This window comes from Pinus tabuliformis, chromosome 3_2 (genome assembly GCF_031772625.1).
Source record: "Pinus tabuliformis cultivar Carrire ecotype Pingquan chromosome 3_2, CPIR1, whole genome shotgun sequence".
Taxonomy (NCBI): domain Eukaryota; kingdom Viridiplantae; phylum Streptophyta; class Pinopsida; order Pinales; family Pinaceae; genus Pinus; species Pinus tabuliformis.
Window position 1 is genome coordinate 506,487,817 of NC_142302.1, and position 72,089 is coordinate 506,559,905.

At 36.6% G+C, this 72,089-nt stretch overlaps 1 protein-coding gene across 1 annotated transcript; it reads right to left on the reverse strand.

Moving 5' to 3' along the window:
• Positions 1–32,028: 32,028 nt before the first annotated feature.
• LOC149181533 (putative pectate lyase 5) lies at positions 32,029–34,662 on the reverse strand. The gene is made up of 5 exons (XM_089418346.1): positions 34,204–34,662; positions 33,189–33,825; positions 32,996–33,099; positions 32,739–32,877; positions 32,029–32,646 (listed from the first exon to the last, which is right to left on the reverse strand). The coding sequence occupies exons 1-5, from the start codon at positions 34,401–34,403 to the stop codon at positions 32,425–32,427; spliced, it is 1,302 nt and encodes a 433-aa protein (XP_089274472.1). The 5' UTR covers positions 34,404–34,662; the 3' UTR covers positions 32,029–32,424.
• Positions 34,663–72,089: the final 37,427 nt, after the last annotated feature.

Sequence of the window (72,089 nt, forward strand, 5' to 3'; positions counted from 1 at the left end):
TCTTGTGAATAATTCTGCTTCTCCAAAGTATTCTGCTACTACTGCACAATGCTCCTGATATATCTCTCTTGCAAATCACTCCCTTAAAATTTGGGTAAAACAATGAAATGGTGAATAACTTTTTACTATTTAAAAGATTTTATGAAATTGGATTTTGAAAAATCAATTACCACCCATTTTTTAATTTAAAAAAAAAAAGAAAAAGAAAAAAAAATCATTTTTTTATATTTAATTTCTTTACACATCAGTATGTTCGATAGTCAAGTGCACTAGTGCATTTTATAAAAACTGTGCCAACATTTCCAGGGCACCATACTTTTTCAATGCACTGACATGATTCATTTTTTTTTCATTTTCAAAATCCCAAAATGATGTGATTATTTCTTTAATGCAACGATGTGGTCTATATTTAAAAGAGCGTCGAGATGGTTAAATTAATTTTTATTTTCTAAATTCGGTAAATAGTTACATACCGATATTTTATTTAAATGTACGGGTGTGTTTTTATGTGAAAGAGTTCTAATATGATAACTTATTTTTTATTTTTTTCATAAGGATGGAAATCGATGCAGGTATTATTTAAACGTGTTGGTGCTTTTATTAATTAAATGGTGATTTAGATCTAGGAATTGGAGGATGGAAATGAGGTCGGGCGAAGGTCCTACAGGCGACTGGGGTTAGGGCATCTAGCCCGGTGAGCGACCTTGATACGAGGACCTAGGAACAGCAGGAAGGAGACCCTGTTACATTTTATGGTTCATTCGCGGCAACCTCAGAGTATTCTATAGTTGTTTGTGGTTTTTGGTCAGTTAGTTTATTTGTTTTCCCCTAGACAGTTTCGGTCCCCCACCGACATACCTGCAGGCAACTGTCAGCTCAGGTTTTTGATAGTTATGGAGGTCAAAGACGTTTTTTACGTGGGTTCTTCGAAAATCTACCGATATGGCCTCAGACCAGGTCCACTGTGGATGATTATTTAACATTTGAGCATGAACTTGCTGCAGAGGTTGATGCCCTTCCTACTCTTTCTCAGCAGCATATACCCTCCATCTCGATTGCTTTAGAAGCTTTGGCCATTCGGGAATACATTGGCCCTCCTCTCCTCACAGAACCCTTAACAGAGGTCGTTTGCAGGTGAATGCTGGATGCACAAACCCTAGGGCCAGATTTGGGTTCGAATATTGCGGGGATAGAGACAGATAAACCCTTGGAGGGGTATCCTTCAACACTAGATTGTCGTACGCTAGTTCTTTCTGCTCCACAAGACTCGGAGAACCCTCCCCAGGGAAAATTCACAGGGATAGGCATTATATCAGGGTATTTTGACAATCTAAGGGCAAAAGGACCATTGGCAGAGAAGGACTCAGCCACACTTGTGGATGTACAGGAGGATAGGGTGGTGGCAGGCACGAGAAACAAACAAAAAGGGATTACAAAAAGGAATAAATGCCTCCCTCTGAGTAGCAACGAAATCTTCCTAAAACTTGCTAAGGGCACACCTTTCTGTGAGGCAATGGACTCGGCAGAAAAGGTTCCGGTGAGCCGTGTTAGAGGCGGACATTACAGCATGGAGAGGCTACAAAAATGGACGATGGAGGTCTCGGGACACCATCTGTCGGAACCCCCTCGAGTACAAAACTTTGTTAGGGGATGGTTTGCCCTGCGTTTCAAAAGCCTTTCTCACACTAATTGGGTCCTCTCTACCATATGGCACATTGATCAAGCACCAGACCTTCTTTGAAGGTGGACACTGATGTTTGATCCAGAAACTAAAAAGGCGGGGCATGACCAATTTGGGTACGACTTCCGGGTCTTCCCTGTCACTTCTGGACAGAGCAGATATTCAGATAGATTGAGGACGCTATGGGCTCATACCTTACACATGATGATTCTTTTATCTCGACAGGAAGAATGGCTTATGATAGAATATTAGTACACATGGACCTCTCGGATGGGCTTCCGGAGTATATTAACATTCAATGGAGGGATGCAGTGAGGAGGCAAATGCTGGACTATGAGGGGGTACCTTTCAGATGTAGGCGTTGCCACAAGGTGGGGCACCTTTTCAAAGACTGCCCTCTGAACAAGTGGAATAGCAGGAAGTCAGCGAGAAATTTTACCCAAGAATCATAGGAACAGGAAGCTCTGTCGGATGGAGACCCTGCTAGAGAGGAACAACCTCGTGCCTCTGAGGATTTTCATAGGATTTCTACTCCTCACTCTAGAGGAACAACCACATTTTCGAGCCCTGGTTTGCAGTCTGCGGAAATAGCTCAGAACACTCTGAGGAAGCGTGGTCGGCCGCCTCATCGCCCCCCTCCTCAAGTATTTGGCACTGCTGCAGCAGCCTCGGGCGACTCCATTACATCAAGGAGCGGAACTCAGAGGCTGACCATCTTTCCAAAGAAGGCGCGATCAGGGAGCAGGGCATCTGGTTGATCAGTGAATAGATCGGTGGAGAACACTACCAGTACTATCACAGACCTTTTATGGACATTTTGGACTAATCATTGGACACTGATTTCAGATTATTGTACATATTTCTTTTGTTGTTTATGAACTATTATGCGGCCTTCTTTATTATTGACACAGTACATTTTTTTGGTATTATCTCCCTGCGTGGATTAAGATAATATTTACAATGTTGTACTTTTGTTTTAATTTTGGACTCTTCTTTGACTCTGTTTGGGCTACTACCTCAATGATATGGGTAGTAGGCTTTGATGTTTCTTAGGAAGCAGCTATCTATCGATAGAAATATCAGAATATGCATATGCATCTACAGAATGTAATTTCTTTCTTATTAATGAAATTACGAATTTTTCCATGGGAAAAAAATTAATTGGACCACTGTGGTTTATTCTGATTTTCACACTGGTGGAGTTTAAAAGCTATCTGAAATTTTTTTTCACATAAAATGACATATTAATCTCAAATTATCCTTTAGGACACATCCACATGAATTACAATAGTTCATAGTACACATTTTCTACTTAAACGCACCTTGTTCTTGAAAAATGGTTTCAAAACTATATTGAAATTTAGATTGTGGTTATATGGTTCTTGAGATTAATTTAAATATTCACATAAAAATTTTATTTCTGTTTTTTCTCAAATATAGGGACAAAATATCAATAATATTGAATGGCCAATTCTTCAAATTCCAACTCATTCCATATTGTTGATCAAAGTCCTTCGCAAAATTATCCCTTTCCATCTCGAGGAAGTTAAGATTTTATTTATATTTTGATTAACTAATTGAATTTATTATTTTTAAACCATATCAATTTGAATAAAAATGTATGCAAGTTATTTGCAAGATCTAATTTCAAAATCGAGTTCAAATGCAAAAAATATTACTCCATATTATTTTCAAAAATGTTAGAAGCTCTAATGAGGAGGAGCATAATGCAAGAAATTGGTAGCTGAAAATGGACAACCTCTTCACCCTGCTAATTGGAACATGGCATCTTCTAGCCCCAATTATGGATCAACAATGGTAATAAATGTTTGGTATATTGACTTTCAACAAACCACTTGCATTGTCGTGCTTACTAATATCAATTGGTATTGTACTAATGATGTTCAATAATTTTTGAAATCGGGATTATAGTGATGATGAGTGACCCACCTACCATCTTCTGATGCACCCCACTACAACTTCAAATTGAGAGAAGGTTGCATTAAGAGAAAGACTCAGAGAGGAAGCATACAAATAATGGTTGAATCAACCACTTATTCATTTCCCACTACGTCCAGATTCACCAAATAGGAATAACTACATCAATATTAGTTATTCATCACAAGTTGGCAATGAAGGTAATCAAATGGAGGTTGGTATGGATGATTACTTATGGGATATGACTGCCATGTAGGAAATGTTGTTAGATGCATTCCAGAATGATTAGATAGGGGATGATTCTCATATCATTGATACCTTATTCGAAAGCCTGAAGCATTCTTCCACCCCCATCTCTTAGGACCTGGTAATAAGTCAAAGTATACTCAGTTGGGGACAATGATGTTGATGTACAATGTGAGAGAAAAGTTTGGCATGTCGAATGCATGTTTCTCAACAATATTGAGGTAATTGAATTGCATGATCAATCAATTTCCTTATATTTTATCACACAATCAAATTTAAAAATGGTTGATTTTAGGAATGTTAAATATTGACATTGTACAATTACATTCCCCACCAACTACGGGATACTCAAATATATGGTTCCTCCATGTGATAATTTATTGTCTGATAGTTGTGAAGAGTCAAAGTATTTTTTGATAATGTTGGGTGTTGAGTACATATTATATCATGTATGTCTAAATAATTGTATTCTATATGGAGGCGAATATGCAGATAAAGAGATATGTCCAAAATGTGGGCATGACAAGTACTGTAATTTAAAAAATTGGGCAATTCACGTGGTCCTCCTCAAAATATATTAAGGAACATGCCTATAATCCTAAGGATTCAAAGACTCTTTCATTGCAAAGAATTATCTATGTTGCAAGAATGGCATGCCTCACACATATGTGATTTAGGAGTTAGACGAATCTAGATAGATTCAATTGCCATGAAGCATATAGATAATACATGGCCTGAAAAATTCAAGGATGAAGAATGAAGTCTACGACTTAGCATAACCATGGATGATGTCAACCCATATTCTGTCAAAAACACTAACTATTCTTTTTGGCCTCTAGTAGTGATCAATAACAATATCCCCCCTTGGTCTATGAAGAATGGACATCTTATGTTGGCTCTCATAGTCCTTGGTAGAAGGAAAGTGAAGAATATGGATGCCTACTTACAACCATTGGTATATCAATTTAAGGAATTATGGGAAGGGATACATGTGTACGATGTATCAAGACCCATCGCAACAGAGAGAAATTTTATGTTGTATGGCATATGTTCTTAGACCATACATGATTATCCCATCTTAGAAGTTTCCTATGGTAAATTACATTCTTATTGATTTGTTTAGTAAAAATATTGTTTCACATATTAATTTTATTCTTTTCAGTTGTTCATATCTTCATGGTCGTTAACTTGTCGACCTGTATATAATAATTTTGCAGGTCTTGTAACAAAAGGGTATCATGGATGTAAATTGTTTGGATCTTCTCTAAAGCCTAGCTGGTCTGACCACGTATGAAATACAGTGTATGAATTCTCTAGTGTATTCCTCCTAGAAGAACACCCTTAGAGAAGAGAAACATATGCTTTCAATGGTAAACCAGAGAGAACCCAAAGCCCTACAATAATGACACCAATTGGATGGCTTAAAGTATATGAGATAGAGAAGGAGAAGTATTTTGCAGAAATGTTCAATTCAAATGGTGGGTGTATGTTAGGTTATCCAAATTTCTTCGATACCTATGTTGAGAAATTTCACATTGGGATTAAAAGTAAATTTTTCTTTTATGAGCTCCCATATTTGGAGCATCTTAAAATTTCCCACTTATTATATCCCATGCATATATTTAAAAACATTTCATCTTATTTATGGAGGCACATATCATCAAAAGAAGGTGAAACATTAGCTATTAGGAGAGATCTTATTTCTTCAAAAACTAAAAATAAACATTGGCCAACACAAGAAACTAGAGGTGAGGTTGGCCCCTCTTCGTATTTCAAAGAAGGCAATGTCCCATGGATTTTAAAGAAAGATTATATTTCTTTGGGAAAGGAAGTTACAATGAATGTGAGGGTGCCTTCTTTATATGCATATTCACTATGCCGCCGCTTCACTGTCAATGATCGTTTGTCGGGATTGAAATCACATACCATTTGAACATTCTAAGAGTATGTATGTCAAAAACATGATTTTATTAATTTTTTTATTTTTGTGTAATGGGATATTTTATAATTATTTTTTGTATAATGTATTATTCACTGTATAGTGTTATTATCCTGTGCTCATGCAATGTTGTGTGAACCATGACTTCCCCAAGACCTATGACGTGGAATATCTAAATTATCTACATTTGTATGTTGGATCACATCAAAGGAGATTCATATGGCTATAATTCCACATGGCATCAAGAGATAGTGGAGATCATTTGCATGTTTGAGAAGGAACTATCGACAAGTTTCATGGAATTGCAAGTTCATCTTCTAGTTCACCTAGTATATGAGGTTGAATTATTTGGGGTCATTTTTTTTCATTGCATGTTCTTCTTAGAGAGGTACATGAAGAAATTGAAAGGTTCTTTTTGACAAAGGGAAAAACCCAAGGGGTCTATGGTAGAGGGGTATATATCATATGAGTCCTTCTATTATGCTAGTGACTACATCAAGCAAATTGACAACACACCAAGTGCGGTGATTTGGGACAACGAAAGGGATGAAGATAAAAGAGAAGGGAAGCTTCTTGAAAAAAATGGAAAGAGGCACATGATAAAGACTAAGTGCAGGCTTATCATTTTTCAAATTACTACATAATAATGATTCACACTTAAATTCAAATTAATGCATATTTTGATCTCATGCGTACGATATATATATATATATATATATATATATATATATATATATATATATATATATATATATATATATATATATATATATGTTGGCTTGACTTCATCAGTGAATTTAGAAATTGAAGCCACCAACAAATTCATTCTTTACAACATGAAAGGAACACAACCGTGGGCCACATTGTATGAAGAGAAGAGGAAGAAATGGGATAGTGACAAGAAAGAAATAAAAAGGATGAATGGTAGAAGCATGCGTTATCTTGATCATTTGAAAGAAAATATGCCAATGACATGCCCTAACAGTTGGGTTGTTGATCAAGTCAGAGAGAAATATGGTGCATCTAGTCATTACCTACATGCTAAAGAGGATGCGCTAAATATAGTGATTGACTGAAATAATTCGGTAATTATAATATATTTCGTTACAATTTTAACTTTATATTGCACCTTTGAATTGTAACATCTATATATATTTTATACTTTTAATTATATTCATGTTATTAGACACATTAAACTATGATTTTTTTCAATTTTTTATAGATGCATTTGTTCCCATATATGTGGACATATGGACATCATTTTCACACGGAGGATGCTAATGATGGATGCATGACACAAAACTGTGGAGTGTAATTCGATTTTGACCAATCTCGTCATGCTAGACACCGTGATCAAAACTTAATGCAGGGTTACGTTGGAAAGCTATAAGAGATCATTCAAGTGGACTTCTCTTCATTCCAATGTGTTATTTTTAGGTGCAAGTGGTTGGACACCTTTGATTGAAATAATGTAAAAGAAGATCGTGATAGTGGATTGATATCTATCAACTCTAGAATGATGTGTCATGAAGCTATGGAGCCTTATCTTTTCTAAAAACACTACAACCAGGTGCTTTTTTACCCATATGTGTTAGATAGGGATTGGTGGTTTGTATTAAGATATGACCTTAGATCAAAACATGTTTTTGAGAACAACATTGTTGTCATGCCAAGTGTCGAGGAAGATAATCAAGGTGATGACAATGGAGAATGATATGTACTTGTGTTATTTTATCATTTATACTATTGTTGTATGTTTTTGTTTTTCATTATTTCTATAGGTATTTCCAATTGTTGTTGCTCCCTCTACTGACATCTCTGCTACATTATTGACATATAAAATACATCAGCCTCATACATAAAATACATTATTTTTTATTAAATGAAAAATCTATTTATTAATATGGAAATATAACTTTCAATTACGAAAAAACATAATAATTATCGGTGTGCCAAAAACACAATCATGCACTAGATTCGGTGCTCTTTAAAAAAAATTCACACCATACACAGTGTGCACATACCTATGATGCACCGTCATTGGTTCACAAATTTAAATTTTCGTAGTGGCACATCACACATATACACCGGTGTAAACGTATAACATTTTTGGGCCGAGACAGAACGTTCACGTTATCAAACACATTGATATATAGCTATATTTTTAAATACTATTTAGGGAGTGCATTGGGTAAATATGATAACATTGATCTGATCTGAGCATACCAAACACACTGCATTTGAGATGGTGATTAAGAGGTATTTGTTTGAGTTTCAAATAGACATAGTCATGCATTTTTGTTTCTTGTTTAAATTACATAAAATATATATCTTTTTTTTTATGTATTTGTAACTAAATTAGTTAAAGTAGACATGTCTTTATCATTGTCAACATGTTGTAATATTAGATAGGAGAAATGTGAAAAACATGAATTTTAGTGAATATATCCTGATAATTTAATTTGTATTATTTAACTCATATTTATTATTAAAAAGAGTTAAGTTTAAAACAGTGAAATAGTAAATAAATAACTAAAATAACATCAAAATGTTATATCTTTATTACTAGAAAAAACTTCACATGCCTCTTTAAGGGAGAACTTCCAACAGAGCAAATCCACAACTACAATTAACTTGATCACAAGCCTTATTTTACATTTCTCTATTCTCATCTTTAGAGAGAGAGTTATTTAATTTAAATTGGTAAGAGTTGCTATAAAGATTAAATTTGAATTGCTTGAAAATCTCAAAACTTTAGTAATAAAATAAATTTCGTAAAAATATAATTTTTTAAGTTGTATTAAATCTAAATTAATTGAGCCAAGAGGCACTCTACAAATTAGTATGGGAAAGATATTGTCACATAACATTACATTTAAAAATAGTAAAATAATAATTGAAATTAACAAATTAAAAATAATAATAAGAAAATTAATTAATGTTGGCCATAATTAAAACACTTCAATTTACATCTAATCTTATATAACTTTATATAGAGATATAATGTAACCTAAAGTAAAAAAATAAATTAGCTCTTATTATGAGGAAAAAATGTAATGAGTAAAAAATTATAATTTAATTTTTACTACAAGGAAAAATGTAATTTTTTCACATGATAAGAAATAACATTATTGATATTACATTACATGTAATTCATTCTATGTTCCATTTACATGTGATAATTAAAACAAAAATAAATTTATAACGAACAATATTTTACTCACAGGAAGTAAAATATTTCAATGTTCAAATTAAATAACATAATTTTATAGATACTTTATATAGAGAAAAATAAAGTAATTTAAATTGAAACTTTTCTTATATTTTCACTTTAGTGAGAAAGATTGAGAGAATTCTTATTTGATTAATATTTCATTTTTAATTCAATGTATGAGGGATATTTGTAAAATTTGCAATGTTTGATATGCATTTGATATGTAATATTTTAGAAAATATTAATAATAAAAATAATTAAATGTATACATACAGGAAAAAAATATGAGCATATTTTAACATTTTAATATGGAGAACATGAATTATAAATAAAATAATTCAATGTAAACTACATATATATTTCACCAACTCCCTAGATCCGCCAAATGCCTAGAGGGATACAATCTCTTTTCACTGAAAATGTGTGTGCATCTCAAGAGATTTGATCCTTCTCGGTGCTTGGTAGATCCAGAGTTAAGATGAATCTAGGCTGCAGATTGTAAAAAAAATTGAATTTTATTTTTAAAATTTAACAAGAGATTGAATTTTATAAACCAATATTGAATTAGTTAAATTGTATTTTTGAATAATTTATTATTAATAATAATTTATATTAAAATTGAATGAGTTACACATTTTCATCTTTATAAGAACTAACTAAATTATTTTACCTTTAATTATTTTATCATTGTGAGTGTTGAAATATTTTACTAATTAAGTTAGATACAATATCAATGAACTATCTAAGCAATAGAAAAATATTTATCATAATTTTACAATCATAGTTTCAACCATACTAAACTTTGTAATTTATAAAACTATCTTTGGATTTTTTAAAGTAAGTCACTTTACATGCAATTTCATCAATAGATAATAAAAAACAATTTCATAAAAATAAACATCATGACAATAATCATGTAACAAACATAAAAATCACCTAAGATACACATTCAAATTCACTACAATCATCTAATTATATACACTTTTAGTAGCACATATAAATGTCATTAGCTAGCACATAAATCTAATAATCTAAGAGGGCATCATCATCGTGATCACATCTAAAAAAACAAAAATATTGTAATCCAACATCATCACCACATACATCCTCAAATTAATATAATCTCATGTCAAATAACTGTTATCATGTACACATCTATCTGCAAGCACATTAAATGAACATATCTAATATGACCTAACAATATACACATCAAAACCAACATATAATTTAAGTACATAAACATGAACAAAAAATGCACACACACACACACACACACACATATATATATGTCAAATAACTACATCATGAAGTCAAATAAGTGCAATCAAATATATGATAGAACAAACATAGTAGTGCCTGCAGCCTGATCTACAGTAGAATACAATGGATGGTCAACTACTGCCTAACCAAGTATGTCTGTCGAACTCAGATGAGGTGGATGACTAAGAGGTGTCTGTTATGTAGTAGAAGGTATTGGCTGGTTTGCATGAGAAGGTGGTCGGTCTTCTCTGTAATGAGAAACATATGTAACATCCTCTAGCTCTGGCATCTAATCATCATCGGGTGACTAACAAGCAAGTGTACTACCAGAAGGATCACCAACCCCATGACATCCATGATCTGATGGGGTGGAACCACTATAAGCATCATAATCACCATCCTAATCATCATGATCATGATCTGATCATCACCCTCATCATCACGATCATCATCATCACCCTCATCATCATCATGACCACCATCATCTGATGGATGTGATGTTGCATGATGGCTTGTAGTGCTCATCACTACCAATAAAGTACTAGCTTCAATGAAATGCCACATAAGAGAAATAAAATCCCATGGACAGTCCTTATAGACATCCACGAACATCAGATCCACTTTCATATCTTGAGGCCTCACAGGGCAGACTCCCTACAAGATGAAAACTATGGCTAATTTATCACAATATTCCATCTAAAAGCACATAACAGTCCTTTGCCCTCAGATGCCCATGCCCCCCTGAGGATGTGCCTCATCCTCTTGGGCCTCGCCCATCTCCTCCTCTCCTCCAACCGATGGCGAGGGAGGAGGCATGTCCCCATCATATGAGACGATGTATACAAAATATATAGTACACAAAAATAATTAGATAATTTCATTATACAATTTAATAAAACAAGTTAAAGAACATGCTAAAACAAATTTTATTCTAATTCATTAAAACAATAAAATGAAAATATATTAATTTAAAGAAAAAAACTAATATTACCTCTATCATTTGGAGTCTCAATCGCTGTGAAGAAGTTGTTAGGACACCCTCTCCAATCACTCCATGCGTATTGATACCCCAACATGACAAAATCTTGGTCATCCACACTGGCTAGTAGCATCAGTGCCTCGTCCAAATTCCTGGCCGAAAACTCTAACATGCACCTCTTAGGAATTAGTTGTCCCCACATGCACATCTAGGCCTCAATGAATGACCTAGGAGGGAAACGATCAAATGTAGGCCTCATCTCCAAAAACCTTTAAAAAAATAAACAAAAAATATCGAAAGCAAAAGGGAAGGTCTCCCTCCCTTGTCTTGATAATGCATGACATCTATCTAAAGTTGTGAAAAACTACCTCAAACAATGGCAGACCATATGATACAACTTGGCACTTGAATCATAGAATCAACATAATACAAAAGAGGGAAAATAATGTGCTACCCATCACCACAAGAATGTGCAATGGTTATGAATAATAATGAAAGGCACCTAGCCTCCTCTATAGCAAAAGAAGAAAATGGTAGTTGTCCACCATGGACTTAAAAGTCTTATGGACATATCACATGAGGCGTGACAAATCTCTGAGTGTGTGCAAGCTAACTCTCAACTGTAATACCATGGGGACATCAAGGAACTGGGGAAAATCCTCCCCTCTCTTGGATATGCCAGTGATAAAGTATATGTCCTCTATGCGCCTATAACACAACTCAGGGCCAACAAGGAAAGCCTGTTGCTGGACATTCCATCAATGGATTAGATGCACCAATAGGATAAGTGTTCCTTCAATGATGCACCGTCCTCATAGTACTTGAGGAGGCCTACATTCCTCAAGAATGCTTGGGTCACTGGAGTAATAGGGTGAGGGTATAAATCCCTCTCCCTCTCTCGCTTGCCATTGTTTGACCATATTGTATTGATCCGCCTGCTTCCCCTACTCTTGATACTACTCTCTCTATTGATGTCTCTACTACATGATTGAAATATAAAATACATCAGATTCATAGATTAAAAAAATATTTTTTATTAAATGAAACATGTATTTATAACTATCGAAACAAAAATTTCAGTTCAAAAAAAAATAAAATACTAGTGTGCTCAAACCACATTCATGCATCGGTGTTGGTGGACTTTCAACTATAACTGCACCCATAACGGTGCACACATAAGTATGACACACCGCAGGTGTTTCAGAAATTTAACTTTTCATGGCGGTGTGGCATACTTGTGCACTGATTTGCATGTATAAACTGTTGGCACCATACAATATGTTCAGGTTATCGAACACATCGATTTATAGGAATATTTTTAAATATTTATTTGTAGTGCTTTTGGTAAATATAAATGCATTGGGAGTGACACACCGACACACAATCTGTTGCATCTTTCCTAGTGCATTTATATTTACAAAAAAAATTGCCAAATGTATTATGTTCACGCACCAAATCATGGTGCACCCTGTAAATCTATAGGGTGCACTACTCCCGATGTGAACCAAACATATCGAACACACCACGTGTCAATTTTTTTTTTTTTGCAAAAAAATGAAAACTTCAACCTAATTTGCAATTCTAATCTACTAAAAACTTAAATTAGAAAGAACATAGAGATTACCTAGACATTTGGTCATCGGGCATGCATTGTAGACATGTAATGGAGAAAAAAAATTCACACCGTTTTAAAAAATTGGAAACTCAAACAGTGAGCACGGTACTAAAAGGTGATGAGCAAGAGAACCACTGACATCAAGGTGCTTGCACATGGCAAGAGTAGCACTGGTTCTTTAGATCTCTCTTGCAATGTAGATGGTAAAAATGAAAATTACAGCTGGGAGGGCTTTTTTATTTAACCCTCCTCTGGTGTGTTTTACGTAGCGCACCAGGGTGGGCTATATCCAAAAGAACTATGTTTTCTTTGGTTTAAAATTATCAGGCTGCTTTATTGAGACTCCTTGGGGATTTACATTACTAATAATGCACCAATGTTTTGGTTTTATAATAGCACCAATCCTTTTTTAGAAATTACAAATTTTATATCGATACGCTTTATAAGATGCCCCGGGGCATTATTACACGTTTACCGCACTGGGACGTCATTTTCGAATAACACCGGTACATTTTACTATATGAAGGAGTCTAGTGCTAGCGAATATTCAAGCACCGATTCATTTGGGCATTTAGTGCACCGTGGTTTTTGTTTTTTCAAAAACATTCTACGATGCACCATGTTATATGTAGCTCTGGTGCATGTACAGATAATAAATCACTGGTGCACTTGAATATTTTAGATTCACTGTCAAAGAAACATCCGTCTGCCCACCTCCTCTAGTGACCTCCGCTACAAACCAATGTTTGGACTATTTTTATAGGGTCCTCTATGAAAACCTCTGCTAGAAAGTATTTTCCTTATAGTGACTACATGGTGGCTTGATCTTAGTCTCTTACCATTTCAAGATGACAATGAATCACTGAGATGGAAACTCTTTAGCTTAGGGAAATCACATACATATCATTTGGACCTCCTTTAAGGAATATGCAATTATTAAATCGCTGCAAGCTTTTCAAATATAATTTTTCTTATTTAACATCGCCATCCATTCCCCTTTTGAGTGTTGTTGAGTGCAAATCTACCAATAAGAGAAATATACATTGATATTCCAATACACTTTGTACTATATAAACAAATTAGTTTTTTTGTCCACATAAATACATTTAATATTCTTCAATCAAGTCTTCGATCCCAAGTTGTTTAGTTCATAATTTAATCATCATACTTAATCAGTCCAAATATTAAATGAAATTCATAAAACCAAGAATCATGGTGAAACACATCAAACATAGTTACCGATCAAACAATAACTATTACCTCAAAACTGGTACTCTAACCCAAAAACCCAAAAACAAAATGAAGAAACAGCCAGAAAATGAAAAGTGTTGGTGTTGGAATAACTTTTTCTTTTTTCGGGGTAAATTTTTAACATTTTTTAAAAATAGAAGTAAAAACCAATTTTTGTGTGCAAAAAACACCCTGAAAACGAAAAGTGTTCATGCTCGAATAAAGTCTTTTTTTTCGAGGTAAATTGCCAACATCTTTTAATAATGACGTTAAAGATAAAATATCATGACTATGAAAAACCCTAAAATTCCAATGTTATACATGACATTAAAGATAAAATATCAAAAGTGTTAAAATTCCAATGATTTTTAGGCATCAAATTAAAGATAAAATATCATGTCTCTGAAAAGCCTTAAAATTCCAAGACCTTAAACATAAAATATCACCACTATGAAAATCCTTAAAATTCCAACAATTTTCATCCATGGTGTTAATATTATTTTAATACATTCTTACCATTTAATTTATATTAATTTATATTTATTTTATTTTTATCATATTAATAACAATTTATTAAATACAACACATTTTTTATATAATGTATTGAAGTCACTCGATAGGAAACACTTCAGTTATGAGGAATGAACAACTTTATAAAACAAATGTATTTATATGTGATTTTCGAGTTTTTGATACTCTCTACATTAAACTTTAATTTTTATGGAAATTTCAGTCCATATTTTATTTTTAAATAATTTCAAGATTTTGAAATTTGTAAATTGTTTTTAAAAACTATATTCCATTATTTAGAAATATATATATATATATATATATTAATTTTAGTTTCATATGTTACAATAATAATAATAATAACTTAATATTAAAATTAAATTTCTTTTGAATTTAATAAATCAAAACTAATAAACATATTAAAGATTATGCAAAAAAAAATTGTTGATTAATTAAAGGATTCGTGAGCATGCAATTGACATCAAGCATGGCAAGATCCACCCCTCTGCTTTGGGAGAACATGCAAAAAAATCTATGCATCACATCTACATTAAGGAGGCCCATGTCATTGCCAAGGTTAGTCATTTCCATCATCGTAAATTCAGGAAGGCCCTGGAAATGGAAAGAAGGCCCAATAATTTAAATAGAGTCGATGGTTCGAATATTAACAGAAGTTGGGTCCTTGACTTGTCCTCCTAGCTTGTTTCTATTTGCGAATTATTTTATTTTCTAGAGTTTGATGTTTCTTTTTTCACTTACTGGTTCACGGATACCCGAGTCAGTGCGTAGCCGCTACGTCCAGGGTTTTAAACACTGAGTGGACGCCACCCGAAGGGCATCAACACCCCTCGGCCTATTTACTGACCTAACCCCAAGAGCTTTCGGGATTCGACCCTGTGACCTCCCATTGGCGAGGCACTTGATTTGACCGATTGAGCTAACTCTTGGGGCTCGAGTTTGATGTTTCTATTTATGAATTGATTTGTTTTATTTCTGTATAAGTATTTGTATTTATTGTAAATATTATTTTCTTCGATCTTCTCATCTTCAAAACAAAAAATTAAAAAATTATCATGATCTTCCTCATTTTTTTAGAATTATTTATATTTTTTCATCTAAAATTACTATATATATATATATAAACATTAAAAAAAAAAAACATCTAAAATAAATAAATAATATAGATGAGATATATTTAAAAACAAAAACAAAAAAATCATTAAAATATAATAATAAAAATAAAAATAAAAAAAATTTAAAAAAAGTAATGAATAAAAACTTTAAACATTTAAAAAATTTAACTTAAAAAAATGAAGAAATAAAAATAAAAAATAAAAATATTTAAAAACGTTAAAAAAAATGAAAAATATCGAAAATAATAATTAAAAACATTAAAATTAATAATTAAAAATATTGAGAATTAAAAAAAAACCATTAAAACGATTTTTTTTAAATAACAAAAAAAAAGACATACTACATTTTTTTTTTAAATCTATTAAATATAAATCGAAAAAATAATTAGAAAAACAATAAAAATTGAAATTAAAAAACAAATTCATTTAAAAAAAAAGACCATAATTTATTTTAAAAAAAAATTATTATAAAAAAAATACAATCAATATTAAAAATAAATAAAAACAAAAAATTAAAAATAAAATTAAAAAAATTAAAAATATTGAATTCAATCCACCCCGCAACCACCTAGGCGAAGATTCCAGGAATCAGCCTCCCCGCCCAAGTGATCTTGGGGCCTAGCCCCTTCGCAGGTAGGGAGTTGCGCTTAGCTGCCCACCCGCCGAAGGGCCAAGCCTCGCGACCACCTGGGAAGGGAGATCGATTCCCAGAATTGGTATGCCCGCCTAGGTTGTCGTGGGTTGGGCCGAATTCTATATATATATATATATATATATATATATATATATAATTTCTTTTAATTTTATTTTTTTTAATTTGTTTTTATTTTTATTTTTTTTAATTTTAATACTATTATTTTTTTTTTTTAATTTTTAAAATTGTTTAGTCTAATTTTATTTTAATTTTTCTTTTAATTATTTTAAATTTTAAATTTTAATTATTTTTATTTTTTATTTTTATTTTTATTATTTTTAATTTTTATATTTCAATTATTTCAATTTAATTTTTTATTTTCATTTTTTAATTTTAATTATCTTAAGGAATTTTTTAATAATGTTGTTTTTATTTTTATTTTTAAATTAAAAAGAATGATTTTGATGTTTTTTTTGGTGTTTTTACATTATTTCCCCATTTATATATATATATATATATATAACAAGTTAATTTTGCTTTTTTTTACATTTTTATGAGTTTTTCTTTTTCTTTTTCTTATTCTTATATATATATATATATATATATATATATATATATATATATGATATTTTTTGGGATGTTTTTTTATTTATTGTTATGTTTTATTACCAACATGAAAATCACCAACATTTAAAAAAAATATCAGTATAATATATTAGAAAATTTAAAGTGTAAAAAATAAGCCCTCTAAACAAAAAGGGTTGATGTTGCATTAGAACTTTTCAAAATCAAGATGAAAATCACTAACATTTAAAGAAAAAGTGTTGATACTTGACGCTGCATTGACACTTTTCAAAATCAGTGTGAAAATTGCTAACATTTCAAAAACAATGTTCGTACTTGATACATAAGAAAATTTAAAGTGCCAAAAATATGCTCCCAAAAAAAGGTTGTATTATGAATCCCCACTTTTCAAATTCGGGAGATTTTTTTCTCACTCAAAAAAATGGGTACAAGGTAATTTTCTCATTTGATCGGTAACTATGCTATCAACATTACATTGTAAGAATGGGCATCTTTTAGCTACAAATTATTTTTGGAAATGGTTTGACAAGAGGTAGTGTTGAGCATGTTGAGATTAAACGTCTGAGCAATTTATAGAATTTGTTTCTTATCAAACATATTGTTATTGTCCACTCTTCAACTAAATATGATAGTGGATGAAATTCAATGAGAGGGAATGCCTTTTATTTGGTTTATAATTATAAATTATCTAAAGAGTTGAATTCGCTTAGAATCTAAACATTTGCATGAATGGTATTAACACAAGCTAGTTCCTCCTTTTAATATGATGACTTTCAATTCTTGTGACAATCATGAATTTGAATGAATGTACTTTGTAATCTAGATATTTTTACTCCAATACCATGTTATCTTTATAAATAAAGAAAAAAGATTGCAAATATGATTAGAAAAAGTATCATTGAAATCTTGTAAATGATATTATTTTATTGAAATGAAGTCGTTTGAGGTAATGGAGTTGATTACCTTTTATATCAAAACTTAGGTAGTTGTAATATGAGTGCAATGTAACTCCCTTATTTGAATATCATCTAAAAATCATTTTATTACTCACTTATATTAATGATGTTAGATATAAAGAGAAAGAAATAACACAAATATGGGCACAAAAAAAACATTAACAAACAAATAGTGTCAATATTTAGCTAATTAGTTTAGTTGAGCTTGCGCCTATGGTTGTAATAGTTGTTATTCTCCATACTGAACTTATGGTATCATAAGCTAACATGTTCAAACTTTGGAATAGAGTACAACTATGTATCGCTCTTAAGTGAGAATATATTATAAGCTATCCACACATCTATTTGTCCACCAAATAAGGGAATATAAAATTTGACTTGTATCTTGAAGGATGTTGTACCTTTCGAATTGCCACTTGTTGAAGGTGCCTCAAATGTTGTTGGTCGTCATTGATGGATCTAGGTGGAATCGTCCATCATATCATTCCTTTGTATTGCAAGTGCTTCCTTGAGCAACAAATTAATATGATCTCTCACTTTGTCATCTCTCTCTACTTCTGCCATGGGAAGTCACTTGTGTCAGTGAGAGAGATAATTCTTGAGCGAAAGTAGCCCAAGATCAAATTCTATGTACCCTAATTTCATCGAGGACATGCATAGAGGAATGATACGAAGCATGTTTCTTTGATATAATTAATTAGGGTGGTATAAGGAATGCAATGAAAGGAGAGAATGGAAATTAAACACACACAGAGAAATATAGAAATGAGATAAGAAATATAGTGAAAATCCAACTTATATTAATAAATAAATTAATAGAATATTGTAAAACACAAACTAGCTAGAATGGTGGTAGTTATCTCTAAAGAAAGAGAAATGGTGTCTACACAAATTCACAAAAAAATACTACAATAGGGTGAAATATTGGCCTTTTAACACAAAGAAAGAACCCTAGAGATGAAAAACCCTAATTACAGAAGGTAAATTCAATTGAAAATATAATTATAAACTCAATGAGTCTTCGAAACCAATAATTCATCACGTCAAGAAATAATGATTTCCTCATGATTTGAATTGGATGATTATATTGCTTTTCATCCATCTCAATGCATTCAGAGTGCAAAAAGTGGAGGAATTAACTCATGGGACCATTTTTACCAGCGGGAACCAGTTTGGCAAAATGGGGTCTAAAACTTTCTAGGAGTGTTTTGAGGCATAAAACGACTCTTTTTTGGGGGGGTAAAACTTTGATAATTTAGTGTAGCACCATTTCATGTTATTCTACACACATATATCTTTCCAACGATGCAAGAAGAATGCCAATTGGAGTATGTATGCAAAAGTTATGCCACTCAGAAGTTGAACTTCTTGTTTTCACACCTATAATTCGGGAGGACGCCGCATCAACCCCCATTATTAATGGAAAATGGGTTATCCCCATGTTTTTGATGTAAAAAACACTAGAAGAGTCTATATTGTAACTCTACTTAAGAGTTAATGTAGTTAAGATTAACCACTAGTAGGCTATCAAGCTATGTTATAATGGGCCACTAGGAGGAAGACACATTCCATTTTTTCGAGAGCATTTTGTTCCATAGCTTAGTAAAGATAGCCAAGAGAGATAGGAGGTAGAGCACACAGAGAGGATTTGTGCACTATAGCATCCCCCAAACCACGAGCATTACTTCTTCGTGCCTGCAGCCTTATTTTCCTTATAAAGAAAGAGATCAAAGCGGCCTCACCTTCCAACTGGGTTTTCTCCCGAAGGGGTTTCCTAGAGCATATTTTGTGTTTTATGTGCGTGTGAGCTTATTTTATCATTTTCTATTTTTCTACATAATTTTCATTCACCTACATGCACTAATTATAATTAAATCTAAAGATTGTGAAGTTTAAATAAATTGTAATAGCGTAGAATTTTTAGACTTCTAATACAATATTATGAGATATGTTGTGACACACTGTGTAATAAAATATCCACAAGAATTTAGGGAATCACCTCATTTGTTTATCTTTTTCTAACCTCTTCACTTTCCCTCTTACTAAATATTTCAACTATTTTTTTATAGTTTATTCCCTCTTTTGACTTTCCCTTCTCTTCTCCTCAAATATTTCACCTTTATTTTAATTCATTTATTTTATCTTTTTTCTTCCGCCTCTAATATCCATTTAATTTAATTTAATTAATTATTTGGTCAAATCTAATATCCGTCCCTTTTTTTTCATTCTTTATTAAATTTTCATATTTTTTTTCATTCTTTATTAAATTTTCATATTAATAGAAAAAAATAGATAAAAAGTTTTCACATATTTAATATTTTATTTTATTAATTTCTTATCTTTATTTGTTCCGTTTATCGATAACTAATTACCTGGCCCTATTTATTACTTTATCAAGACACTCTCTTCTCACTTCATTATAGGACTTTCTAAATCCGTAATAATGAGTGGAGTAATCATAGAGAGGTTAAACATTTCTTACGAATTCATACCTTCATATCCAAACACAATAATATTACAAATTTAATATAATTTAAGTAATAACATTCTAAATAATATAATTATATTTTAAATTATATTAATTATTAAAAAAAATAATATTAGAAATTTAATATAATTTAAATAATAATCTTTTAAATAATATTATATTATATAATTATATTTTAAATTATATTAATTATTACTTTGAAAAATCTGATAGATCTATGCCGATTTAATATACGAAGGAAACTTAGTTAAAGGGGAAACCGATTAACCGTTAACACCGGCCATCTAAATAGAAGAAATGGATGCCAATCAAAAAGATAAGCGCCTTTCTTTTTTTACTACGGGTAGCCCCGAGGGAACGGTTGGAAAACAATACTTTAATTAGTTTTTATCCATTTACAATTTCAATTTCCATTTCCATGTAATTTTAATATCTATTGCTACGCAAATAGATTTATAATAGAAATTTTATAATAAATTTGGTAATAAAATACAAATAAAAAATTGTTTTTAATTATTTTTATGACTTAATTAAATTTTAAAAATGTTAAATACTCGTGGAACGTGAGCATATATGAATGATAAAATAGTAATTGTATTTCTTATTAATATAGATATACATTTATGTTACATTGGTGTAACTATTGGATTCATATTCCAATGTTTTTTGAATTCTCTTTGGTCGTTCAACTCTCACATTTTAACCCGCGGATTAGGTGTGCAACATATCCCCTTAATCCAAATGGGTATGTGTGAGTCCAAGAAGAGAGTTGTAATATAAAATTTGCAAAAATATACATCACAACACTAGGTTGAATGTGCTCTCTGAAATGTTGGTATGAGGGGGTGGTTTAAAGATTACCACCAACATTGGAACGCTTAGTGCAGTTCCCGGAACTCTTCCAAATTTGGCATAAAGATGAACTCTTCTGCTAGAGGAAGTGCTCCTAATGCTTTGAAGATGGAGACCTTCAACCTGGAAAAGGGAGGCCTGCAACCTGCATAAATAGGGAGAACCGCAACCTCAAAAGGGAGGTCTCAACTTCTAGTAGTTTAAGGATGACCACCAACTTTGAAATGCTTAATGCAATTCTTGTAACTCTTCCAAAACTGGCAAGAAGTTGAAGTCTTTTGCTAAAGGAAGTGTCCCCAATTCTTTGAAGAGGGAGAAACTCAACCTTAAGAGGGAGGTATCAACCCTGCATAGATGTTTTAAGGTTGACCACTAACCAAAGGCATGCTCAAGGGCATCTTTGTCTCTAGCTACAACTCTAAATCTTGGATGACAGGTTGTGACTCAGGCTCGCTTGATGTGGCTATGAAGCTTGTAGATGACCATCACTTTCCCCCCTGTCAGATACAAGGTGAGAAGATGGCAAAAAATCAACTGCAAGATTGTTCAATACTCTAGAACAAGGTCTGACATATGACTCAAATATCTTCTTGGTTGTTTAGGCCCATTGCCAAGAAGCGATCCATCGAAGATGAATATTTGTTCTTGCAGGAGGCTTGCTTCTTAAGGATCTGTTTGAAGAACGAGTGGTTTTATGAAGAACAAGAAAATGAGATTCTCAAACTAAGGGAACAAATGGAAGAAGGAAGGAAAGCTGAGGAAGATTTGAAAAAGCAATCTCTTGAAAAGGAAGAACAGCTTCAGGTTGAGGTAAATATCTTGAAAGGTAAACTAGAAGAAAAGGATAAGCTTTTACGATTTCAAGATAGTTCTAAAGTCTTGGATGATATTCTTAGTAGTCAAAGGTCTCCTGCTATAAAGACTGGTCTTGGTTTCCATGAATCTGTTGAAGGTGAATCTAGTTCACAAGGTGAGGCAAGGAACTCTAAAGAGAAATCTAAAGTGATCAACGAAGAAATGAAAGATCAATCTCATAATCAACCAAGAAAAGAGATTCATTAAAGAAAATCCTTTACTCCTCCTATGAATAATGTTGAATGTTATGTATGTCATAATCTTGGACATGTTGCAGCTAGATGTAGAAGAAGAAGGGTTCAAGACCATTATGCAGAAAGATCATCACATTCAAGGTACTTTTATGGATATTGCTTTGCTTGCAATATGTTTGGTCACAAAGCTGCTGATTGTTACAGGAGGAATATGAAACATGTAAGATGTTATGCATGTAACAAGCTTGGACATATAGCTAAGGAATGCAGGAACAAAGTGTGGGCACCATATCAAAAGGAGAAAATGTCATCATCACGCTTGAAGATATGGAGGAAAAAGGAAGTACAGTCAGAAAAAGGCGGCACTGCACAACGTACAGACATACCAGAATCAGAGGGAGCTGAAAGTACAAAACTTCAGTGTCCTGAATCTCATATGCAAACTCCATAAAGGAAAGTTGCATATATACGCGAGTTAGTTACTGCACAGTCGCGTATATGATTGTTTGAAGAAAGGCAGTAGGGACAGATTCAAGAGAAGGATCAGTTTTGCTCTAGTTAATAATAATGATGTGTGGATATGATGGTTAGAAGTGTTTTGGTTCTAACTTGATATTGATGATGTCTTGATACTTCTTATTGATATGCATGATCAGACAGATGGCACAGGTTTAGAGGGAGCATATGGACTTAATGCATTGATACTTATATGGATAAATGATTCATCTTGCTATGGTTATGAGTTGTTCACATGGTTCTTGGATCATATTTATGGTTGATTCTCTAATGATGCTTGCATGGGAAGCACTTAGCTTGAATTCACAACTTCTTGATGTTGAGTCACTCATATGCTGCTCTCGTCATATGCATAAAGATCATATATTACAGTTATGATTCCTTTCATTCTTGGCACAAATGGATGAGGATTGTTGGCTGGATACAGGGATGATTATTCAAAGTTGCATTGTTGGAGACATGATGATAATGAGCTCTTATCTATATGATGATAGGATTGTTTCATACATATGTTGATTAATGCAGATATTCCCAATTGATTATACTTGATTCATGTAGATCTGGATGACTATGATGTTTCTCACATAGAATGTGAAATTATGTTGATGCGGACATACCTTGATGATTCATGCACTAATACAAGTTGTTGGTCTAGTTGCTCTTGAAAGATACTATGGAGCAGATCATAAAGTGTTGTTGCTGATGTTCATCTTATTTAGGTGATGTCATATCAAGACTCATGATGTAATAGTGTCATCTCTTCAGGTCATGTAACGACCTATGTTGGTTTCCCCACTATGCCTGGGATGAAGATGTAATGTATTTGGTTTTCATTTTTCTGATATATCCCCACTTGGTTGGGTGATGGATGTATGTATTGAATCTTTTAGGAAGGTCATTTGTGATGTAGAACATCCTTTTGCAGACCTTGCTTATAGTCAGGGGGAGCCTGAGCATGAACAGCACTATATAGCAGAGCAGACATTTCATCTTGTTCTCAGAAAGAGCATGATCAGATTGGTGCACCATGACATATACAAAGGGGGAGCTCATTCAGAGATTTCAACAGGTACTCAGGGGGAGCTTATAATGCATTGTTGGCATTATGGAGGACGTACAGAAGGAGATCTTGGATGCTGGTCTGATTATTGCTGCAATCTATCTCTTTCATGGTCATTTATGGTGTTTGGTGGATTATGTTTCTTCTTTACAGATCTGGTTCATATTCAAGGGGAGCATGCTCTTAGGGGGAGCATACCCTTTGCCCTTGATGTCAAAGGGGGAGAATGAGCTGAAGATTTTGAGGTTGCCATCAAGTCCAAAGGGGGAGATTGTTGGCATTATGATTCTGGTATGGCTTTATGATACATATGTTGTACTTGATGGCAACCCACTCATCTCAGATAATAAATTATAGTGTAGAGAAAAGTTCACGCACTTATATGCAGAGAAAAGTTTATTTCATGTAGAGAAAAGTTCACGCACTTTTATGCAGAGAAAAGTTTATTTCATGTAGAGAAAAGTTCACGCACTTTTATGCAGAGAAAAGTTTATTTCATGAAGAGAAAAAGTTCACGCACTTTAATGCAAGGAAAAGCGCGTATATGTTGGAGAACTTACCTTTGGTCCATGGTAGTTAGTACTTGGTATTTGAACCTATGAGGAAAAGCGCGTATATGTTGGAGAACTTACCTTTGGTCCATGGTAGTTAGTCCTTGGTATTTGAACCTATGAGGAAAAGCGCGTATATGTTGGAGAACTTACCTTTGGTCCATGGTAGTTAGTCCTTGGTATTTGAACCTATGGTTTTGGACCATGGTACGCACTTTCATGCAAGGAAAAGCGCGTATATGTTGGAGAACTTACCTTTGGTCCATGGTGGTTAGTCCTTGGTATTATTGAGCCCCATGTTTTTGGGCCCCTTGTATTGGTTATCTATGGTATTGATCCATGATTTTAGGAAGAAGCTTGCTTATATAAATAAAATGAGATCACTTGGCTAATTCATCCTTGCAATTGAATATCTTAAGATCTGAAATATTGGGTTATTGTTTTGAAAGTTTGATCTATGAAAGTGAAGTTGAAAGCGAATCTGTGAAGGGTGATCTCTCGAGCGCTGCAGCTGCGGAAGTGTGGAGGCGCCATAGAAGGCGCAGTGCGGAGGCGCCACAGAAGGCGCAATGCGGAGACGCCACAGAGGTGCCACAGAAGGCGCAGTGCGGAGACGCCACAGAAGGTGCAGTGCGGAGACGCCACAGAGGCGCCACAGAAGGCACAGTGCGGAGGCGCCACAGAAGGCGCAGTGCGGAGGCGCCATAGAAGGCGCAATGCGGAGACGCCACAGAGGCGCCACAGAAGGCGCAGTGCGGAGGCGCCATAGAAGGCGCAGTGCGGAGGCGCCACAGAAGGCACAGTGTAGAGGCGCCACAGAAGGCGCAGTGTGGAGACGCCACAGAGGCGCCACAGAAGGCGCAGTGCGGAGACGCCACAGAGGCGCCATAGAAGGCGCAGTGCGGAGGCGCCACAGAAGGCGCAGGTGCGGTGGTCGCGGCGCCACAGAAGGCGCAGGTGCGGAGGTAGTACAGATATCCGCAGATCTATACCAGTGAAGTTGCGATCCCTGCTTAAAATTTGTTTTAATTGCCTTTGACTATTCTGCAGGGTTTTGGGTGCATAACTGATGTTTGGTTACTGGTATTGAGTTCAGATAACAGCATGATTAATGACTTATCTTTATGTACTAGATCTGGTTGATAACTCTCATAATATCATTGTATATGTATGGATCTGGTGATTGGGTGATTCAGAAGGTTGTTTGATTATGAGCTTCAATGTTGTTGTTGGGTCCAGTATGGAAATTGGATGAAAAGTGGCCTTTCAGATTATGTGTTGTGCTTCAGTGTATCCAGTCTGAAAATTGATGAAACGTGGTACCTGGAGGAGAGAAGATTGTAGGCCAGCGCCTATGTACTAGTATCTAAGCTAGTACAAAAGCTAAGGGAGATCTTTGGAGCATTGTAGCAGGTAGCAGCCTGCGTACTAGTAAATGGATCGGCTAGTACAAGAGCAAAGGGGGTTGTAGCTCCCATACTGGTATAAGACTGCACCAGTACAAATATTGTAAAAGGATTTTCTTATTAAGAAGAAGATTGAGATGACTTGCAGCAGGTGGTTTTTCTCCCGCAATGGGTTTCCACCTTATATCATGGTGTTCATGTGTGTGCCTTATGTGTGATGATCTATTCTCTATTACGGCATGTGTTATCTGATAATATGGTTGATAATGTTCTAATGCACTCATTGAAGATCAATTAACTTAATCATAAGAAGTTGTGGAAGTAGCATATATGAATCTGATTATGGAAATGGAAAAGTTTTATTAATGTGATAATACTGATTCACCCCCCCCTCTCAGTATTAGTTCCAACAGAACTATCTTGAAGAAAACGAGCACTTTGAAATTGGATGGGCTTGGAATAGTCTGGAATATGAAAGCGAACATCTTTTTCATATCCAAGATCAGTTTTGTGCTTGTTATGGACAAGCTCTTCCCAAGGTCTGATGATCGGCTTGGGAAGCATATGCTAAGTTTTTTCTTCTGCATGTGAATATGATCTTGAACTAGGCACTTAATGTGAATCAACCATAACTTTATATTATTGTTGTTGATGGGAGTTTATCTCAATGTTCTGAACAAAAAGAGATTCAGAATGATGCTTACATTGTTATAACTCGTCTCGTTGTAGCTGCAATTCAAGTTTCAAAAATTCAATGTTTTCTTGTGCATTTTGTAGATAAATTTGAATATTTGTGAGAGTGTCTTTGTTGACTTTAACTGTGCTTTCAATAGTAGACATGATTACATTTCTTAATAACTCTAACAAAGGTTCAATCCGATCTATTTTGGTAACCCCACGCTTCAACAATCAATGAATCTCGGTTCATCCTCAACCAATATATATGAAGAGAAAAAACCAACAATGACATTTGCAGCATCAACTGACTCTTAATAATGAAATGACACTCTCTAAACACACCCAGAAGATTAACTACAAAGAGCCTTCATGAATTGATCGCAACGAGGAAACAAAAACTAACTGTAGTTCCGCTTCAAAAATTGACAGCATGGAATGTGGGCTCACTGAAAGTGGTGAGATCCTTTGCATACTTGAGTATAAGGATTTTCACACAATGTTATTACATGATTTGTTGAACATTTGGCCGCAAAGAGTGGATGAAAATTCTGGCAGTCGGTGCTAGATGTCTTGGACTAGGTTACATTCTGGGTAGACATTTCAGACTTCCATTTCCTTCCAATGTCATTGTTAATGCCTTACCTTAGTATGATGGAGCAAATTGAAATTCATAAAATCAAGAATATTGTAGATGTTATGGATGACTTTAAAATGGTATTGGTTGTTAGAAATAACTTAAAAATGGAAGTAAGAAGCAGATATGTCACCGCCCCTATGATGCCCCTTACCCTTAGTCTTTTGAGATCCCAAAAGGAGGTGGTTTAATGTTGGTTCCAATGATACCTCTTAGAACTGAATACCATTACTAAATGCACCCATTTAACTCAGAGAGAACATGATCTTCATAAATAAATCAACGCACATATAATCTCTCATCAAAGGTTCATGACATATATAAATGGAACAACCCTTAACAATACTCCAACAACCAACACAAGGTAGAGGCATAAATTATTCAACCCAAGGCACGCATTCGGAAACCACTTCGAACCACACAGGAAGTCACCATGACTCATCCAATGCTACTATTGCTGATATCGCCAAGCCTCTCACCATTCTCCAGTCAGACTTCAAAGAAGGCAGCTCACCCCCACATGCAAAGTTTAGGGTAGATGTAAAGATACTTCATGGCATATAAATAAAACATCTAACATCTAATAAGAATATGGGAAAGTCGAACCAATTCAACACAACATATAATCAACTGGTATATTAGCTAGCCAACACCCATATGCGTTTGAACCACATGCATCAACCCATATAAAATTCCAACGGACTGTTGAAGGCATATGAGAAGAAATCAGGAACTGGTATGAGAGTTACAAGTTGTGTGAACCAGGAAATACATCTATGGCATAGAAAATTCATCTATGGCATGGGAATATTTTATAGTTTTAATGCAGCTTGGTAGACAAGATAGTGGAGAAAGTTGTATATCCCCTTTCACCTTTTCTTACAATATAATTATAGGAATATGCTTTTATCTTAGACACATTTAATAGGCTACTACCTTTGTCCTGTAAAAGGAGTTGCAACGCATTCGCTACAACTTTCATCCAGAAATCTTAAAGCCCTTTATTAATGCACATTTTGATGTAAGCATAAACTATTTTTCTTGATGGTTTGCAACTGATATCGAGTACGATATTAATGAATAATATTGAAATTTCATTCACTGGGTCTGCCATACAAATCACTATAGTTCCACCACACTACCCAAAAAATCTTCACGGAAAGTATTTAGTCGAGCTTTGAGATTTGCAGTATGAAAACTTACGTGGAAGACGGTAGATAGAACACCTAGTAGTAACGACCAAAGAACCACTAGGAGACCAAAAGACACAAACCACACCAAAGCACTAGAATGACAAGGTTAAAATAGTAGAGATCTAACACAGTAGGAGCGAAGCAGAATGCCTGACTGACAATCGCTCATAGCAACATAAAATGATATGTGAGTGCTAGCAAGAAAATAATGGCGTTTATGAGCAACGCATGTAGGATTTAGAATAGAGGAGGAGCGTTCAAATTCACAAAGACCACGAAAATAAGTGGCTCAAAATGGAGCACGACCAACAATCTCCCGCTCTGATACCATGTTAAACACACATGGAATGTGAGTAGATATGAATGATAAAACAATGAATTGTATTCCTTATTAACATAGATGTTCATTTATAATACATTGGTGTGACCCTTGGATTCATATTCCAACGTCTCTTGGACTCCCTTTGACTGTTTAGCTCCTACACCTTAACCCTTGGCAGATTAGATGTCCAACAAAAAACAACAGTATTTTTAAAATATAATAATGACAGTGTTTTTAAATTAATTTTATATTCAACCAATTAATTTTGTGTAACAGTAACAAAGTCAACTGTTAACCTTATTATTAAGAGACCAAATTTCTTAAAACTTAACCACTTTGTCTACAATTTTGCCTGATGGCCAAAATTTTCCTTGGAATTTGGTGAAATTTTTTCAAGAAATCAAATCTTAAGACTGTTTGAACTTGGAAGATAATTCTTCCATGCTTAGTTTAGAATTAGTTTCAGATTTGTAGGTGGATTTTGAGAGAATATCTCAACCTCCCTATTCATATTTGGAATTGGTTGGATCTCACAAGCACCATAAATATGTGATGTATCTGTGTTATTTGTAGTATGTAATAGAATTGTTCCTTTGTGTGTGCACCTCTCAGTTTTTCTACTTGGTATCATAGCCCGTATGGGCCTGGGCATGGCCTCCCTCATGGGATTGTCGAGGTAAATACATAATATGTGTGTTTGTTGTGAGTAGAAAAGATTTTTCTACCTAACCTCCCTCATGGGAGTGCAAAGGTAAATACATAATATGTGTGTTTGTTGTGAGTAGAATAGATTTTTCTACATGCTTGTTTTGTGGAATAGAATTGATCAGAGTAGAAATGTATTATGGCTTTCCATTTTGGTGTATGTACATCCTCCTTAACCTCTATGTGGAACCTCTGTGTGGAAGGACATTTGAGATCTGCTCATAGCCATTGTGTTGAAGGAGTCGTGAAGGATGAGATAAACATATTAGTTTCAGATATGGATTAACCAAGAGTGAGATAGCGTTGCTGAATAAAATTTAGCTAAAGAGCGAGCTTGTCCACAAATTAGAGCCGCAGAGTAATTCACACCAGATTATTAGAACTACCCACTAGTTATGACTCAACAAACAACTTGGAGAAAATAATATGTTGTTGAAGTGTGTGTAAAATCTACATTGCGAGGTGTATTTGAATAGTTGAAGTATAGTTTATGAAGAGTGGGTTGAACATGTGACCTTGAAGGATCTGCGTAGGATAAACCACAACATCTATGAGTTGTATTGACCCCGACGCCATGACAAAAATTTGTATGAGAATAGATCTTGTGTCATCGCATCATGTATGATTGATGCAGATCATAATCTCAGCGTTTCAAAACAATGGGGCAACAAGATTCTAGTTATTCTAGGACATACCAAGGACCCTTTTGATGTTGTGATTGTTCGATCCTTTGACACAAAATCTTGTACATTGTGTGCACTAAAGTCATATGGAAAAGCTCTGATTGCACACTGAGGTCAATATATCACTATTATAGGGTCCAATTTAATGGAGTCTTCTGAATGATTTGAATATTCTCGACTTGGAAATGATGACTTGGGATGTTGTTAAAGCTGTGAGTATGCCTCCATCACCACGGTCTGATCACACTGCTTTAGTGCACGCAAATCAATATCTTTTCATTTATGGTGGTGTTTCTCATTCCACATGCTTCAATGATCTTCATGTCCTTGACTTGCAAAGTATGGAATGGTCACGACCAAAAATGCAAGGCACTTTGTGCACCCCTCAAGCTGGGCATGCAGGTGTCACAATTGGAGTCTTTGTAGAAGAAGGGATATGTTCTGCCTCGTGCGAAGATGGTCAATTTGGATCTGGCAAGCATCGTAAATTCTGATGAAACACATCAAGAGGGAAATTAAGAGGAAGGCACTGAAGACCTAGACTATTTGTTTCAATTATTCTTCACCAACGAACCAATTTTGAAGAACTTTGTTCGTATTGTGCATGGTGGAATAGAGGAGTGTAGTTATGGAGTGTGATCGGTTTCATTTTTTTCTTTGTTATGCAGTTTATTTGTAAGTTATATTTGGTGCATAACCAATTAATGAACAATATTGCGTAATTCAACTTAGTGGTTCTTGGCTCTTGGAAACCCTTTAACACATCACTAGTTAGATTGCGTTTATACTATTATGGTTTGTTGTTCTTAGCGCTCGGAAACCCCTAAACAACGACTACAGGTTATGGTATGACATTCATGTGTCTGAAAAAGGTGAGGTTGTTAGATTAGCTTTTGAACACATTCTGTATTCATACCATCTGCCTAGCAACTGATGGATAGACGAAAGCTAAATATCCAATATATAGTGGTTGGTTCATAGGATGGTTTATTACTTGTCAGTTCCTATTGTGGGAGCCCTGACGAGCTAAGGTGCCAATATTGTTGATCTTGCAAAGCTCATCATTGATGGTCAAAAGTGGGTGTACTTTGAATGAGTCGAAAGGTAAGCTTGAAGATTTCGAGAAAGAAAGAGCGGAGTCTAGAAAACTGCATAGTGGGTAGAGTTGCTGATGAAGACCAATTAGATAGAGATCAAATTTATTGTTATAATATGTATTGTAATTGTGCATGTAAGAATTAAGGGAGAGACTTGGAAGATATTTCTTTCATGTTCAATTTAGAATTGGTTGCAAATTTGTAGGTGGATGTTGAAAGAATATCTCAACCTCCCTAGTCATATTTGGAATTGGTTGGATCTCTCGAGCACCATAAATATGTGATGTATCCATGTGATTTGTAGTATGTAATATAATTATTCCTTTGTGTGCGCATCTCTCAGTTTTTCTACTTTTGAATCGTTTTTTTATAGTGGAAATAGATTCACCACCATCGAGAATCCCCTTGGGTCCCCAAAATCCAGAAACTTTCGAGTTGTAACTAGGATTTCCAAAATTTTCTGAGAGGTTTTTTCAAAATCCTGGTACAATTTCCATGATTTTCAAAGTGAAAATTGTATCCTCATTAAACTACTGCAAAACTTAAATGGACAATACCATTCGTCAAATTTGTGAGAGAAAGATATATTTAGTACGAAATCCAATAAATTTAACGGTGTTATCGCTGCAGCACATCACGCTAGTTATTTGAACATAACTTCAAAAGCAGATCCATGGTGCCATTGTTGCAACACATAATGCTTGCTATTTTAAAATAATAAAGCTCAAACGTAGATCCATGAAGGAGATAGGGAAAAGATATAAAAATAAAGCTAAAAGCTATGTTATAATTTACTGTTTAAAATAAAAAATTGACAAAGAATTGCAAATGCCTCTCAATACTTACTATTATAACCAAATAACTTTATGCAAACATGATAGGTAAGACAGGACTCAACAACACTTCTGCCCCTGCCGATTAATCTCCATCGATTAACCTCCATATAGTGGAGGAGAGAATATGTGCATGCAGGTCGAGGTTGGACAGTAGAAGAGCTTAGTCAAATTAACATGCTCTAACTCAAACGAGTAGTACTCAGTACATATATTGCGCAAAGAAAGAAAAGGTAATTGAGACAGGTAAGGAGAGAATCAAAGTGGCCAAGAGTAGTACTCAGACATATATTGCGCAAAGAAAGAAAAGGTAATTGAGACCGGTAAGGAGAATCAAAGTGGCCATATCAGTCAGTACAGATACTTCAGAAAAAAAGAAAAAGTAATTCAGAGAGGCCAGGAGATTCAAGGTGGCCATCTCCGTCGTGTCGTTGGAGTCAGCACCGGGAGCCTTTTCTGCATGTCAGAACGCCCGCTTTCGCTGTGAGGGAGCCCACAAGAGACGATGGCTTCGCTGTGATACTCGAAGCCTTCGCATAGCTGGACGATGCGCCAGCGCCGGACGGAATGAAGAACGCCCCGTTGAACATTAGGTCTCCCTCTGACCTCCAATTCCAGTGCCTCCATACGCTCTCCGGTGTGTACTCGCGCTTCGTAACCTGTTCATTCATTTATTTTCATCAATTCAATCTACTCCCTCTGATAATGTCGACAATAATAGATTGAGAAGAATTGAGGGAACAACACTTACCTCCTTGGAAGAGCGATCGACATGTGCGAGGAATCGATTGCCTTCGCTGTTGATTGTAGGGTTTGCACTTCCACCGATAGCGTACATTTCCCAGTGGGTGTAATCGTTGTTCACAACGTGGAAGTACCCGTGTCGGCATCTGCGTTCAGCATTAAAACTTGTTTTACTGATAAACTTCTGAACCCCCCTAATGTTTATCTGTCTGTCAATACATGAAACGCAAATGGAAAAATGTGAATTCAGATCCCTTCTGGTACCTAGGCATGCGTTGAACGAGGCCTTCCCCGAAATGGTTAAAGGCAACTGTTACTTGCATATTGACGTCTTGTGTATAATCGTCGCTGTGACCCAGGAGCATGACCTGCAGAAATTATTATTACAAATACATAAACGGGGCAAACATTAATATGAATGTTTGAACTTTTGTTCCAAAGAATTTGTGATTCAAACCTTATCATGGTGCGTCATAAAGTTGTTTGAAATGGTTAATGCTGTCGACCCTCGGGTAGCATCGATAAGCCCATCTGTGCAGCTTGACAAGGAGCAATGGTCAACCCAGATATTGCTTGCGCCAAGGATGTGAATTCCATCCCCGTCAGTCTTCGATCTCCACTGGTAATGTCCCGGGGAATCCCTCACCATGGCATTTCCTGTAGGTTTGCAGTCATGGATGTGAATTCCGTGAATGATAATGTGGGTCACGTGCTCCACCGTAATGCAGGCACCGTTGGCAATGTGAACATTGGCTCCTCTGCCGTCGATTGTCTTGTAACTGTTCATGATGAGCTCTTCTTTCAGCACGATGACCATGTCCCTCTGAAAAATGATCCACAGAGGCTCGTTTTGAATAACTGCATGGCGCAACGTGCCCGGCCGGGGATTGACCGCATCGTAGTCATTCGGATCGGTGACAACATAGAATCTGCCATTTTGCCCTCCAATGGTATTCCTGCCAAACCCGATGGCGCAGTCTGCAAGTCTCTTTCGATTGTTTGCCCAGTCTGGGTCGCAGCGCCAGCAGTCGTCGACGGGGTTTCCTGTTCTGCAAGACAGATAACTTAACTCCCTTCTCGAACTGTTAGTACTCCTGCAATACAATCCATCAATTAACAGTTAATGCTGCTGCCATATTACATTACATGAATTAGGCTCAGAACAACTTAAAACTGCAAAACCCATTGTACACTTGATTAGAGTTAAAGGAAAACACTCCACAGCTCGGGTGGAAATGCATCCAAAGTGCTCTATACAAGTTCTATACGGCCCCGGTGGGGATATATTATTGCCCTGACTGAAGCAAGGTTTTGGGATAAGGGGTAGTCGACGGTAAAATCCTTATATACTGTCATTGCAAACAATTCAACGAAATCTTCTTATGGACGATACTTAATCTAATGATTCATGCAGGACACAAAGTTCAAACGTCATGATTAAATGACCTATGTCGTGCATGAATACTAATTACCTTTGCACCATTTTGGGCTCTTCTGCATGTTTCTTTAATACAGGTTGTTCAGCATTTTTAGTCTCAGATACAAAAGCAGGCTTTTCAAGGAATGAGCCCGTCAAATTTTCTGATGTTCCAAAGAACATGGCCGCATTGGAACGAACGCAAAAGATCGCTAGGAAAGCAAGAAATACCAGTACACTTCGACATCCACACATTTTTGCTACAGAAAGGGCCGAACAATGCAGCAAACTGCAAACTATAGGAATGGGATTTCTCTACGATACTCGTTCTAATCTGCTAACAAATATTAGACAAGAGAAAAGTTTGTGGCTAAGGTTATGACAACAAAAGGAGGAATTGCAGAAGAAAGAACGGTATCATAGGTGTCATTCTGCTAGACTAAATCCTTTAAACTAGACTTCAGTGAACAATCTCGCGGGCCAATCGACTACACATGAGATTACCAAACATGTGCTGAACTCGGCTAGTGTGCACGAATATGGATGAACACGTTGCTCCTTATATAACGAATTAAAAGTTATTAAAGGAATAAAATACATCGAAAACGGGTAACAATCACTGTTGATAACATAGATGGCCAACAATCACGGTTGTTTAAACCCACCAATAATGATATGAGATCAAATTCCACTTTTCCATCGTAATTCACGACAGGGATTGGATTATTCAAATCACTGAAGATAAATGAAAGGCCTTTTATTTATTTTTGCCCTCACTCTTTAGCTTCACTTTTTAGCTTTCCTATGTGCGTAGGTTCCTCCTTTTCTGACTTCTCAGACCCTGATATCTGCACCTCATTCAGTGCAGTTTTCTCCTTGTGCACATTACCTAATCATTACCTGTTTATAAGATATCTGCACCTCATTCAGTGCAGTTTTCTCTGCACATTACCTAATCATTATCTGTTTATAAGATGGGGTCTCCTTGGACCCGGTTTTTCATCTGTTGGGTCAAAAGCTACCCTCTTCTGCTAAGCTCTGCTGCTCTGGCACCTTCCTCCTCCAAAGTAGATACTATGGCTTCAACTTGAGCAGGTCTTCTTCAAACCCTAGCCGCCATCCTGGCAGACACAGTTTTACTCCTCTTTCCTGGATCCAATAATCAGGCTTATTTATTTATTTATTCTTAAGTTAAATTTGCCTTTTTTATTAAAATATATTTTGAATATATAAATAAATTTAACAGTTCTAAATATATAAATAAATTTAACCATTTTAATTATATAAATAAATTTAACATCTAAAAAATTATTTTAAATACAATTTATAATTTTTTAAAATTTATAACAAACCTGTTAAGCCGAAAAATGGCGAAAACCATTTCTTACCTTAATTACACTACGCTGGAGATAAATTCCGAAGATTTACCCGGAATTTAAGGCATTAATAAGCATGCGGGTTTTCTGTAGACTGCTACGACATTATTGAAATGCATGTTACCAGGTTATATTATCCTTCCTATGGCTTAGTCAACATTATGCTTTTCGTTGAGAAATTAACGTCCAAGTCTCGTTAAATTCAATATCCATGGTTGCGAAATTATGTTCAAGTCTCATCAAATTCCATGTTCACGAAATTATCATCCAATCTTGTTAAATGCATGTGAATTTGCACAATCGTCTAACTTCGCGCACATTCGAAACGTTAAAGTCGCGGACTGATCCATTATTGGCGGCGCATTTGAGCGATAAGAGTGGGAGTGGATATAATATATTTGTTGGAGTGGATATAATAAATGGAAGTAGGTGGGAATGGATATAATATATTTGTTGGAGTGGATATAATAAATGGAAGTAGGTAAGATGGAATACTGTTGGGAAGATTTGCATAGTGTCCATGAGGTTGATAGAATGGGTTGACCTTTGTGTTGTAATACTGACTACGTGCGATGACGTAATCTACATAAATTCCGGGATCAAACGTTCCGAGACAAAGTGGGAAAATTAGTTCGGCCGAGAGGTTCAAATGAGCGTACGTTCAAATTAGCGTAGTCTCAGGGTTTCAATTTGTGGAACTAATTAATTTTGTGTGAATTTACTATTGGAGTTCTAGATTTCATATCATTTAAGTATTTAAATGTGATTTTTCATATCATTTAAGTATTTAAATGTGATTTTTCATGATGTGAAATTTATTTATATATTTTAAATAATAAAAAATATGATTTGGTTAAAAAAATTTAACAAATAAAATTGTGGAATAGGGGATTATATTCTAAAATTGTTTTTGCTATGAAATGAGTTCACTACTGCAGACTGTGGAGGTATATGGCCACCATGAAAGCTTACTTCATTAGGGACCACTAGTGAGGGTGTGGTTTTCCTTAAATAATAATGACAAATCAGCTTGCATTCAAAGATAACAACCCATAATAATTATGTCTACCACTGATATTGATCCTCTTATGGAACTATTGAATTATGATAATTTTCCCATTATTAAAAAAAATTAAAACAATAATCTTAACTGCCTTAAAAAAATATTGTCCTTTTTGGTGTCTTGCCATTTCAATAACATGCCTTTGCCCAAGTATGTTTCATTATTTAGTGTCTCTGTTTGTGATCTCACATAACATGATAATTATATAAAAGGATTGTGACTATGTGTTTATATTTATCATTGTTTGTGATCTCACCTAACATGATAATTACACCAAAGGTGTACCTTTGTGGGGTTTCGCTACCTAGATTTAGCTAATCAAATCTTTAGATAACCGTCCTCCTCCATCTTATCCTTCTTTACCACATAGTACTCCATACTCTAAATCGCAAGGCTCGATGAAAACAATTTCTACATTCGATCCCTGCCTGCTACCGTAACCTGAAGAGCCTCAACTACCTTGGCCTCAACCTAAACAGGCTCACCTGTAACTTATCGCACGAACTTGGCAAACTCGTAGAGCTGAGATACCCCCTGCATCTCCCACTACAACAATTATTTCTGCAGGAATGGTGAGCTTCAAAGCCTCATTTTGTTCGACAATTCATTCTTAGACCCGTTCCGACAACCTTGGAGAGTTGCGTGTGCTCAAAAGGGTTTATTCTAGGAGGCCATTGATGTATTCTACATAATGCAGTGTAGAATATTCATGCCTATGGATAAGGCCTATAACACCATTTCAGTCCAGTGCAATTCGCCACACACTCATGTGAAGGGTTTTTGGATTTTTTCGACTCTAAAGTTGGTTTTGGTCAAAGGTATAATATTATGCTCACTGGTATTTGCCTCTGTTGCCATTATCAAAGCTAGGGCTTTGAAGAGGAGTAATGCTTCGAGATCCTGAAAGCTAACGGCATTCGAGATCGTGCTTCTTACTGATACTATCAATTGGGCAAGCTCATGAAATCCCACCAAATGGGAATGTGTTCATAAATGAGTTGATTATATACTTGGGGACACTTGTTTCCATAACATGACAAATTTTAACTTCGGAGAGTTTGGATAATGTGATGAGGAGTGTTCTGAAGCACATACCAGATTGCATTGTAACCACATTTCTCAGTGATAACATCAAGCAGTTCAATATCGATGGTGTTATGGGAATTGAGATCGATTTGAAACTGCTAGAATCTTTTGCAGATACTCAATTTCATGACAGTGGCTTGGATGAGGCTGTAGGTGACAAAGTGCAAAAGAGTATTTGGCATAGGCAAGAGAGTTGGTTAATCTTTTATTAAACAACCATTCATAGAATTTCATGAATCCTATTATAAGGGAAAAACATTATAATTTTTTGGATTACACACTGGTCATGGTTTCTAAAAAATTAAGGGATTCATCTCACAAACTCTTTAGAACCTTTTGTGCATGGAATGTGAGGCAAAATCCAAAGAAATAATCATTTGAGACATTGATAAAGAGTCCGAGAGAGTTGAGTTGATGTAATGGTGAAAATGTTATATTCAAATCATTTGAAATTATCTTCCTCTTTTGATTTTACCATGTGATAATTTTCAAATACATTTAGATCTATGTTGCACGAAATGGGGAAACGAGTACGAGTTTTCGAAATGGGCACGGTACGAAACTTGACCTCCCCAAATTTTGGAAACGGGGAAATGCGAATATATATATATATATATATATATATATATATATATATACCTTAGAATTTAGAACATTTAAGAAATGTTATGTGCAATCATAAAGCATACATGATACATTATAATTTATTACATTTAAACATTATGATTAAATTTACATCACATTTACACATGAATGATCACATAATGAAAATAAAAATATCGGAATATCCAAAAGCAACCTTTATTATATATCCAAATCTCAAAATCAACCTTTATTATATATATGAGGTTGCAAGTACAATAAAGACTATAAGGTTGCAAGAACTATAGAGACAAAATACTAATCCTCATCATCATAGTCCTCATCAAAAGTAGAAGTAGAACCATGCTCAACAATGGATGGTGGTGTTGAAGAAGATGATGGGCCAATTCCACTTCTAGGCTGGACCTCAATGTTTAGGGAAGCAAGAGAGAGATCCAAATCAGGACTTTCTGCATCCACATCCCATTCTTTAGAAGGACCACTGTTGTATTCTAGACCCCTACGAGATGTAAAGCGAAGGTTGCAATGCACATAAACAAGATCCTCATCCTTCTGTGTGCCCAACCTATTGCGCTTCACATAATGAATAAAACCATAAGTGCCCCAATTCCTTTATGTTGATGAAGAGATTGCCACTTGTGAAAGAATACGAATGGTAGTGTTGCAAATATACACCATTTGCTCCATGAAAAATCCAACACCTAACTGGATTCATGGTGCTTCTCTCCTCCAAAGCTGATATATCTGCATAATCATCTATTCCTGCAGCAAAACTGGCAAATTCTTCCTTTACCTCCCTATGTAGATGAGCAGGAAACATTCTCATAAGGGCTTTTTTCACCCCATTAGCCACCTGTCTATCCTTATGGGGTGCCTTCCTCTTCCCATTGCTTTGAGAAATAAGCTCCTCATCATAAAATTTGGGGTTCAAGGCATGTGCTAAAGTGTGCAATGGAGTGTTGAAATTGTTCCACCTATCAATAATGATTTTCTTGACTAAACCAGCAAAATAATCATCAACAAACAAAGGTTGTGGAGACTCTTGCAAAATTATTTCCATAGTTTTCTCAACCATGGAATCCATGCCATCATATAGCTCTCCTAAGAAAGGTTGGTCAGTGTCAGCACTCCGAAGAAGATCAAATGTAGGGGTTGTGAACTTTAGCAAGAAATCTATCTTGCTCCAGCAATCCTCATCAAGGCACAATCTATGCGCCATATATCCCCGATCTAAATCTGCTTGTCTCCACTCAATCCAAAGTTGACTCACCACCATAGAAACTAATGCATGCTTAACCTTAACAAGGTGGCGCAACATTAGGAAGTTTGAGGCATATCTTGTCTCAACAACTTTTAACAACTCCAATTTGGAGTACTCCTCAAATATGGCTTGAGATTGGTGGTGGTTGGTGATGAATTTGAAAATCTCCCATTCTTCCCTTGTGATTTTCTGTATCCATGAAAATTTGTTGTTCATCTCCTCTAAGATCAGATTCAGATTATGGATAATGCATGGTGTCCAAAAGATGTGGTCATACCTTCCCTGAATAATTAAACCTGTAGCTTTGCAAACTGGTGCATTATTCGTGGTAACTTGCACCACCTTGTTAGGCCCTATTTTTTCAATAGCTTTTATAATAACATCAACAAGTAACTGTGCATATTTTACCTCTCTTGACCAGTCTTCTGCCTTGATAACCATTGCTCCTTTGGGGGACGTGGCAATGATATTAATCAATGGTCTATGCCCTGTATTTATCCATCCATCTAAGACTATGGTAACCCCAGAGCTACTCCAGAAAGAACGAATTGGTGATAAAATATCCTCCACAAGCTCCTCATTTTTTAGAAGCTAAGTTCTAACTTTCTCGTAGTTGGGCCTGTTGTACCCTTGAGGAGCTTTGTTAATTTCCCTTATCATATCTTTCTAGTAAGGAGAGAGAACAACATTGAATGGGATACCACACGCATAAATGCACCTAGCCACTCTGGAATCAGTTTCTTCTCTCACTTGTATATTCACCAATTTAGCAATTCTGCTATCCTGAACTGAAGGGGATGCTCCTCTGGTATTTTTGGGTGCTGGATATTCATGTTGTTGAGTGGCACCGGCTCTCCTCTTTCTTGATTCAACTATAATCCTTGGCTCAATGTTAGATGGAGCTCGAGGAGTAGCTTGAGTAAGCTCATCATGCCTTCTCTTAGTAACATCCGCCTCATCTTGCTCTCTTTGATATTCCCTCCTTGCCAATGGGTCTACTGTTTTTGTGCAACCCACAACCCCCTGTCCTCCTCCATGCAAAAGATGTGCCTTCACTCTTGGGTAGGAGCCCTTGTATGAATTATTGCAAAGATTACATCGTGATTCCCATGAGCCACCACCTCCACATTTTTGTAGCTTCTGAACATGCCTCCAAAGAGGATAATATTCAGCCCTTGGGTTGGCCCTAGGGATTAAACATGTAGCTACGCATTGGTTGGAATCCATTTCTGCAAAAATAAATAAATAAAACAAATCTGTAAATAAAAAACATTTTTCATATTTTTGGTAGCATAAACCCTAAAAAAATTAAATAGTAGGAAAAAAACTAAGAAAATGAATGTTGCTTATGCAAATTAATTTTCTGTAGATGAAGCTACCCCAAAATGCCAGAAAAGACAAGATAAATATGGTTGTAGTTGAGCCAAAAGCCAAGAATGTCATAGCCGGAAACTCTGCACTCCAAATTTGTTGTTGAAATCTCTTTCTCTTGTTGTTGAAATCTCCTTTGCTCACTGTTGAAAACACCCTAGCTGAAACGACTGCCCTCTTCCTCTCTTTTCCTTTACTAAAATTGCTAGTCTCCAAGAGAAACGACTTGCTCAATTATGTGATGAGAGAATGAGGCGAGGGTGACTTTTATAACTCGAGAGAGGCATCTAGAAGCAACTAGAAGCCACTTTAGTCACCCAATAAAAAAATAGAAAACAAAATAATAATAAAAAATACAAGAAAAGTCAAGTTGAATGAGCAAACTTTGTCGTACAGTTCGGAAACTCATTTCCGGCCGTACTGGCCATGTTTCCTCCTCGAGAAATGGGCCAGTATGGTCAGAAACGAGTTTCTAGGCCATACAATATGAGTTTCCTCATTTTCGTATGGAAACGGACCCTAGATCCACGTTTCCTGCAACTTAGATTTAGATGGATCTAGACCCAAGGAGACATCCTTGTTTAACCAGAAAATCCTATGGTTTTCTTTATGTTTTGTGTTTATACACTACTCAGTTCTCTTTTTTAAACCCAAAAAAATTTAGATTTGTTGAGAAGACAAGGATATATCTAAACAAATCTATATTGTTGCAGAATTTGGAAGTATGGTTTCAAAAATGAAAGTAATTTGTGTTGTCGTTTAACATTGTCATTAAAATCATAGTCACATGTCTTGTACTTGGGATTGAATTAGAAAAGACGAAGAGTAATAATAGGAATTTGTCTTGAGAAACAGTAGGAAAATAAAAATTTAATCAACCCAAAAATTACTTAGAACACAAAATATTTTGTTTAAACTATATTAATTTCCTTTAAAAATAAAACATTTACCGTTTGGTCAAACTTGGTTTTTAAATCAGAAAATTGGTCAAAACTGCTCTACAACTCAATTAGACTTGTTGAGTCTTGGTTTAATTTATCCCATGGTTAAACTTCTTAAGTCAACTCGAGTTTGAAAAATTTTAAATTTTGACTTGTTATGGCTTAAATGAGGGGACTAGATATAGCCTTAGCCAGCTTTGGAGCCAAGCAAAAAATTCTCGCCAAGCATGGGACATACTTGTCAAGTTTTCTTTCAATGGTTGATTTCATATCTAATGACCTTTTAATGGAATTTTAGTGCCATTTTGTTTTGCTAGAAGATTGGGCAAAGGTAAACTAAAATATGAAGAGTGTAATGTGAGAGAATGGACCTACCTGAGTTTCATTTTTGTTGTGATCCTAAACATTAACAAAAATGAAGAAATAACATGGCCAATAAGTATGGAAGTGTTTTTTGTTAAAAATGGAAGAAATAAGATATATTCTTAAACATAGCAGCTCACAAGTAAGCAAGATGCACCTGGAGACTGCCTCATGGAGAACGCTCTGCATTGACCATTATTAATCAAGAATATATAAGTTTACATGAGAATAGGAGAGTTAGAACTAACACCTAGAAAATGTGAACTAATTCGTAAACTAGGACACACACACAACTAATGAACAAACTCTCTCCAGTAATACACATTACCCATTAATTCCAACACTCCCCCTTAATGGAGAAAGGGTTCAATAGTACTCCTAACATCTCCCTAAATAATTCAAATCTAATTCTTCCAAGGGGCTTGGTAAAAATGTCTGCTCCATTATCACAATTATTACAATATTCAATATAAATTTCTTTTGACTGAACCTTCTCTCTAACAGAGTGAAACTGCGTATCAATATGCCTTGTTTTTTTGTGAAAGACGTGATTGTTTGCAAGTTTGATTGAGATTTAGTTGTCACATATGATAACTATAGCATCTTTTTGTTCTTGTCCATCATCATGGAGAAGTATTCTCAACCAAAATTCCTCACACACTGCGTGATACTCTACTTCTGCTAAAGACAAGCATACAATATTCTTCTTCTTAATGCTCCATATGATGACCCCAAACCCAGTGCTTAAAGTGTAACATGGTATGGATCTTTTGTCATCCAGATTTCCAAATAATTCTAAAATTGGAAAACCTATCAGTCTAACATCACAAGAATTAGTATATTTAATACCAAATTCTAAGTTTCCTTGAAGATACCTTAAGGCACCTCTCACTGCCACCCAATGATTCTCCAGAGGCTTTGACAGGAATTGGCTCAATACACTGAATGCAAAAGCTAAGTCAGGTCTAGTTGTAGTCAAGTAAATCAGACTCCCAACCAGTTGTCTATACAATGTTGCATCCACCTCCTTAGAACCATCATTATTCTGAAGTACACTTCTTCTTTTAATTCACCATTTAAGAAAGCAGATTTCACATCTAGCTGGTGTATCATCCAATGATGCTTTGTAGCTAAAGAAATTAACATTCTAATTGTGTTTAATTTAGCTACAGGAGTGAAGGTTTCCTCGTAGTCTATACCTTATTTCTGCGAGTACCCCTTTGCCACCAACCTTGCTTTATATTTGCCTATACGACCATCTACTTTATACTTAGGCTCGTATAACCATTTGCAACCTATGGGTTGTTTTCCTTCATGCAGTTCAACTAGATCCCAGGTTTTGTTTTTAAGTATTGACTCATTCATCTTCCATGGCTTCCCTCCATTCATCATATTGACTTGCTTCTTTATAATTTGACAGTTCAACAACATTTAACATCCTAGTTATGAGAGCATGATACCTATATCTTGCTAGAAATTGAGTTTGCCTACTTGATCTCCTTAGTGGTGGACTTAATTCAAATTTGTCTTGCTCATTCCTTGGTGGACTTGGCTTACTAATTGTACCTACATCACTTGATTCTTCCTTTTACTGCTATTGTTGCTCATGGTTGTCCCTTGTTTCATCACTTCCATCTTCTGCCAGCAAAGGCATGTGCCACTCTTCATTGCCTCTATCACAGTTTCCATCATCAAATTGCTCATAGAATACTACACCTCTAGTCGCAAACACTTTGTGAGTAGAGGGATTAAATAGTTTATATGCTTTAAACTTTGTACAATACCCTAGGAAAATGCATTTAATGCCCTCTGAATCCAGTTTCTTGCTATCCTATTTTGGAACATGAGCAAAAGCTTTTGAGCCAAATTTTTTGAAATGATTAACTACAGGCTTAAAATATAATAAAGCTTCGAATGGAGTTTTAAGATCAAGGCTTTTTGTTGGATTCCTATTCTTTAAATGCATTGCAGTGTTTATTGCTTTCTCCCAAAAGACATTAGATAGGTTCTTACCTTTTAACATGTTGCGTGCACACTCCACAAGGGTTTTTTTCTTCCTCTCTACAATCTTGTTCTGTTAGGGAGTGTGGGGTATTCTGAATTGCTAAACTATCCCATGGTCCTTGCAATATTTGATGAAGCCACTCTGCTTGTATTCTCACCCTTGATCCGAGTGGAGAATTTTGATGAAATTCCCTGTTTGTTTTTCAACCATGATTCTGAACTCTTTAAAATATTCAAAAGTATGACTCTTCTTTCTGAGAAGATATACCCAAGTAAACCTTGTGCAATCATCAACAAATAATAAAAAATAATATGCACCTCCTAATGACATTGTCTGCATCGGCCCACATATATCAGTGTGCACAAGATCTAGTATATCTCTCTTCTTTAAACTTGAGGGAAAATCATCCATATGCATCTTCCAAAGGGCACATCCTTCACAATCAACATGATTATTTTTTAAATAGGGAGACCACCGACCATACCTTGTTTTTGTATGAGCACTAAATGAGGAAGATTGATGTGTCTGAATCTTTGCTGCCAAAGATTCTCTGTTGTCATTGTTGTTGAAGTGAAATCCTGGTGTGGTATGCTTGGGACATTCAACTTGTACAGGCCTCCAACTCAAATTCTAGATGCAATCGATTTATGTTTATCCAGCAAATCCTTAATGACACAATAGGTTTTAAAAAATTCTACCTTTAAATTTTGATCTGCAATCATTTAAATAGAAATTAAATTATTTTTAATTCCTCGTACATACATCACATTATGGATTTTCCTGATCTTTCCATTAGGGAAAATCACAAGAATGTCTCCATGTCCTTTGATCTAGTAGGCCCTATCATCACCAAGGTAGATATTAGCACCATTGTTGGTTGCTTTAAAATTTTTGAACCAATACCTATTACCTCTCATGTGAGTGGAAGCTCCTGAATCCACAAACCAAGTTTCTGCTTCATCATTCTCAGTAGAGAAAGCAGAATCATATACAAATAGTCTTAGGTTTCGATTCTGATTTTCATCAGCAAAGTTCCCTGCATGCTTCTTATGTCTATGTCAACCTTCATCAAGCTTCTTCTTATGGCAATTACTAGCAATGTGACCATATTTACCACAGTAAAAACACTTGATCCCTGAATCATTTCTGGTTGAAGACACACCTTGAGGTGGATTTATCTATGGTGTACCTCCGCCTTTATATCCTGCGCTTTCTTTCCCTCTGAAATGTTTTTTCTTCACCATTAATGCTATATCTGAATTCTAGGGTTTTAGAGTCATTCGCCTCTCTTCCTCTTCTATCAAGATCCCTGTCAATTCTTCAAAATTAGGGGCTTTCTCCCTTGCATTTAGGCTTGTAATAAAAATCTGATAATTGTCAGTCATACCAATCATGGTAACCATGATGAGATCAGTGTTTGATATTGTCTCCCCTATATTGGTCAGCTTATTTCTGATCTCCTTGATCCAAGAGATGAATGCAAAGATTGATTCACTCTCCTCCATTTTGATGGAGAGAATCTTTCTCTTTAGGAACAATAAGCGATTTGTATTTTTTATCTCATACAACTCCTTGAGAGTTTTCCATATGTCATTTGTTGATTTACACTCTCTGATGTGAGGGATAATGCAATCTTTAGCTGACAATTTCAAGAACACTTTCACCTTGTTTTCCCTCTTCTCCCAATCCTAAAGTGTTGTAGTTATTTCGCCTCTAGCTACAGTTGGCTTCAATTTATCCCCATTTGTGATCGTCCATGCGCTTTGCCCCTCAAGTAGGGTCTGTAACTCGAACTTCCAATTAGAATAACTGGACCATCGAGTTTATTTCTCTCATTCAAGTATGCTTTTGCCGTCTGATTATTCATCATGACATATTGATCTATGAATCTACTCCAAGATCCCTTCAACCTCTAGAAATTGATCAGAGAGGGAATTCAATCACTATATCTATTCACCAGATCTATCACCAATGGATCTTGTTAGCACAGTTCTAGGCTAAGTCATGAGTAGGTTTTGGAATTTTTATTTGTTAGGATTAATTTTGTAAATTTCAAAAAAAATCATGCGCTATCAGAATTTCTGGTAGCATCCGATTTTCTTGTTCAGACAGTCTCCCCTGTTTTTTAGATAGTCTTTCCATTATTGTTTTATTTCCTGTTTTCTTTAAAAAAATCTGATGCTACCAGAATTTCTGGTATCGTTTCTCGTTTTTGAAAAATAAAGACGAAAACGCAACCGTTTTTTATTGTCCACGAGTCATAATGACAGAATATCTAATCCAAATCATGAGATTTTGTGATTGGATAGGTCACAAACTCCAAGTCAAGTCAAGTGGTAGTGATTAATCATTTTGGTTGATCGTGTTTGCTAGGTGTCAGTCACAGCCATAGCCAGCCGTTGTCTACCCCACCCATCTTAAATAATTCATGTTTCCCAAAATCTTAAGCTTGTCTGCAGCTTCAGTCTCATCTAGTTGTTTGAATTCCAACGACCGTTCTTTTTGTTCCGCACAATGCACTACCAGAATTTCTGTCTAGTCCGAATTAGTGCAGGAAAATTGCTAGATTTGCAAGATTCTTGTACAACCACTTGTAGCAGATCAACTGGACTCTCCAAGGCAACTCGACTTCATCATTACTACTACTTGTTGTCTATTATGCCATGAAATCTTGTGTAATCATGAAGGATTATATGCATGGGAGATTGAGGAGCAGCTAAGGAGACACTGATTAAGGAGTTTAAGAACACATCCCAGATTTCCAGGTAGCCTAATTCAAGAGAGTTGCAACTAAGCTTCCACACTTTGACACCTATTCTTCATAATCAGCAAGTAGATATTCTATGGCACCAAAGTCTAGGAAAGGTGGAAAGCTTAAGAGAATTGAACCCCACGGAGCTGAGTTAGTTGATGCTAATCCGAAGGTCAGAAGGTTGTTTATTCTGGCAAGCTAGTATCCACTCTACACAAGGTTAGGAGACTCACATCAAGGTGTAGACCGAGAGTTTGCTCAAACTTTCAATGGACAGGAAGCTACCTTTTTGGTTTTCAGTTGTAGGTTTCAGAACAGTCAATTGCAGAGGCTTTTAACCTTCCCTAAGAAGGAGAAAAGTGGTTTAAAGGACAACTTATTATAGGAGGAGATCTCAATGATTTTATCAGAGGTGAATACATAGATCCTAACTGGGCCAAAGGAATTCCCAACAATTATATGAAGAAATAATGGGAAGAAATAGTCATGCTGATTAAGATTTTCCTCACTTGTGAGAGAAGATATACATTAGTTTTTCTTTACCATATGAGGTTTCTGTTTCATTTTGCAGGTATGAGGACTCTTAATCTACCTTATTTTATATTGAAGAGCTTGACCAAAATGGCATCTAGGATTCAAACACATCAAGAAGCATCAGAGTACAGCCTATATCATCAAGCAATTATCAAGGTTTTGGTTGAAGAAGAATTGAAAAAGAGGAACCAAACTTGGGACCATTTCTTGTTTTACAGAGCAGGCCAACCTGCACCAAAACCCCAAGAAACTATTAAACATTATTCAACATGGGTTCAGACAAAGAGGACATTAACTGCATCAACTGAAGGAAACTCCAAAAGAAATACAAGGAGGGAAGGTGTGAGCAGAGGTGCCAAAAGCAGCAAAAGGAAGCCTTTAGATGCTAAAACTGAAAAGAAAAAGGAGCAAGGAGAAATCTCTTCTACTCAGAAAGTTGAAAGCTCAAAAATGGTTCCTCCTGTTAGACCTTTTCCTAAGGTTTACATAAGAACTTGAAGAAGAAAAATTGTAGCCGAAGAGAAATCTAAAGTGCAAGTGTTTCCTGAAATTATGGAAGCACATGAAAAACAACAAGAAGACCAGCCTCTTGATTTTGATGAGGAAATATTGAAGGAAGCAGGGTATACAAGAACCATTAAAAACAACAAAGAAGAGCTAAACCAGTTGCTACAACTAGGAGGAGGCATACTAGGGAAAAGAACAATACAGACTGAAATCAAAGCCACTAAGTAATCCTAGTTTGCTGACTGAAGTAATAGTTATAGAAAAACAACCTACAGAATTGCAAACCGAGGATCCCTCAATTGTGGAAATCAGACGATTCTTGAAGAAGCAAAGAGGTAAAGCTCCCATCAACCAACCATTAGAGCCTTCCAAAATAAGAAAGATCCAAAAACAAGCAGAAAAGAAAGAGACCATCATCAAAGGAGAAACAACCAAAATCACAAGGTCTAAATATGCTAGAATTAAAACCAACTTGGATAAGCTTGTAGAGGCTGCAACTCACATGGAATGAAAAGGTATTTCTGAAGCATTTATGTTAAGGTTTTGAAGTGGAAACATTATCCTACCAAAAATGTCGGAAACATTTCAAGTTTTTTCGCTACTACAGGTATTTCCAAAATTTCCGGTAGCACCCGTCTCAATAGAAATATACAGCTATCAGCATCAAACCTCAGGGCCTGTTTTGGAAGACAACAACTCATAACGATATGGATAATAAATATGATGGATATGAGACATTTATGAGGTTGTTGAAGTTTATATTTAATGAAGACATATGGCCATTCAATAGGCAAGACCATAAAGATAAAATTTAGTAGCAAAAGGGGCAGCCAGTCAGTTTTTCCAGCGGCAAAATGTCATTCTTCCTCTTCTTCTCATCTACACCTGTAGTTTTGGTTGTAATTCGATGAGAGATGTTTTTAATATCTGAAAGACACCCCTGTAACAAGAAAATAGTGGAACCACCAATTTAGGAGAGTTGGAGTTGGTGCCTCTCTCCCTATATATATCTTTTGTAAATATTATTTCAGGGTTGGATTTTGGTTCACCTGAAGACTCAGCTTAATAAAATAGATTTTTCTACACTTCATGCTGGAGGATTGTGTGATTTAATTCATATCTAATGTGTGGTTTGTCTATCTCCTGTTTTCAATTTCTTGAATTATAAATTTGCAGTAGCTATTATAGTATGAGTGAGAATCATTAAGAGGATCTGATGATGACTTATCTATTGTCCAATTTTATGTAAATTATAATATGTACTCGAGTAGAACTTGCTAGTGAATGTTTCACAAAGGATTTGTGAGATACATTATACCTATTTTTACTTCATAATTGTTGTTTTCCTTGTCAAGCCTGTTCTAATATTTTAAATGATAAATTACAGCAGCTAGTGTAGTATGAGTGAGAATCATTAAGAGGATCTAATGATGACTTATATACTATACATTTTTTTGTAAATCATAATATCAGTTTAAGTAGAAATTGTTAGTGAAGGTTTCACAAAGGATTTGTGAAATATTTTATACCTTTTCCTACTTTCTAATTGTTATTCTCCTTGTCAAAAAATAGAGTTTGCGACAAGGCTTTATGTAGTTGAAGTGTCTTCCTTAAGATACTCAGTTTCTTAGGATAAGTATCAACTACTTCTTCTCTTCCTTTGCTCCCCTATATTACTCACTTAACCATACAATTTATGCTTGCCACAGCTTGCCAAATGCATGAAAGTTAAAGAGGAACACAATCATTTCAAAACTCATTTCAATGATGTGTAAGGCTTACTCCTTTTTCAGTATAGGAGTAATTTCTTGTGCTAACATCTTTGGCGCCACTGCCGGGGAGGTGAATTGAAGTTTATCCTTGGGTAAATGACAAAGTCATAAGTCTGGTTTGAGGTGTACCATTCCAGCTGTCTTTTTAGACTTCTTTACACATGGTGACTCCATTGTTGAAGTTCTGGCTCCAAGAAAGGCTAGAAGTAGGGAAAACCTATATTCTCCTTTGAAAAACCAAGTCCTTGATCCTGAGAAGCTAATCAAGAAAATGAGTAAGCGAAAGCTTGTTTTTTCTTCTTCTGGTTTTTAAAAGCTATTCCTAGAAAAGTACAACAAATTCTGTCTCCTGATTTTACAAAAAATTCTATACCTCTCTCGTTTTCCAGTCAAGAAACAACCTCTACATCAAGTGTTGGTGCTTCCTCATCTACTATTCAAAATCCTCAAATTGTTATTCCAAAAATCCAAGTAACTCCAATTGTTATTCCACAAACCCTAGTAACTCACACCATGGTAGGTCCTAATCCACCCCCTAATCGAATGGATTCAATTGTTGCTGCTAGGTATGCTCCTTTAGTTTTACCTTAGCTTATGAATGCATTACCTATAGGAGATTGTCTCAAGTCTATGCCTAAATTTAATGGTGAAGGGGAGGTAATAACTGAAGAACATCTTACCGTTTTTTATGTTTATGCTGATAATCTGAACATTGGACATGAAGATGTCTGGATGAGAGTTTTTGTTCAGAGCCTTGAGGGTGATGTAAGGAAATGGTTCAGATCTTTGGCAACTGGTAGCATCACTCGAATTGAAGTCCTAGATGATACATTTTTAAGAAAATGTGGTGACAAGAAATTTTTTTTTTATTATATCACAAAATTTGGTGCAATCAAAAGAAAAGAAGAAGAATCAATTTCTGATTTTTCTAAGAGATTCAATAAAATGTATATCAAGATACCTACTAAAATCAAGCCTACTGAAGCTTCAACTAAAATCACTTATGCTGGTGCTTTTGATCCTGCCTTTTGTTTATTGTTGAGAGAAAGAAGATTTCTTACACTATCACAAATGAAGGACAATGCATTGGAGGTAGAATCAAATATATTAGCAACTGATAGACTCAGAGGAGGGATTGATAGAGAAAAAAGAAAGCAGAAAGATGAAGTTTCTACTTCAGGAACTTCTGACATATATCCTAAGCTAGATGAGATTACTAAGATGGTCAAATCATTGAGTATTGACATTTCTAAGTTGAAGATGGAAGCAAGACAATCTACTACCAGAAATGTTTCATTTGATTTACCAAATAGACAACAGTTTAAAAGACATAATGATCCTCAAATTTTGCAGAGAGAAAGAAGAGATGTTGATGAACAAAAGGTGCAACCTCCTTTGCAGAATGTTATATTTGAAGATGAAGAAGAAGTTGAAGGGTTGGAAAGAGGTGTTGATATAAATTGTCTTAGAGACAAAGAAGGGATGATTTATCTTACACAAGCAGAGTATAAAGACTTCATGTCATATACTCAGAATAATGAAGTGAGTCCTAATCATTCCATGATCACAACTGATCATCAAAGCATATACAATCTCAGATCAAAGAAAATTGATGGAACTTCTAAGCCTGTTGCACAACCAAATAAGAATAAAGATGCAGTTAAAATTTCAGTGGAAGAATCTGGCAGATCGGAAATTCTGGTAGCATCCAATATTCTAGCAGACAAACAAGTGATCGAACCTGACAAACTGGAAATTCTGGTAGCGTCTGATTTTCCTTCACTTGGGGTAAAAATTTATCATAGACCACACTCTGCTTACAATTTTGAAAATGAGATTCAGAAGATCAAGATTCTTGTTCCCTTTGTTGAACTCATGAAAAATCAAGATTTTTTTGGGTATACGACCAAAGTCCCACATTGACTAGAGGTGGGGAGGATCATGGGTATATAAAGATGGACAAATATCTCCATTGGTATGAGGCCTTTTGGGGTAAGTCCAAAAAATATTCCAGCAGACAAACAAGTGATCGAACCTGACAAACTGGAAATTCTGGTAGCGTCTGATTTTCCTTCACTTGAGGTAAAAATTTATCATAGACCACACTCTGCTTACAATTTTGAAAATGAGATTCAGAAGATCAAGATTCCTGTTCCCTTTGTTGAACTCATGAAAAATCAAGATTTTGTTGGGTATACAACCAAAGTCCCACATTGACTAGAGGTGGGGAGGATCATGGGTATATTAAGGATGGACAAATATCTCCATTGGTATGAGGCCTTTTGGGGTAAGTCCAATGTGCTCCGAATTCTTCATGGACGTGTCCTGGTCCCAACACGGTGAAGAGGAGTTGACCTGGGATAGAGCAAGCTCTCGAGGCAGGTGGTGTTCCATGTAAGGCGTGTGCTTCCAATGCATTGGAGCAGAGAATCCTGGTTGGTAGAGAGTGGACGGATGGATAGTCGTTTGAGGGGAGGCTTGATGGTCCTTTGTTTGAGGGGAGGATTGTTGGGTATACGACCAAAGTCCCACATTGACTAGAGGTGGGGAGGATCATGGGTATATAAGGATGGACAAATATCTCCATTGGTATGAGGCCTTTTGGGGTAAGTCCAAAAGCAAATCCATGAGGGCTTAGGCCCAAAGTCGACAATATGATACCATTGTGTAGATATGTGGTGTCCAGAGTCCTTACAGATTTCAAAGATACTTTTATGAAAGCTTGTCAACCTTCACCTACTAAAGTAGTCTCTAATTTTGTTAACCTTCAAGATGATAAGCCCACTATTATTTTAGGTCCATTGGTAGAAGACAGAGATGACTCTACCCCTCCTTTCTATCTCTCTCTAAATATTCATGAAAAGACCCTGAACAATTGCCTTATGGACTCTGGAGCTTCACATAATTTAATGCCCAAGGTAGATATGGAGGAACTAGGTCTTGAGATAACTAGAGAGTACCAAGATCTCTATTCTTTTGATTCCCAGAAAGTCCAATGCCTTGGTGTCATCAAAGACCTTGCAGTAAGTCTTTTTCAGTTACCTATGAGAGGGATGGTAATGGATATTTTTGTAGCTGATATCCCTCTGAGATTTGGTATGTTACTTTCTAGGTCATGGATTAAAAGGTTGGGAGGAACCTTGCAAATGGATTTAAATTATTCTACTGTTCCTATTTTTGGAGGAGAACAAAGAAGAATTTACAGAGAATCTCAGCTGGCATATATCATTAGTGACAACAAAGACCCTACTAATCATCCGATATATTCTAAAACAACTGGAGTTGGTTCAAGAATTCTACATATGGATGACTCTACCTTGCCTACAGAAAGATTTAAGATTTTAAAACCTGTTGAAAATCAAATAAATCATGAAGGATCAAAGGTATGACAAATGTTTTTTGATGGCTCATGTTCTAAAGAAGGTGTCGGTGAAAGGATTTCTCTTATTTCTCCTTTGAAGGAAAGTTTCACTTTTTCTTTCAAACTTGAATTTGAGACAACTAATAATGTGGCTGAATATGAACCTCTATTAATTGGCTTAAAAATGGCAAAAGATATGCATATATCAGAAATTTCTGTTTTTGGAGATGTTGAACTTATTATTCAGCAAATCAGAAATGTTTATCAAACTAAGCATCCTAGACTCAGAGATTACCGGAATGTGGTATGGGACATTGTAGAAGACGCCTTCCTAGCCTTTAAAATTTCTTTTGTTCCAAGAGAAAGTAATATTCTAGCTGATTCACTCTCTATTTCAACCAGCTCATTCAAAATTCCAATGCCGATAAAGTTGAAATATGAAGTGTAAGTTAGGTTTAGACCTAGCATTCCTGATAATTTTAAGCATTGGAAAGTTTTTGAAGATGACCAGGAGATCAGAAAATCCATTGAAGTTGCTGAAGAGTTTGTTGTTATAAATATTGATAAAGAAGAAGACCTACAACAAGTTGATGTTGATCATCAAGATTCTAGAAATCTAAAAAAACAAATTGTTGATCAACCTGTTATACATTTGCCTACCAATCATATTCCCAAGGGGTTTATTCCAATTGAGAAGTTTACAACTTGGGTACAACACAAGAACCAAGGTATGTGAAATTGTCAAATGATTTACTAGATGAAAGAATGATGGACTATCAAAATCTGTTTTGTGAATCTATTGATGTTTTTGCCTGGAAATATGACGATCTTAAGACATATCATACATCTATCATTGAGCATAGAATACCATTGAAGGATGGTACTAAACCTTTCTAGCATAAATTAAGGCAAATCAATCCACTATTACTACCGGTGATGGAAAAGGAAGTGAAGAAACTTTTGGATGCTAAAATCATTATTCCATTGAGATACTCAGACCAGGTTTCCAATCTAGTGCCAGTAAGAAAGAAAAGTGGTGAAATTATATTGTGTGTGGATTTTAGAAATCTTAACAAAAGCTCCAAGAAAGATAACTATCTGTTGCCAAAGATGGAGCATATTCTTCAAAAGGTGATCGGGTCAAACAAAATTTCCATGTTAGATGGTTTTTCTGGGTATAATCAAATATATCTTTGGGAGAAGATCGAGAGAAGACATCATTCACTACTCCTTGGGGTACATTCATGTATGCAAAGATCCCATTTGGGGTCATGAACGCTGGAGCTACTTTCCAACATGCTATGGACTTTGCATTCATTAGAGAAAAGGACAAGTTCTTGGTCATCTATTTGGATGACATTACTATTTTTCAGCTTCCGATCAAGAACACCTTCAACACTTCAGACAAGTATTTTTTAAATGCAGAAAGTATGGTATATCCTTGAGTCTGAAGAAGTATCATTTTACTCTCAAAGAAGATAAGATGATGGGTCACATAGTTTCTAAAAATGGAGTGAGGATTGATCCAAAAAGAGTGATTGCAATTCAAGATTTAACACTTCCAAGATCCAAGAAAGAGATTCAATCTTTCCTTGGTAAGATCAATTTTCTCAGAAGATTCATCCCAAATTTTGTTGAAGTGGTGAAACATATTACTTGTATGTTAAGGAAGGACAAAGAATTCAAGTGGACAGTTGAATCTAGAAATTCATTTGAGCTGATCAAAAAGGCTATCATTGAAGCACCTCAATTGGTAAGTCCTGAATATTCAAAACCTTTCTTAATATTCTCTTTTGCTTCTCAAGACACCATTGTTTTTTTTTTGTTACAAAAAGATTCAAAAAATAAAGAACTGCCCATAGCAGTTTTCAGCAGAGCTCTTAGAGATGGAGAATTAAAGTATGAAACGTTGGAAAAGCATGCTTATGCTTTAGTTAAAACTTTGAAAGCTTTTAGAGTTTATATTCTGCACGCTCAAGTGATAGCCTATGTCCCTTCATCTGCTGTTAGAGAGATACTGGTTCAGCCTGATATTGATGGAAAGAGAAGTAAATGGGTGACAAAATTCTTAAATTCGATTTAGAGATAAAGCCTACTAAACTAATCAAAGGTCAAGGATTAGCCAAAATACTTGCTGAAGAAAATTGTAAAGTGTTGGGTTTGAATTTCATGGATGATAATCTAGAAGGGAAATTTTCAGAACCTGTTGACAATATGACAGTAGACTCAAAGCTTGCTGAGTGTAGCTAGTACAAAGTTGTTGTTTATTTTTCTGAAATATTTTAAACCCCCTCCAGAGTACGATAAAAGTAGAGTGAGATCTTTGAAGTTGAAAACCATTAAGTATTGCATCAAGGATAACTGTTTGTATTGGAAAGATCCTACATGAGTTTTTTTGAGATGCATTGATCCAGAGGAATCTAAAAAGGTCATATTTTAAATGCATAGTGGTGTTTGTGGAGGTCATCACTATTGGAGAACTACTACATACAAAATATTGAGAGCTTGCTATTTTTGGCCTAGCTTATTTTCTGATGTATGTGCTGAGGTGAGAGCATGTGAAAAATATCAAAGGTTCACTTGTAAATAGCATCTGAAGTCTTTACCTCTCAAGCCCATAATTATTTCTGCACCTTTCCAACAACGGGGATAAAATTTCATTCGTGAAATTCATCCACCTTCAAGTGGGCAACATCGTTGGATTCTGGTTGCTACTGATTACTTCACCAAATGGATCGAAGCAATACCTACCAGGAATGCCACTCATAAAGTTATCATTAACTTTCTGGAAGGAATCATACCATATTTGGATGTCCATCAAGAGTAGTAGAAGATAATGCAACTGCTTTTAAAGCCACACCATTGGTAAATGTCTGTGAAGATTGTGGTATTCAGCTTACTCATTCTACATCTTACTATCCACAAGGGAATGGTTTAGCTGAATCATCTAATAAAATTTTGGTAAGAATCATCACCAAGTTGCTGGAGAAAAACAAGAATGCTTGGGACTCAAAATTCAAATTTTCTTTATGGGCTGATAGGGTGATAATCAAAAAGTCTATTAATACGTCACCTTTTCAGATGGTTTATGGGATTGATGCTATTTTGCTAGTCCAGTTATCTATTCCTGTAGCCAAACTACTGCAAGATCATGAAGCTAAACCAAATGACATGACCAGAAGAATGCATCAGATCATAGAAGTGCAGCAAATGAGAGAACAACAATATGATTTGGTAAGAAAATATCAGCAAGTTGTGAAGGAAGACTTTGATAAAGGGACTAAAAAAGAAAATTTTCAGATTGGAGATCTGGTGTTGAAGTGGGATGCACAACACCAAGGTCCAAGTAGGCATTCAAAATTTGACGCTTTATGGCTTGGTCCTTTCAAAATTTCAAATGTCTTACAGAACAATACTTTTGAGTTGCAGCATCTTGATGGGAAAAAACTATATGGAGGCCCATTTAATGTGTGCTTTCTCAAAAATTATTTTACTAAGGCTGTTGGTAGCCTCAGCTCACTGTAAATACCATTTGATTTCATAATAAGACTCCATAGCCCAATGACAAGGCATTGAAACTGCAAAAATTTCTTAGAGCCTCATAGGGAGAGCTCTATCCCCTCTTGAGCCAATGTTAGCATAGTTCTAGGCTAAGTCAAGAGTAGGTTGTAAAATTTTTATTTGTTAGGATTAATTTTGTAAATTTCAAAAAAAAAAATCATGCGCTACGGAATTTCCGGTAGCGTCTGATTTTCTCGTTTAGACAATCTCCCTTGTTTTTTGGACAATCTTTTCGTTATTGTTTTATTTCCTATTTTCTTTAAAAAAATTCTGATGCTACTAGAATTTCTGGTAGCATTTCCCGTTTTTAAAAAATAAAGCTGAAAACACAACCGTTTTCGATTTTCCACGTGTCATAATGGCGGAATATCTAATCCAAATCATGAGATTTCGTGATTGGATAGGTCACAAACTCCAAGTCCAGTCAAGTGGTAGTGATTAATCGTTTTGGTTGATCGTGTTTGCTAGGTGTCAGTCACAGCCATAGTCAATGGGTGTCTACCCCACCCATCTTAAATAACTCGTGTTTCCAAAAATATTAAGCATGTCTACATCATGAGTATCAACCAGTTGTTTGAATTCCGGCTGCCATTCTTTTTGTTCCATGTAATGCGCTACTGAAATTTTTGGCCAGTCAAAATTAATGTAGGAAAATTGCCAGATTTGCAAGATTCTCATACAACCACCTGTAGCAGATCAATTGGACTCTCCAAGGAAACTCTACTTCATCATTACTACTACATGTTGTCTATTATGACATGAAATCTTGTGTAGTCATGAAGGATTATATGCAAGGGAGATTGAACCATAACTTCATCTCAAACATTCGAAAGTGAAGGAAATGTCACCATTTCGAATTTCTGAAGAGCAACTAAGGAGACAATGGTTAAGGAGTTTAAGAACACATCCCATATTTCCAAGCAGCTTAACTCAAGAGAGTTCCAAAATCTGTTGGTTAAGCTTTCACACTTTGACACCTATTGTTCATAATCAACAAGTAGATATTCTATGGCACCAAAGTCTAGGAAAGGTGGAAAGCTTAAGAGAATTGAACCCCGAGGAGATGAGTTAGTTGATGCTAATATGAAGGTTAGAAGGCTATTTATTTAGGTAGGCTGGTATCCACTTTGCATGAGGTTAGGAGACTCAGATCAAGGTGTAGCCTGAGAGTTTGCTCAAAATTTCAATGGACAGGAAGCTGCCATTTTTGGTTTTAGTTGCAGGTTTCAGAATAGTCAATTGCAGAGGCTTTTAACCTTCCCCACGAAGTAGAAAATAGGTTTAAAGGATAGCTTATTACAGGAGGATATCTCAATGTTTTTACCAGAGATGAATACAAAGATCTTAACTGGGCCAAAGGAATTCCCAACGATTATCTAAAGAAAGAATGGGAAGAAAAAGTCAAGCTGGTTAAGATTTTCCTCACTTGTGAGAGAAGATATACAATAGTTTTTCTTTACCATATGAGGTTTCTGTTTCATTTTGCAGGTATGGGGACTCTTAATCTGCCTTATTTTATATTGAAGAGCCTGACCAAAATGGCATCCAGGATTCAGACACATCAAGAAGCATCAGAGTACAACCTATATCATTAGGAAATTATCAAGGTTCTGGTTGAAGAAGAATTGAAAAAGAGGAACCAGACTTGGGACCATTTCTTGTTTTACAAAGCAGGCCAACCTACACCAAAACCCCAACAAACTTTTAAACCTTCTTCAACACAGGTTTGGACAAAGAGGACATAAACTGCATCAACTAAAGGAAGCTCCAAAATAAATACAAGGAGGGAAGGTGTGAGCAGAGGTGCCAAAGGCAGAAAAAAGAAGCCTTTAGCTACTAATATTGAAAAGAAAAAGGAGCAAAGAGAAAGCTCTTCTGCCCAGAAAGCTGACAGCTCAAAAACTGTTCCTCCTATTAGACCTTTTCCTAAGGTTTACATAACAACTTGGAGAAGAAAACTTATAGGTGAAGAGAAATCTAAAGCACAACTATTTCCTAAAATTCCAGAAGCACATGAACAACAACAAGAAGACCAACCTCTTGATTTTGATGAGGAAATATTGAAGGAAGCAGGGTATACAAGGACTAGTAAAAACAAGAAAGAAGAGCTAAAACCAGTTGCTTGAACTAGGAGGAGGCATACTATGGAAAAGAAAAAATACAAACTAAAATCAAAGGCCCTAAATAATCCTAGTTTGCTGACTATTAGCTTTCATTTAGCTTTTTTTATTACCGGATCTATACCTTTCATTTCTGCGTATGCTCTTTGCCCTGCGACTCTGTGCGATCTGGGCAAATCAGAAACAGAAAGGAAGTTTTTTTTTCTCTCATGCGTATGCTCTTTTCCCTGCACCTTAGTGTGATCTTGGAAAATCAGAAACATTGAGAAAAATATTTAGTTTCCGGCTAAAGCTAACTTTGAGCTGTAAGGTTTGTTTTTCTTTGCATATTCGTGTTGGGTTTTGTGTTTTTGTTTTGTAGGAAAAAAGAGCTTTCTCAAGGCAAGCAACCCAAGGCCACCTGTCTCAACAGAAATATACAGCTGTTAGCAGCAAACCTCCAGGCCAGTTTTGGAAGACAACAACTCATAACGATATGGATAAGAAAGATGATGGATATGAGGCATTTATGATGTTGTTGAATGTTATATTTAATGAAGACATATGGCCATTAAATAGGTAAGACCATAAAGAGAAAATTCAGCAGCAAAAGGGGAAGCCAGTCAGTTTTTCCAGGAGCAAAGTGTCATTCTTCCTCTTCTTCTCATCTACACCTATACTTTCAGTTGTAATTCGATGAGAGATGTTTTTAATATGTGAAAGGCACCCATGTAACAAGAAAATAGTGGAACCACTGTTATAGCTCCAAATCTCACTCTTATGGTTTGTGATGTTGTACTCATGGCCTAGGGCAACCCCTCCTTCCAGACCTGGTCCTAAAAATTTAAAAAACAGTGTTTTATCCCTTATACGCGACATTGCCCTGAGTTAAACGCGTGTATACGTGGGTCTGTGTATATCCAACCCGTGTATATGTATTAAAACACTTAAAAAATATAAAATTCCTTATTTTCGAGAGGAGATCGTAGGTTTTGCCTGTTGATCACCTGTTAGTGCCCGTGGCCCAACTGTTCCCAACCAACTCCCAACTAAAAAACTACTTTGGGAGAGGTATAAAAATACCTCAAAGGGAAGGCCTAAAGGAGTGTTAGGATATTCCGACACATAGGAAATAGTTAAGTACAACTTTGTCTAGTATAGAGTTAGGTAAAGTGTGTTTCTTTACCGTTGTACATTTCGTAACTTACAATCCGACGGTCACGATATGTAGTGATCCGACGGTTCACTCTCTCCTCGGTATTACCGACACTTGATCCGTGGCTTGACACCCGATTGGTCCATGAGTTCTATTTAAAGCGCATGGAGGGTCATTGTTCGGGTAATCCATCTATGAGAGAAAGCTTATGTAAATTTTCATTCTTTGATTAATAAATTTCCTAAAGTGGCCACTGTTGGTAAGGTAAATCCCCTCTGCGGACAGAGGCGATCCCACTAGCCTATCACAGAACTAGCCACAAACAAACCACGCTGCTACGCAAGTTCCTAGTTATGCATCAAAGGTGAATCAAGAAGACTAACCTGGAGTCCAACGCTATGATTGCAGCAGAGTTGATATCCTCGATCCCTTGCTCCAACAGATCATGACGAATACCTGCACATGCAAAGGAAGAGACAGATACCAACATAAAAACTACCAAGGCACAACTATATTTCAGTCAGAAAGGAAATAAATCAACATATCACCATGATAGATAATGAGATTGGAACTATAATAGCAGTCGCTCATCAATTAATAAACAGGAAAAGTTACAACCATTGTTCTGACGTCGACCCTTCTCCTGGCTGGGTGAGTAACTATATGTGTCTTGACATGCATCTCCTCTACGGCAGCATAACCTCTCTAGCACTCATTAGCATTCTCTCCATGACCAATAATCATCACTTCTATAACTCAATTACCAAATCACTAGCATAACACTAACACCAACACTCTCGCACTAGCTTGTCCAATGCATAATGACAAGCTTATATAGATGGAGAAGGGAGGAGGATGCGATGAACCGGGACACCTTTCACGGATTTAGAAAAAGCCATAAAGATGGATAAAGCTCGACAAAAGACTAATTTTCTCTCCTCAGAAAAGCTCCATGTAATGAAGGAAACAACAGTCGGACGTGCATTAAGGCAAAAAGCATGACTAAATTTGGTTGGCGCGACCGTTGCTCTGAGTCAGAGCGCCAATGGTCGCGCCCTCTGAGTCGGAGCGCCAATGGTCGCGCCCCCTTTTGAGGATCTCCATCATTGGCGCGGGTAAGATATTGTGGACTTGCGCCAATGGAAAAAGAGCACTTTTTAGGGATGATCTGCAGAAGGTGTCTTCAGGGAACATGGAGTACATACTCAGGGGAACATAATGCAAGTGTTTTTAGACTTTGTCACTTCTTATAACTCCCGGGATGGGTCCTCCAAGGTACGACAAGAGGAGTAACAGGGATGGTGACAAATTACTGTGTAACAGATGCCCCCTAAAGCATGAAGTCCGAGAGGTGGAGAGGGGTGAAATGCTTTACAAGAACACACACAGAAGAGCACACAAGAGCACATATAGTTACTGCCGCCGAGGAGATGTATTAAGAGACATGACTGATAGTTCAATTACAAGATGTACGTGGTATGGTCGCAGCCATCCATAAGAGAGTACATAAATAATCTGGATCCATAGTATGGACGCAGCCATCTGGTTAGGATCAATGAACTGACTCAGGTATGGTCGCAGCCATCCAGTGAATGAGTCAAGTACCAAGAATCACGCCTGGATTACAACAGACACAATCCAGGGTCTTGCGCTCCATCTCGACCCGAACAAGAGTACAAATTCAAGCATGTGAATATATGAGCTGAAGTCGAACATGCATGAACATCGCCTGATTACCAGTCAATGATGGAAACTGTTAACAGACGCGAGAGGTACCACCAATAATGACAATGGCCCTCAAGGTACTATAGGTACAATCTATGGCGTGTGAATCAATAAGCTGAAGTCGAACACCCGTAGAATCATTCGATCGGAGGCCAATGATGAAAACCTCACGTCGAACACGAAGAACCTGCCATTGAGGCATGCAGGCTCCAAGGCACCGGAAGGGAGTCTCTAGGTCAACTTCCTGGATAATGAGTTGAAGTCGACAGGGAGTGACCTTGATCGAAGGTGGGCCATAATGTTTCCCACATCATCGACACGAGACAGAGAGATAATGTCGTGAATCAAGATTGTGCGAACTATCAGAGGGAGGTTGTTTATTTGCAGAGGTCAACTTCTCTTGAACATATCGGCGGCACATTAACGGAATTGGCAGTATTTGACATCAATGTATCAAAGGTCATTATGACGAGGCAATGAGTGAACGAGAGGTCAAATAGGGTACCCAAATCCATGGAAGCAAGTGAAATATATGAGATGAAATATCCCCACCCTGGACACGAAAGCAAAAAGTGCCATGTTCAAGAGCGACATACTGCCGTTACGGTAATAATTATGGTTCAAAGAATTTTATTTTCCCCCACCATTTTTGGCGAGTACCCCAGTTATTTTTAACAAGCTTGATGGGGATAGCATATGCTTGTGTTGTGACAAAATCCGATGTCATTAAGTTTTAACGAGTCTGACAAAGGAAAAACTCGGCGTCTTTTCTTGTTTAGAGAGTTTGAAAAGACAGCAGAAAAGGAAACTCCAGGGATGTCCTTTTTCGTACAGTTGTGTCTCTTGGGCCCGAAAAAGTATAAAATAATACCCGAAAGAACGGCCCGATCATTACGATCGAGGAGTACTTTTCATGATTAGTGACTTCGACCTGAAAAAGTAAAAAAGAGGTCAAAACCACGTCGTTTCGTAACCACTAACGAGTTTGAAACGACAAAAACCCGGTAATCTTTTTATGTTTTAACGGTCGACAAAAAGAACTTAAAACGACCGCCCCTTATCACCATTTAACGAGTCAAGAGGAGGGACTCGGCAATCTTTTCCTCTTTAAATGGTCAGAAAAGAGCTGAAAGCGGACCTCCATTTTTAGTTTCTTTAACGAGTCAAAAAGGGAAAAATACTCGGCAATCTTTTCATATTTTACGAGTCAGAAAAGAGTGTAAAGGCGACTCGTCCTGAAGGAACGAGTGGTATAAGGGATAGCAACTAGTTCCGGTAATGGTGGAACTTTACTTGAAACACGTAAAAGTTAAGAGGCTGGCTAACAAGACCACTCATCGCTGCGGTTCCTCAGGAAAGGAGAAACAACCAAGTGAAAGCATATGATCGGCCAAAAAAGATGGTAGCGATGGAATGAAACAACCAGGGCTCATCTAGCAGAATTTTAGCGGATAAAAGGCAATCACGGGATGTAAATGGGTTCATTTTTACACAAGCTTGAACCATGGAGAACTTTGCTTGTTAAAAAAAAAAATTGTTGCATGCCCCCAGCATGATTATACCAATCGAGGTACATGCCCCCCAAGCTTCATGGCATTCACGGAGTGGATGGAATGAAGGTTTACTTGGAAAGACTCGATTGGAGGATGCCCCCGGGCTTCAGTCACGCGCCCGGGTGAGCTGCCGTCATCAGAATGACGGGGTGGGTGCTGGGGCATTTCCTGTGGAAATAAGACCATTTAGGAATGGCAAATGGCTATATGTGAAGTGTGAACCGGGGAATGAAAGTTGGTCTACGACTTTGATCGTTCTTCCTTCATGCGGAAAACACATCACTCTGAAGAGTGAGGACACAATAGCACGTATGCGATAAATATAGTCTCGTCCAAGGAGTAAATTGTAATCTAACGGACCTTGGACTACCATGAGACCCATTTGGATAGTCTTCCCTTCTAACGTGATAGGTACATTGGGAAGAATTCCTAAAGGTCGAGTGATTTCTCGATGGAAACCTACAAGGCTTCTCATCTCAGGCAGAAGCAGTGGGGAACCAAGTGCTTCCCAAGCTGTTGAAGAAAGGATACTAACAGGAGATCCTTCATCAATAATTGTACCAGCCATAACCATGCGATAGACTTGAACTATAATTCGAAATGGAATGGAGGCTGGTAACTGAGGATTGACTAGGTAATCCCAATTAAAGGAAATAACTAGGTTGCTCGGAGGTGGAACTGGATAGACAGCTGGGTATGCCTCTAATGGACTTTCTTCCTGTTGTGAAGAAATGAGAGGGATGCTCACTTGATCATTAACGTCTATGTCAATGAATAGAATTTGGACGGTGGGTTCGTCATTCTTGGCAGTGATAACATCATCTGAGGAGGTAACTTCTGAAGGCGAAACCGGGTCACTTGTAATCCGGACCGTTTGACTGTTGTCTGGTTTGGATTCAGATGTAGGATCATCTAGGGGTGGAAGTTCTGAAAGCAAAACCGGGTCACTTGTAATCCGGACCGTTTGACTGTTGTCTGGTTTGGATTCAGATGTAGGAGCAGCTAAAGATGGAACTTCTGTAGGCAAAACCGGGTCACTTGTAAGCTGGACCTTTTGAAAGATCGGGTTACTTGTAAGCTGGAACTGTGGACCTTCGGTTGGTTTGGACTCAGGGGGTTCATCTTTGATGATCAAGTAGTGCGTAGATGATGAATATAAATCACTTGTTCCGACCAGGGGCTGGTCTGGAGCAGGTGGAGCATAGGTAGGTTCAGGAAGAGAAAGCTGGACCAAAGAGGAATCATGTTTGATCACTTGGTTAGTGGAGAGACGCTCTGCAGGTGTAACAAGACGCTGATATCCAGCGGGTAGTTGGGGTAAGGAATCCGACAGACTTGCCAAAAGACGGGAAGCTTCATCCATCAGTGGACAAAGGCGAAGGAGATGATTACCTTCACAAAGTCGACAAGGGAAACGAACCTTCCCTTTTCTGTTACCAACTAGTAAGGTATCGTCAATTTGCGACAGCAAGGGGCGAGTCGGGTCACGGGACCATATATCTAGGACCCTGGGAATGCCAGGACAATCAGAAAGAAAATGGTCCCCTTTGCATAATCGACAAGGAGACCGGAGCTTCCGCGGAGGAGCAGAAGGTGGTTCCACTTCTGATAGCTTCGTGGTAGATACGACCTTTCCCTTAGGAGACTTCTTCTTTTTGGTCTTCTTCTTCTTCTTCTTAGCCACCTGGTTAGTGAAATCCAAGGTTTCACCAGGCGAAGTAGAAGATGAGGACGCAGCAATAGGCGAAGAAGGGAAGGGGTCCACCTTAGAATCAACATGGTGTTGTTCGGGTGGAGGAGGTGGTGGTGGGACAGGATTCATCACACTTGAGACCACCGAGTTTGAAAACAACCATACAGGTGAACCAATGGTCAACCCAGGCAAGGACAATGTTGCGATATACTGAACACCAACATTTCCAACAGAAGGAAATGGGCGAGGGTACCCATCAGGAGGAACACCTTGGCCGGTGGGCACCGGAAAGGCTGCCATTGAACGAGAATTAACCCTACTCAAGCTAACGCACGCAAAATCTAATTGGGTAATGTTATCGTGGCCAATAAAATTTTTTAAGACACTGAACTTAACCTTTTCATTTTTTAAGAGTCGAGAAAAGGGTAAAAGATGACTCTAGTCTCCTTCGAATATTTAATGAGCACGAAGTGACAAGACGCTCACAGGCACCTTTTCGTTTAGGGAGTCCGAAAAGGATCAAAAGTGACTGCTCTGGAATTCTAGGTAGAGGGTGTGCCAAACTTTTCGCAAAACCACATAATACTTTTTAGGGTACGGGTGGTCGATCTTCGTGAATGCTGTGTTCACTGCATTGCGAATCGTAGGGCGGCTGACACGGCTTCCTATGGATAAAGGCTTTATTCCTATAGGGGTCTCCCAATATATACTCGACGGTACGTGGGAGCACAATCTGTATTGGCAGCTACCGTTTCACCGTGGAGGAATCACCCAACCACTCGACGATAAACCACCAGGTTTAACGACGCCGGAACACGTCTCTAACCTAGACCTCTAGAGTGTTTGCGTTATGTTCCAATGCGTTGTTATGTTCATTGAGTTCATTTTAAAGTTTATCTTTGATTATGTTTCAGTTTTTTGGTCCTACCGTATGTGATATCTCGAAAACTTCTTACATGCACACTATATGCCGAAATTAAATCATTTGATTCGATGAATTCTATCTACAGGAGGGTTGAGATCTTTTTCACAAACGAAATGATCACTTCAACAAAGAACAAAGATCCTAATGCAGCTAAGAACAAGAAACGAAATTTTGTCTTTTTCTTTTTAATAGCAACAAATAACAATAAATACTAACTACTATAATGCAAGAGATTTTTTGTTTTTCTTTCCTTTAAGATGGCATGATGCATGTAAACAAATTCTAAGAGATATGCACAATCCAAGTTCAGTCAATGAAATAGAACCAATTCTAAAACACAAAATGAACCATGCAAGCAAGGAAAAACACAAAAACTAGTGAACTTCAAAGAGGCTAGAAGTGAAGTATTCAGAGTATAGAAGATCAAGCTTTAACAAAGCACTGGATAGGTGTAGAACAATCAACAAGCTGACTGGATGATCAAGAGATCGAAACTTCCCACAGAAGGCTAGACATGCAAAGTCACTGGAAATAAGCAAACAGCTGAGGGATACAGGCTAAAACCAGTCAAGCAGAGGTTCAACACAGTTCCAGAGGCTGAAGGAGATATATAAAGAGACTGAATGAGCTTTCCACCCACACACAGGCAAAATTTACAGAGCTGGCGCGACTATCAGCCTGCAACTTGCGCTACCACAGAATTGGCGCGAGTTGCTTTTGAGCAACGTGCGCCAACTGGCGCGACTGTCAGAGAAATAACCGCGCCAATTAAGTTTGCCAACTAGAAAGATAAAAGATACGACCTCAGGTCGGGTTGACAGTGCTCAGATGGGTCAAACAGTAAAGAATCAACTCAAAACTGACTCAGGAAGCTCATGCACTCAGGCAAGCAGAAGAAAATTAACATGCAAGACAGAAATCAAAGAGTTACTCCCCAGCGGAGTCGCCAATTTGTTGGTAAGGTAAATCCCCTCTGCGGACAGAGGCGATCCCACTAGCCTATCACAGAACTAGCCACAAACAAACCACGCTGCTACGCAAGTTCCTAGTTATGCATCAAAGGTGAATCAAGAAGACTAACCTGGAGTCCAACGCTATGATTGCAGCAGAGTTGATATCCTCGATCCCTTGCTCCAACAGATCATGACGAATACCTGCACATGCAAAGGAAGAGACAGATACCAACATAAAAACTACCAAGGCACAACTATATTTCAGTCAGAAAGGAAATAAATCAACATATCACCATGATAGATAATGAGATTGGAACTATAATAGCAGTCGCTCATCAATTAATAAACAGGAAAAGTTACAACCATTGTTCTGACGTCGAACCTTCTCCTGGCTAGGTGAGTAACTATATGTGTCTTGACATGCATCTCCTCTACGGCAGCATAACCTCTCTAGCACTCATTAGCATTCTCTCCATGACCAATAATCATCACTTCTATAACTCAATTACCAAATCACTAGCATAACACTAACACCAACACTCTCGCACTAGCTTGTCCAATGCATAATGACAAGCTTATATAGATGGAGAAGGGAGGAGGATGCGATGAACTGGGACACCTTTCGCAGATTTAGCAAAAACCATAAAGATGGATAAAGCTCGACAAAAGACTGATTTTCTCTCCTCAGAAAAGCTCCATGTAATGAAGGAAACAACAGTCGGACATGCATTAAGGCAAAAAGCATGACTAAATTTGGTTGGCGCGACCGTTGCTCTGAGTCGGAGCGCCAATGGTCGCGCCCCCTTTTGAGGATCTCCATCATTGGCGCGGGTAAGATATTGTGGACTTGCGCCAATGGAAAAAGAGCACTTTTTAGGGATGATCTGCAGAAGGTGTCTTCAGGGAACATGGAGTACATACTCAGGGGAACATAATGCAAGTGTTTTTAGACTTTGTCACTTCTTATAACTCCCGGGATGGATCCTCCAAGGTACGACAAGAGGAGTAACAGGGATGGTGACAAATTACTGTGTAACAGCCACGTTGGCTCAGGCCGTGGACTGTTTCCCTCTTTGAGGGTTTTAACCACGTCAAAAATACTGGTGTATTGATTTGAGATCTGGTTGTGAGCGGTGTCCTTTTGGTGTTCTTTCTGAGGAACTTACCCTGTAAATTCCTACCTAGTATCGGAGCTATTTGAGGGCCGCGTCCGTTGGTGATCCAAATCTGAAGCCGGTAGAACTGCATGCGGCTGTCGTTTCCTAGATCTACTGTTTCTGACTGCTTTCGGGCCGAGAGGACTGCTCTGTTGTGTTTGGAGCATCTGTTCCAGTGAGGAACCCCTTTCGTTTCACGCGAAAAGGTTTCCGGTAGCCCTATCTGCGTCATTTTTAAGATCTAGAGGTATACAGTGTTTATCTGCAGTTTACTGTTATTTTCTCTCTGGTTATTTCGGTTTCTGTTTATTTAGCTTTTTTTATTACCGGATCTATACCTTTCATTTCTGCGTATGCTCTTTGCCCTGCAACTCTGTGCGATCTGGGCAAATCAGAAACAGAAAGGAAGTTTTTTTTTTCTCTCATGCGTATGCTCTTTTCCCTGCACCTTAGTGTGATCTTGGAAAATCAGAAACATTGAGAAAAATATTTAGTTTCCGGCTAAAGCTAACTTTGAGCCGTAAGGTTTGTTTTTCTTTGCATATTCGTGTTGGGTTTTGTGTTTTTGTTTTGTAGGAAAAAAGAGCTTTCTCAAGGCAAGCAACCCAAGGCCCCCCCCGCTTTCTCTCTCTCTCTCTCTCAAATTTTTTGTATAGCTCAATTGGTTCAAAGCTATTTTAAGAGAGTAGAGGTCTTGGGTTCAAATCTCCATTTTGTGGGGCGTTTTTTTTTCATTCCCGCACATTCGCGCACTTCGCCGGCAACTTCAACAAATTTTTTTTCAAAAAGCCATAACTTCTTCATCCGGAAGCCTTTTTCAGAGCCGTTTTTTTTAAAACAGCCTAATTTTTCGAGATCTAGCCATTGGAACACTTACTTTCAGCATCTTCAGCTTCAGTTTTTTTTTTAAAATGGAAAGTCCATGCCAAGTCATTCTTGGCAGCACTAACTACTTCCAATGGATAGCCTACATGGAAGATTTACTTAGAAGTAAAGGTCTCTACAGAATAGCCACAGGCCAAGAGAAGAAACCAAAAGATGAAGACAAGGCTGCAAAATGGGAAAATAGACAAGATCAAGCACGTGGTTTGATAGGGATGTCTATTTCTCCTGATCTTAGATTCCATATTGCAGAACTTGATACTCCTCATGAAGCATTGGAACAAATCACTAAAGTTTTTGGGATTAAAAATGAAATTAGAGCCCATCAACTTGAAAATGAGTTGCTTACATTGGATCCTAATAATTTTTCTTGCATTGAAGATTTCTTGTCCAAATTCAAGACCCTTAGATATCTCTTGGAAGGTGTTAAGGTTAAGAAAGAAGATAGTAACCTTATTTATTCCATCCTTACTAAGTTGGGACCAGCCTACTCTGTATTTGTTTCCACCTTCCATTCTACAAGGGAAGCTTTCATTTGTCAAGGAAAAGACTACAAGGCCCCTTCCTTTGACTCTTTTTGTGATTCTTTAATAAGAGAACAAGAAAAACTCTTACACCTTGGTCTTCTTAATCTTGGAAACTCTTCCAAGAAAGCGTTAGCCGCCCAGCAGCAACCAAATTCAAAGAATCCTAAGAATTCATATCCTAAAAAGAATGGTCCTAAACCAAACAAGGGTCCTAAGCAAACTCAGCCTCAAAATGAAAGATCATTTCAGCAAAATGATATGACCAATAAAAACAAATGGAAGAAGACTGATAGACATTGTAACTTTTGTAATCGAGATGGCCACTTAGAATCTAAATGCTTTAAGAAGATGGAAGCCTTGGAAGCCGCAATGAAGAAACATAACATTCATGTGGAACATTCTTCAACTTCAACTTCAACTTCATCTTCAGGAATGGAACTTTCTGCATGTCATTGTCAATCATCTCAGTCTGGTTATGCATTAAATGTATCTTCTTCTTCTCATTCTCATGAGTGGCTCATTGATTCTAGAGCCTCTTATCACATGGCCAAAAACAAAGCCATGTTTTCTTCTTTAAATGATTGTAACACCAAAAATATATATGTTGGTGATGATAGATCTCTTAATGTTGTAGGGACTGGAACTGTTCATCTAGACAATGGTTAGTTTAATGATGTATTATGCGTTCCAACCTTATCCTGCAACCTTCTATCTGTATATCAGATAACTCATTCAGGTGAAGGTAAAATTGTTGAATTTTCACCTGATGATGTTGTAATCAAGGATCTAAGAGATCCTAAACAGATTCTAGCTACTGGTATTGCTGATGATTCCACAAGGTTGTATAAGTTTCACAACTTCGGGTCATCAAATCTTCCCTCAGTATTTGTTGCTCATAATGATGAAGTGAGCAAACTTTGGCATGAGAGATTTGGTCACTTAAACTATCTCTCCCTTCAGCATCTATGTAAAGAAAATATGGTGACAGGTCTTCCTATGGTATCTTGCAGAGATGGTGTTTGTTCCGGATGTGTACTCGGAAAACATCATCGGGACAGTTTTGAAAAACGTGCCTCTTGGCACGCCTCAGCCCCTTTACAGCTTGTGCACAGTGATTTATGTGGTCCACTTCCTGTTGCTTCATTCTCTGGCTGCAAGTATTTCTTAACTTTCATTGATGATTTCTCCAGATGCACTTGGGTATACTTCTTAAAACTCAAGAGCGAAGTATTTAACACTTTTTTGGCCTTCAAAGCCTTTGTTGAAAAACAATCTGGACATCAAATTCTTAAGCTAAGAACTGATAATGGTGGAGAATATGTTAAAAACACATTCATCAACTTTTGCACCGAAAATGGAATTCAAATGCAACATACTGTTCCATACACTCCACAACAAAATGGTGTAGCTGAAAGGAAAAATCGCACCTTAAAGGAAATGGCTAATTGTATGCTGCAATCTAAAGGACTCAGTCTTAGTTTTTGGGCCGAAGCAATTAATTGTGCAAATTTTATAATAAATCGCACTCCTACTAAGGTTTTAAAGAATATCACTCCAGAAGAAGCTTGGAGTTCCATTAAACCAGATGTAAGTCACTTTCGTGTTTTTGGAAGTGAAGCATGGGCCCATATTCTAGATGAAAAGCATAAAGCTTTAGAACCTAAGAGTGAGAAATGTACTTTTGTTGGATATTCTGAAGATGTAAAAGGTTATAGACTTATTCCATTTAAGTCCAAAAATGTTATCATTAGAAGAGATGTAAAATTTGATGAAAATAAATCGACCTACGAGCCTAGTCCGGCGGATGTGCCACCTCTTCCTATCTCTTCTACTTTTGAAAACATTTCTTCTTCAGATGATGAAAGTGAGGATGACAATCCTCCCCCACCTTCTCAGGATCCTCAACTTCCAAGATGGGTCCGTTCTACTCGGGATTCAGCAGGTGATCTTGTCGGTGATCCTACAGATCAGCGACGTACACGTTCTCAGTTTGAAAGAGCCTCTTCTTTACTGGCTCAAGCTCCAGTAAATCATGATCCTGACACTTTTGCAGAAGCTTCAGGCCATCCACATTGGGAAGCAACTATGAATGAATAATATCATTCATTGTTGGCAAATGATACATGGGATCTTGTTCCTCTACCAAAGGGACGCAAACTTGTTAGATGTAAATGGGTTTACAGAACCAAGTATGGACCAGATGGGAAAGTAGATAAACATAAAGCTCGTCTTGTTGCTAAGGGCTTTTCACAGGTTGAAGGCATTGACTACACTGAAACCTTCTCCCCTGTTGCCAAAATGAACACTATCCGCCTTGTTCTTTCCCTTGCTGCCTCTTTAAAATGGGAAGTCCATCAGATGGATGTTAAATCTGCCTTCTTGCATGGGGACTTGCATGAAGAAATCTATATGGAACAACCCATTGGCTTCATCCAAACAGACTCCAGCCTTGTATGTCGACTTAAGAAATCCCTTTATGGTCTCAAGCAAGCTCCTCGGGCTTGGTATGCCAAAATGGATAGCTTTCTTTTAGAATCTGGCTTTTCTAGGTGTTATTCTGACAATACTGTCTACACCAAGAAAGTGGGAAACTCTCTTATCATCCTTGTTCTTTATGTTGATGATCTTATTCTTACTGGTAGTGATCCCAACCTTATAAACCATGTGGACTGTTTCCCTCTTTGAGGGTTTTAACCACGTCAAAAATACTGGTGT

What these genes read in the sequence shown, in the direction of transcription:
- LOC149181533 (XM_089418346.1), bottom strand. Translation starts at nt 34,403, where the DNA reads ATGTGTGGATGTCGAAGTGTACTGGTATTTCTTGCTTTCCTAGCGATC. An exon ending in CTCGTTCAACGCATGCCTAG is followed by an intron (nt 32,878 to 32,995) that starts GTACCAGAAGGG and finishes TGCTGAACGCAG; the next exon opens with ATGCCGACACGGGTACTTCC. An exon ending in TCGATCGCTCTTCCAAGGAG is followed by an intron (nt 32,647 to 32,738) that starts GTAAGTGTTGTT and finishes ATGAATGAACAG; the next exon opens with GTTACGAAGCGCGAGTACAC.